General features: G+C 42.8%; 2 protein-coding genes across 2 annotated transcripts in view; both read left to right on the forward strand.

The window, feature by feature from the left end:
- LOC149524620 (cysteine-rich venom protein-like) overlaps positions 1-11,651 on the forward strand; it is an 11,754-nt gene extending 103 nt beyond the window's left edge. The window contains exons 2-7 of the mRNA XM_089777012.1: positions 1,583-1,699; positions 2,134-2,221; positions 3,658-3,803; positions 5,305-5,399; positions 6,442-6,530; positions 9,565-11,651. Of these exons, the coding sequence (XP_089633138.1) occupies positions 1,583-1,699; positions 2,134-2,221; positions 3,658-3,803; positions 5,305-5,399; positions 6,442-6,530; positions 9,565-9,692 (663 nt within the window). The 3' untranslated portion in view covers positions 9,693-11,651. The remainder of the gene's footprint in view (positions 1-1,582; positions 1,700-2,133; positions 2,222-3,657; positions 3,804-5,304; positions 5,400-6,441; positions 6,531-9,564) is intronic.
- Positions 11,652-27,176: 15,525 nt separating this feature from the next.
- LOC142827746 (cysteine-rich venom protein-like) lies at positions 27,177-47,587 on the forward strand. Its single transcript, XM_075923361.2, has 8 exons — positions 27,177-27,266; positions 33,980-34,041; positions 36,385-36,501; positions 37,189-37,276; positions 37,773-37,918; positions 41,983-42,077; positions 43,352-43,440; positions 46,860-47,587. The coding sequence occupies exons 2-8, from the start codon at positions 33,982-33,984 to the stop codon at positions 46,985-46,987; spliced, it is 723 nt and encodes a 240-aa protein (XP_075779476.1). The 5' UTR covers positions 27,177-27,266; positions 33,980-33,981; the 3' UTR covers positions 46,988-47,587.
- The last annotated feature ends 13,361 nt before the right edge of the window (positions 47,588-60,948 follow it).

Below are 60,948 nucleotides of genomic sequence, written 5' to 3' on the forward strand. Positions count from 1 at the left end.
GGGGAACACATTTCTAAACACATTAAAACTGAGAATGTGTCTTGTCCTCAATCAGGACAAAAAATTAAAAAATCGAATATTTTTGCAAACTGGTGAAGAAAAAAGCTATTGGTTCACCTTATTCAAAACATTCCACTTCACTCATTTCAAAGCATTTCATACTGATTTAGACTATTCGGGGGGTGATGGTGACATTTTAAACCCCACTAAATCCCTAAAGCAACAGAAGCATTTGAGGCAATTCAAGTCCTTAAAGTAGCACAAGTGTTCAACGCAAACTAAAGGCCAGATCCTGCAAATACACCCATGATTAACTTTACTCACGTAAAAAACAACAAATAATCTAGCAACACCTTAAACGTGTAGATGGTATCGTGAGCTCTCGTGGGTACAGCCCACTTTGCTGCTAGGCTATTCTTTGTTTTTTTAGTTTTTCCTGTTACAGGCTAGCTCGGTATCCCTCTGAAGCTTTACTCACATAAGCAGTCCTCTCTATGGCAACAAGATTACTCATGTCATTAAAGTCAGACACATGAATAAGCAATTTTAGGATTAGGGCCTCAAACCCTTTGGTTAAGAAAGGCTGAATGAAAAAGTGAAATAATATTAACAGATCTTAGAAGTTCATAATTGGGAAAACTGAGAGTTGCAATGAAATTTATTTTCAAATCTTACATATATCATTCACTATAAAGAAGAAATGTTATACCGCAATAAAGAACTGAAATGTTTCATTCTATTTTCCCACATGTGAAAGGAGTAAGAATTTGAAAGTGATAAAAGCTTCAGGCAATATTTTAAAAAAATGTTTAATAGTCACATACCTCCATTAAATTGTGATAGAGATGCAGCCGTGTTAGTCTGGTCTAGCTGAAACAAAAGACAGAACTATGTAGCACTTTAAAGACTAATAAGATGGTTTATTAGGTGATGAGCTTTCGTGGGCCAGACCCACTTCCTCAGATCAATTTGTGGAAGAAAATTGACACAACCATATGTACTAGTGATGCGATCAAAAAAATGAATGCATGTGAAATTGACAAATCAAATTTTAGAACAGAGTGGGGGTGAGGGGAGAAGGTTAGGAGTAGCTTTGCTATATCTCCATGTAGTACTTAACACTGTGGGATCTTCATACATGACTGGGGTTTCTAGAAGCAGCTAAAATGTAAATGCATAAATAATAAAATATACATAGTTGTTCCTTTCTTTACCAGCATTGAATTTGGCTAAATACACAGTATTTAAAAGAATCCAGCAGTCTAGGCAAAATCCTAAGCTTAGATAATAATATTACTTTCTCAATTCTAAATTGAGCTCACCAGGACAACACAAGAAGATGGGTGCAACATAACATAGAATAAAGACATTAGAATCTGACCCATAATTCAGTAACTAATGATTGATTCATTCTGATTAAATTAATTTTAAAATATTTCATAAGCTAATGTTGCTTGCAAAGGCTCGTTAACTGGAATGCATTCCTAGGGTCACATATAAGAACATAAGAAGTACATAAAATACTTTAGGCTCACACACCCATATTCACTGGGGAAAAAACTATTGCATTTTTTTCATTTAGACACCTGATTTTGCTGCCCTGTCTACTGACAATGAAGATCAACAAAGGGAAATTGTTGACAAGCACAATGCCCTAAGGAGAGAAGTGAAGCCAACTGCTGGCAACATGCTGAAGATGGTAAGATGCATTATGCGAAAGCAATGAGATCAGAGCATGTGTCCTGGCAGAAAACATGCCATGTGAATCCTTTTCCCAGTAAGATGTTAGAGGCTATAGGAGTTATCAAGGGAAAGGAGCAGGTTGGGGATGATAAGTCTAACTATTCATGAACAATAATGTCTCCTTTGGAAGTGAACAGAAGAGCCACTAGCTCTGGTCTGCCAGGTTACCCTGTGATGTATTCTCCACCTAGCTAATCACCTAGCCTCTTCCTGAGGTGTGCAGCTCCTGAGCTAACCTCCCTTTGCTATCCAAAAGAAAGACAAGGAATTGTTGAAAAGATTTTAAACATGGAAAATGCATTTTCCAAGTATATGTTCTCTTTTACATTCTGCACTATGAAGTATGAAGCGATACACATCTAAACATCTGGTATTTCACATTTCATCCAGGAATGGAGCACCAAAGCTGCAGAGAATGCCAAGATTTGGGCAAATGAGTGTACTTTATCCCACAGTCCCCCAAACAGGAGGAAAACCAGTAAGTAAACTGTCAGTTTTAAATGAATAATACATAATTCAACCCATTACAAGAACAATTTTTCAGGAAATATTACCCTATTCATATTAAATAGGTATTACTATTTTGCTGAAAATATTATAACATTGGACTGTATGGATTCATCTATCCTGCAATAAGACTGGACGATGTTTAGTGTTTAGTATTTCTGAATATAGGCACATTTTTTCAACAATAAACAAATAATGTAAAATTTCCAAGAAAGCTCATCATTTGGGGGAAAAGGTGGAAATATATGCAATTGTTTTCAAATTTATCTCCTTCCAATTCCCCTCCTCCTGCACTTTATCCCCAAATAGCTCTTTTACAGTAGTATCATAGAATCATAGAACACTAGAACTGAGCTCCTAGTTAAGCCAAGGTGGTCTTTTCCATACTTTCTATAGTTCCTACACAGTGGAATATCTTGCTTTTTTGGCTCTTAATAATGTACCTTTGAAAAACTGCCAACTCTCTTCAGTTGTTTTTCCTCTTAGTCTTGCTTTCCATGGGACCTTACCTACCAGCTCTCTGGGTTTACCAAAATCTGCTCTCCTGAAATCCATTGTCTCTATTTTGCTTTTCTCCCTTCTACCCTTCCTTAGAATTATTGAACTCTATGATTTCATGATCACTTTCACCAAAGCTGACTTTCACTTCCAGATTCTCAACCAGTTCCTCCCTATTTGTTAAAATCAAAACTACAACAGCTTCCCCCCAGTAGCTTTTTCAACCTTCTGAAATAAAAGTTCTTTAAAAGACTAGATAAAAAACAAAATCTTCTAGACACACAAGGGTTTGAATGCAGATCCAAATTTAGGCTTTGATTCTGATTTATGTTGCACCATTTTATACAGCTGTAATTTCACTGACTTCCATTGAGTTAAACCCGAGTCCCCATTTAAGAAACTTTGCAAGAATACCAATTGTCCCAATTCCAATTAAGAGCAAGGTGGATTAACAGTAGCTCCATGAAATGCTATTCTGGTTGCATTGGACTAGGAATCAGGGTTCAATGTCCAGGAATATATTTTTGTGCTCACAGCAATGTTTGTCTAGCGCAAGGACAGCTCAGTGTGTTCGAGATCTCTTGGCATTTTTGGTGGATCTGGAATCTGTTGCCTTATTGATGCCATGGAGGTTCAGGTGTACATTTGAATCTATTTATATTCCTGAGAATCAAAGTTAGCCTTTGACACACAGGGAATTACCCAACACTATTCACCCATGATCTGGAGAGTGACGAAGGGCAGGAAGGAGAGTGTGGGTATTCTGGAAATGAAACAGATTCTTCCCACCTGGCTGCCCTTGAATCTTCTGCTCATTCTCCACCTCTTTCCCAACCCCAGGCTGAAGTTCTTGCATCTTCTTAAGCCCCTTTCCTCAGGTTTTGTGAATGGTTTCCTTTCCAATTTCAGCTCTGAGCTGTGGAGAAAATCTCTTGATGTCCGTTGCACCTCATCCATGGTCGATTGTCATTCAAAGTTGGTACAATGAGGTGGAAAATTTCAAGCATGGCATTGGGTTAACCAAACCAGGAGAAGACACTGGCCATTTTACTCAGGTATGGACCAAAGCTCCATTAGTTACAATCATGTTTTCACGGATACATATTTAGGTAAATGATGAATGAGGGTAGTAGAATTAAGAGCTTCAATATATTTTTAGAGAATAAACACTATGAAGGATAATAATCATTCCAACAGAGCAAAAGTAATGGAACAAAAAAATGGAAAATTAAAATATGAATACGAGAGACTAAATATTATGACCAACTTATTATATCAAATGAATTTGTGGAAACCCCTTCTCTTAGTTAATTTAAAACTTAGCTAGACTGAGCTCTGAAAATTTAGGTAATAATATCACTCTGGCAGAGGGATAGACTTGATAATCTACTTGATTTTTTTCTTGCGGAAATACTGTTGTTCTTGCTGTACCAATGGCAAAATAGGCACCAAGTTGTTATTTTCCCTTAGCATTCCTTCAGACACATACACATTCACAATTTACAAATCAATTCCAACTAAATTACTACAGGCTAGGAAGGAAGAATGTCTGAGAGAATTTAATTGTGTTTTTAAAATATTTTGGAAACAATAGGTTGTTCCTGGAATAAAGGCAAAAAAGAACCTTGATAAATAAATCAGTTGGTTCACAAACCATCTGTAGAATTTTATTCTTTTACACATACCTTGCAGGAGCAGTTTCTTACAATCCTGCCAATCGGAAACTGCTACAAGTTGAAAATTCCTAGGAGCATTTCTATATAAAGAACTGTATGTAGCTGCTCGCAGTAGGATTGTGCAATTTCTGGTAGCAATATATTATAGGAGCAGTTCCTTAGGATCATACCAATCAGAAACTGCTACCAGTAGCACAGTCTTACAATTTTAGCTAGTGAATCCTGCTTCTTACTGAATAATCTGTGGTTGAACCAGAGTTTGTGTATGTATGTATGTATATGATTTCATTTAAATATTCCAGATGACTGAGAATCTACCATGTTGCTTTGGTTTCATTCCTATTATATCCTATAAATTGTGAATAAGACCATACAAACAGTACATAGGGTTTCTTCTTCTTTTTTGTTTTGTTTTTTGTTTTTCTTCTACAAGATGTGACGTATATTCTGCCAGATGGTGTAATAACACAAAGGTGCATCTACACTGCACCCGTAGGTTGAAATAAGATATGCAATTTGAGCAATTCAAATTGTGTGTCTTATTTCAATCTATTTTTGACATTGCTTATTTCAAAATTTGGCTCTGTATTTTGAAATAAAGTGCTATTCCAATAAGTCTCCTAATCCTGTAACGAGGGTTACAGGGACACCAGGATAGCACACCATTTATTTCAAAATCTTTTTTGAAATAACGGGCACATTTAAAGACATGGAATAGCTTTTTCTGGATACTTCTGGTATCCTGAAATAGTGCCTCTGTCTAGATGTAGCTACATTGTGCGCAAATCTAGCTTCAAAGAAAATCTCTTCAAATACATATTTTCGATTAAAAATATTGAGCCCTTCACATTTACTCATGTATTTCCTCTTCTGTCTCCAGGTTGTATGGTACAGTTCTTACGAGGTTGGATGTGCAGTTGCTTATTGTCCTGAAAAATATTTCAAGTACTATTACGTTTGCCAGTACTGCCCTCAGTACGTATTAGCTATAGATTTAATTGATTATTAGAATTCTCTGTGTTTTAATTCATCAAAATGTTGCAGCTACATCATACCATATACAATTTTATGTGTGTTTATGATCAGAGGGGAAATTCAATAATAATAGTACTTAGAAGCACACGTGGAAATTACAATCTAAAATTAAAATAAAACTACCCACAAAACCAATTGCCCCATAAGGTCTCCTCTGCTTAAACATATACATATTTTTCTAACTGCTTAGAAAGTGAAAATGAAGATGTGTGTATTTCTAGCTATTGGGGATCTGCAAGAAGTTTTCCCTGGGGCATTGTATCCAATAAATGCCTCCTGCAGCATTCAATGCACCTAAGTTCTGAAGTAGCAGTGCTGGTCACCACGAGCCTTCTGTTCAGGATGGCACACATGAACTTGCAAATATCATAAGCAATCCATGATTGGCAATAAAGCCAACAAGAAAGAGTTTCAAAACAGAGCAGGTTGTTTGACCACTCATCTTTGATTCATATTAATACGGTAGTTACACTCTGAAATTTGAAATTGTTGCAGGGCATGCACTGGAGAAAGGGTGTGTTTACACTGCAGCTGGAGGGATGACTATGGGTACGTCTAGACTACCGCGTTTTGTCGACGGAACTCAGCGGTAGTGTAGACGCTGGTATAGTTTTGTCAACAAAAGTCCACTTTTGTCGACAAAACTAGGTAGTCTAGACACACCCTAGATGAGCTGCAATCGCACCTGAGCTAGTTTTATCCTAGCTAACTTTCAAAAAATAATAGTGAGTGTGCATCAAAACAGGCTTCAGCCCAGTCTGTATAAGGATGCCTGGCCTCTGTGGGCACATATTCACTTGTGTAGTCTTGGCTGTGCTTGTTCTAGGGCATCTTTGCTATTTTAACATTGTGGTTAGAGTCGAACTAGCGCAGGAATATCTACACAAACTGCAAAGCACACCTCCCCCTGACTGCAGCATCAATGAAAATGTGTGTTGTATATTGGCTTTGCATTTTATGCTGTTTCATTTTACCATTTCAGGGGGAACAATTTACACTTAATAAACACACCTTACAAAGCCGGAACAGCATGCGAACATTGCCCGGATGCTTGTGACAATGGACTATGTAGTAAGTTTTAGCAGCATTTAAATATGGTAGTAGCATAGTTGTCGCTGACTAAAACAATGCTTCATTCCATTGACGGGAAGACTTTGGAAAACGATCCACTCAAAAACCACAAATAAGGAGCTAATCTGTAATTCCCGTACACAAATTCATGGCTGGGCATGTTATGTTTCAAAATGAGCAAAGGCCACCTCCTGTCCCATGTAGAGGCACTTTGACCATTTAGGCATGTCTACACTAGGAAATTATTTCGAAATAACTAAATTCAAAATAATAACTCCCAAAATAACCAAATCTAAATGGGTATGTCTACACAGCAAAGTTAATTTGAAATCACAGCCATTATTTCAAATTAACTTTAACAGCGTCTATACATACAAACAGCTATTTTGAAATTAATTAGAAATAGCAGAGTGCTTAATTCAAATTTGGTAAACCTCATTCTACGAGGAGTAACACCAAATTTGAAATAGCTATTTTGAATTAAGTGCTGTGTAGAGACTTAATTCGAAATAGGAGGCCTCTAGCCCTTCCCAGGGAGCCCTGGTGGCCACTCTGGGCACAACCAGGAAAACTTACTCTCCTTTCCTCCAGCCCCAGAGCCATTAAAGGGGTAGAGTCTGGCCACAGTGCCTGTGCCAGCTCCAAGCCTGCCAGCCCGGAGCCAGCAGTGGCCACTGGGGCCCCTGACCCAGTGACCCCAAAACATGAGCCAGCAAGCCACTGGCAGCCAGCCCTCCACCGCTTCCCAGGAGCAGTCTGCCAGCTCGCAGGAGCCTGACAGGGACTGGAGAAGGCGGGCCCCTTCCTGGTCCAGGATGGAGATCATGGACCTTATTCAGGTTTGGGGGGGATGCCCCCAATGTCCATGATCTCTGGACTAGATGGAGGAATGTGGCAGGATAGCTGCCAGCCTGGCCACCAAAGGCCACATGCAAACCAAGCAGCAGGTTTGCATGTAAATCAAGTTGGTCCAGCAAGACCCCCACCCTAGGCCCTGAACTTCCCCTCCCCCTTCTTCCCCTTGCTTCCCCCTTCCAGCTCCCTCCTCCCAGGTTTCCCCCTCCCCTCTTCCACCCTCTCTCTTCCCCTCTCCCACCTCCTTTTCTCAGGGTATGTCTACACTACCCCGCTAGTTCGAACTAGGAGGGTAATGTAGGCATACCGCACTTGCAAATGAAGCCCGGGATTTGAATTTCCCGGGCTTCATTTGCATAAGCGGGGAGCCGCCATTTTTAAAACCCCGCTGGTTCGAACCCCGTGCAGCGCGGCTACACGGGGCTCGAACTAGGTAGTTCGGACTAGGATTCCTATTCCGAACTACCAGTACACCTCATGGAAGCACTGGAGAATAATTACTTTAAATTGCTCTGAGGTGTAGTTATTTCGAAATACAAGCAAGGGAGCATCCATACTAACCCTATTTTGAAATAACTATTTCAAAGTAAGCGTTATTCCCCAAGGAAAGCAGGACTACAGATTTTGAAATAACCAGCCTGTTATTTTCAAATAATGGGTTTGGTAGTGTGGACATTCCTCTTGTTGTTTTGAAATAAGGGTTAGTGTAGAACAGGGTTTACAGAGAGAGAGAATGAGTCTGCTCTACAGCCTGAGCTGAGAGGCAGATGGCTTTATAGCTCAAGTGGTAGAGGCTTATGTCCTGAGGTCCCAAGCTCAGCTCCACCTGTAGGTGTTACATAAGGGCCTCTTGGAGGAGGATGGTACCTGCTGTGTTTGGGAAATGTCATAATATTATCATGTCCCCCTCAAAGAAAAGACTGAGGGGGACATAATAGTCTGCAAATACATGCAATTTTGTTATAAAGGAGATGATGCTTGATTGTTCTCCACATCCTGCTCAGATAGGACAAGAATTAATTGGCTTAATTTCCAGTAAGGGTGCAGCTACACTATACCGTTATTTTGAGATAACTGGCATTATTTCAAAATAACAATGTGAGCACATAGATAACAGAATAACACAGACATTCTGTTATTTTGAAAAAATTTCAAAATAACGGACGGCTTATTCTGAAATCTGTAAATCTCATTCTACGAGGAATAACACCTATTCCAAAATAGCTATTTCGAAATAAAGCGTTTGTAGATGCTCCACTGCTGCTATTTCAAAATAGCCTCTCACCAGGGCCATTCTAAGTTATTCCTCCCCAGTGCCTCCTGAGGCTAAATTGAGATATCACATCTATATTAGGGAAGCCTGCCCTGGACTAATTTTGAGGCTTCCCTGCAGTGTAGACATGCTATTTTGAAATAGCTGTCCCATGTACATGTACCCTAAAAGAGATGTACATATTAGGAAAATATTTCTAACTGTAAGAAGAGTATCAGAGGGGTAGCCGTGTTAGTCTGAATCTGAAAAAGTGGTGAGGAGTCCTGTGGCATCTTATAGACTAACTGAAGTGTAGGAGCATGCATCTGATGAAGTGGGTCTTTGCCCACGAAAGCTTATGCTCCTACACTTCAGTTAGTCTATAAGGTGCCACAGGACTCCTCGCCACTTTTGTAAGAAGAGTGAAACACAGGCAATGGCTGCTAAGGATGTAATAGAATCCCCATCACAGGATATAGCTGGTGTTTTTGTTGGTTTTTTTGAAGAAGAGCAAGATTAATTTGTCAGCAAGTCTGCTGATAGAGGAGCCTGTGGGATGGTCGCTATGGCAATAGCTCTGGCAAAAAAACATCACTTGAGTGAAAAACTGTTGTGCTATGTCCTGCCAGACATAACCCTAACCCTAAGCCTGCCGGACCAGAGATGTTGCCATACCAGAGAACCCCAGACAAGAGAAGTTTAACTTGTAATAAGCTGTATAAAGCTAAAAGTACTATTCTACCCAACAGAATGCCTTGAACTATATATTCTCTAGTTAGACATTTACAACCTTACTTGGGAATAAGTAAAACTGTGCTGAAAATGGATAGTAAAAATGTTTAGTTAGTCAAAATATGCTTTTTCAAGAAGGAAATATCCTAAACCATTTTCTTTACTGTCTAATCTCATTCTGTGTTTCATTTTCAGCCAACCCTTGTAAATATGAGGATGTTTTTGGAAACTGCAATGATTTAAAAAAGTCTCCTGGATGTGGATACCTAGTGATCAGGGCAGGCTGCCATGCTTCCTGTGTTTGTACCACTGAAATACACTAACAGCCTTTGATTCCTCCCTTCATGGATGTTCTTCCTTTTAATGACAGCACTATCTCAAAATCCAGCGTTCCATCTTGCAGCCCTGATGTATGTAATGTTGGTGACTTCATTAGGGCTACTCAGCTGACTTGTAAGAACTGACCATTCAACTTATGTTCTTTATCTAGTTTAATTCTTTGTTTAAAAAATTCATAGATTTTTTCTTCCTTGCTTCAAATGAAGCACCTTGCATGCTAGACTTATATAGTATTCAATTACCGAGATTTCGTCTCTATCAATACCAACTTTACTCACTACAAAATACCATGTGAAGTACTTTCAATTTACAGATCAGTTCCTGCCAAGAAGATATCCATGTATAGTTCTTATTCTGGAAGTAATACCGTTCATACAGTGGGCCAAACATCTCCATCGTCAGTCATTCACCTTACTGCGCAAGTGTTCCCACTAGCTGAAACAGGAATACAAGGGTTATAAGTGTAACCCCCTTTTTCCTCCTTGGGTTACTCGGCAGCAGGTCACACTCACAGGTTTGCCTGGGCACCTGATGTTTTGAACGTAAAAGGAAATCCTGAGTACCCCAGTTGTGATGTTGTTTAGTTGGATTCCCTATCCACCGCCTTGCTGCAGTCCCTTGCTTCTAAAAGAATATTCAATAGCGGTGCCCTGTACACACTTAATGGTGTGTCTTGGGAGCCTCCAGGAATAAAATTATTCATGTAATAATCTAGATCTAATTTTAAAACAACAATTTTAAATAATATACATATAAGTGATCAAATTAGAATTAACATACCTTTACTTACTTTACTTAACATAAAGAAACAGGGTTGAACAGATTAAAAGTGAATAAAATCAATTAACAAAGTACACAGAAAGAAAGGAAACTTATTTATCTGCATTTACACTGCTATCATTTATCCCACCCTAGAGCGTGCCCGCCTCTGAATTCAGACACTTGCGTGGGCGCGCTTGAAGGTCTGCAGCTGGAGTGGAGACAGCCCTGTGCAGGTTCTGTGTGCGTCAGTCCAAGCTGAGAAGCCAGCTGCAAAATCCCTCTGCCATAGGAGCAGGCCCCACCAACTGCCAACAGCTCTGGTTCCCTGGGCAGATCACTACGGCTCTCACTGGACCCGGAGTCAGTTTGTCTTCTGTGCTCCATCCCAGGCAGCACTTTTCCAAACTGCCCAGTTACTTCCTGTGCATGTCACAATTACTTCCTGTGCACGGTTATGTAGGCTCTTCCCAGCCACAGGTACAGCCAGTATCTCTCCCCTCCAGGGACAATCAACAGCCGCTGAAGCAGCCTGCAAGATCCAAGCCCCAGCAGGCTTGCAGTAACAGGCTCTAGCTGCAACATAACAGCTCCTGGGATGGAAAAGGCTCCCCACCAGCAGTCTGGCTCCTCTCTCCAAAATAGAGCCTAGCCTAACGCTCTCTCTCCATGCCTGGAAGAGCCACCATTCCCCCATTTTCCCCTAGGGCTCATGGGAGCTGTAGTCTCTAGGGCTAGATTGTAAAACAAAGGATCTTCCCAGTAAAAGTCAGAATCTCCTTTAGTAAGAGGACTACACAAGTTTCTACTCAAAGGCAGTAAGGATAACAGAAACGTTCCCACTAAAAGGACTGAGGGCTGGATTCTGTCGAGCTTGATCACAATGGAGCAAATAACTCCATGGACTGCATCATAAAGGATGTCAGAATTTGGTCCACTGAAATTTTTGGGACTACTCCTAGAATGAGAGACTACAAAGTATGAGTAAGAATGTCAAAATCTGACTCTCAGGGAAAGAGGGCTGTTGGAAGAATGAGATCAATAAGTCTGTACTTGAAAGTAATTATTATTTAAAAAAGGATGGGTTATAAGATAGGGAAATGTTCTTCTAATAACAGAGCTCTATCATCTGAGTTACCTTTAAATCATTTGTGTTTTCTGTATTACTCATTAAATCACTTGTTCATCACTGCACAACTTGTTTGGGCTTTTATTACTTTTGCATCATATGTTTAGCCAACTTCCATGGGTGTAAGTGTCTACCAGAATGCTTTGTCCATATAGCCTTGGTGTTGCAACCACTGTTTGACTGATATACCTAGAAACACGCAGAAGACCTATAACACTCAGTTATATTTTGTAAAGAGGAAGTTTCTCAGGTAGAAAAAACCAAAGAATGTAGAGAAGGGAGAAGCAATTCAAGTTAAAGTAACAGCATAAAAGTTCTGAGGTTCACTAATAAAAGACCTAGTGTAGTTGTTCTCAAATTTTTGCCCTGTGGCCCAGTCCCGTCAATGCAAACCGTTTCAGGGAACACCAGCTGATAATGGAAACTCAATTTTAAATATGTATTTACACCCAAACCATTTCTACTAGTCCTGCAACGAGGGAGAATGGTTTAATTTAACCACTAAGAAAGGAAACACTAATCAAAATTATTAAACAAATTAAACACTTTAACATTTTCATGTTAGTTTACCAAACTTCATTTTTAATAAAGTAAACTATTAATTCATGTTCAACACAAAAGGTTTCAACGCTTTCTTTATTTATGGCAGAGGTGGGGAACCTTTTTTGGGTTGGGGGCCACTGACCCACAGGAAAATCAGTCAGGAACCACACAAGTAAGAGGGAAATCCCCGCCCCCCCCCCAAAAAAAACCCACAACATCCCACACTTCCAGAAACTCCAGCCCTCACTGATGTGGCCCCCAACTGAGACATGTCACTTCCCTGGTGCTCCAGTCCATTGTGGGGGGAGAGAGGCAGAGGGACAAGGAGGACTGAGGTTTAGGGCTTCCCATAGGCCAGATTAACTCTTCTGAGGTTCCAGGGTGAGTGGATTTTGTGCCCCCGTAGGCTCTGAGGTGAAGCCAGAAATGAGGGCTCAGTGTGTGGGATGGAGCTGCCAGTGAGTGAATTAGAGATGGGAGCGCAGGTGAGGGTGAGGATGCAAGATCTGGCTGGTAGGTAGAGTGCAGGAGCAGGCTGGGAGTAGGGTATCTGACTGGGGGATTTTCAGGTCTTCTCTCCTGATCTCTCTCTCTCTCTCCTCCTACTGCCTCTCCCCTCTCTCTCAGCGCTCCTCCGCCTCCTGCCTCTCTCTCCGTCTCTTTCTTTCTCTTCTCCCACTCCTGCTTCTCATTCTCCCTTTCTCTTCTCCTCCTCCTCCTGCCTCTCTCTTCCCTCTGTCTGTCCCTGATCCCTTTCCCCTTCTCTTTCGCCTTCCCCTTCCCTCCCGCCGTGGCACTCGGCTGAGTGCTGCCTGCTCAGCCGGGCTGCCGCAAGGGAGGGGGGCGGGGTGGTGATGTACACGGCCAGGGGGCCTTCCCCTCCCACCGCGGGGGAGCCCAAATGGCCCTTGCGCTGCTGGCTTCCCTGGCAGCACGGCTGAGGGGCGCAGCACTTAGTTGAGCGCCACAGCAGGAGGGGAAGGGAGGGTGGTGATGTACACAGCCTCACCCCCTGGCTGTGTACGTCACTTGAAACCAGGCACATTTTTGCTTGCAATACTTGTATACAGCTACAAGTTTACAAAAACAAAAACAAAACAAAACAAAACAAAAACAAAAAACCACAACCTCTCATTCTCTAGTGAAAAATTAAATGCAGGAAAAATCATTTTAATTAAGAATATTCATTTAAACGCAAGTATTGGGGGTAGTCATGCATGATATTGCATTTGGAAATAGGAAGCAAATGTTAAAAAGTATCAAATGTATGGTAACGATACTTTAGAATCAAACGCAGCATTATAAAATATATGACTAGGAAAGAAAATGTGTGCTTATTTACCCTTAAGATAACCACTAGCCCATTTAGTGTCTGTATGTTTTAGAGATTTAGGCCAAATTCTTAGTTGGTGAAAATCAAGATAGTTGCACTGACAGCTGAAGAACTGGCCCATAATGGAGTCATATGTCACAGACAGTTACAAGGGTTATTTATTGTACATGTACATATCTATGTCTGGCAACCTGAGAGTAGAACTTCGGTTCTAAAGCTGAAGAAAACCCAGGGCTAATTCATTCAAGCTCATCAGAAGAAGTGGGTTTTCCCCACAAAAACTAACACAATATAGATTTTGCTAGTCTCTAAGGTGCCACAGGGCTACTCATTTTCTGAGGACTAATACAGTTCAGACACAAATAGAAGCCCTTATCTTCCATATGAGCCAATATCAGAAGGCTATTATACTGTTAGATTTCCAATACCTCTAACCAGATATGTGATAGACATGTAGCCGTGTTAGTCTGGTGTAGCTGAAACAAAAAACAGGACTGTGTAGCACTTTAAAGACTAACAAGATGGTTTAATAGGTCTGGCCCACGAAAGCTCATCACCTATTAAACCATCTTGTTAGTCTTTAAAGTGCTACATAGTCCTGTTTTTTGTCCCACCAGATATGTGTCTAAATACACAATACCTTGTCCTAGAGGAATGAAGGCAGACCTCACAGAGTAGTTCCCAGGCTGGTATAAATGGTAAAAAAAGAACTCTTTAGCTTCAGTGAAGTTATACTCAACTAAGAAGAGTGGTTGTTAACGGAAGTTATACTCAACTAAGAAGAGTCAGAGAGTGGTTGTTAACGGTTCTAAATCCTGCTGGAAAGGGATAACAAGTGGAGTTCCTCAAGGGTCTGTTTTGGGACCCATACTGTTCAATATCTTCATCAATGATGTAGATATTGGGATAGAGAGTACGCTTATTAAGTTTGCAGATGATACCAAACTGGGTGGGGTTGCGACTTCTTTGGAGGATAGGGACATAATTCAGAATGACCTTAGCAAGTTAGAGAAATGGTCGGAGGTAAACAGGATGAGGTTTAATAGAGAGAAATGCAAAGTGCTCCACTTAGGAAGGAACAATCAGTTCCATACATACAAGATGGGAAGCGACTGTCTAGGAAGGAGCATGGCAGAAAGGGATCTAGGGGTCATAGTGGACCACAAGTTGAATATGAGTCAACAGTGTGATGCTGTTGCAAAAAAAGCAAATATGATTCTAGGTTGTATTAACAGGTGTGTTGTAAGCAAAACTCGTGAAGTCATTCTGCTGCTCTACTCTGCACTAGTTAGGCCTCAGCTGGAGTACTGTGTCCAGTTCTGGGCGCCACATTTCAAGAAAGATGTGGAGAAATTGGAAAGGGTACAGAGAAGAGCGACAAGAATGATTAAAGGTTTAGAGAACATGACCTATGAAGCCAGGCTTCATGAACTGGGCTTGTTTAGTTTGGAAAAAAGAAGATTAAGGGGGGACATGATAGCGGCTTTCAAATATCTAAAAGGGTGTCACAAGGAGGAAGGAGAAAATTTGTTCCTCTTGGTTTCTGAGGACAGGACAAGGAGTAATGGGCTTAAAGTGCAGCAGGGGAGGTTTAGATTGGACATTAGGAAAAAATTCCTAACTGTCAGGGTGGTCAAATATTGGAATAAATTGCCAAGGGAGGTGGTGGAATCTCCCTCTCTGGAGATATTTAAGAACAGGTTAGATAGACATCTGTCAGGGATGGTGTAGACGGAGCTTGATCCTGCCTTGAGGGCAGGGGGCTGGACTCGATGACCTCTCGAGGTCCCTTCCAGTCCTATGATTCTATGATTCTATGATTCTAAGAATGTGGTTCATTTCTTCCTGTGTTATAGTACTGAGAGTCAAAGCCTTCAGGCTGGTGCTCAGTTCAATAACAGGGAGCAAAGATCCTGAGAGATAACTGGGTCTTGGGCCTCACAAAGATTTAAATGCTTCAGGGGGTAGCGGAGTCCATTTGTTGTTTTTTTAAAGATTTAAATGAGTGGCACCCAGGATCAAAGAGCAATGGAATGTAAGGATTCAAGCACGTCTCATATGTGAGAAGCAAAATGCAGGACAATGTAGCACTTTAAAGACTAACAAGATAGTTTATTAGATGATGAGCTTTCGTGGGCCAGACCCACTTCCTCAGATCAAATAGTGGAAGAAAGTAGTCACAACCATATATACCAAAGGACACAATTAAAAAAATGAACAAATATGAAAAGGACAAATCACATTGCAGAACAGAAGGGGGATGCGGGGGGGTGGGAAGGGGGAGGAAGGAAGGTAAGTGTCTATGAATTGCTGATATTAAAGGTAGGGAGAGTGGGATGTTTGTGAGTTAATGGTATTACAGGTGATAATTGGGGAAACTGTCTTGGTAATGGGTGAGAAAGTTCAAAGTCTTGTTAAGTCCTTGTTGGCAAGTGCAGATGTAAAAGGCATCTGCTCTAACCCCACTGACAGAGACCAGAAGCTTCAGGATCTCTATCATGTGCCGAAAGTGTCCGTCTGCTATGTACATTGGACAAACATCTCAGACACTTCGCCAAAGGATTAATGCCCACAAAACAGATATCAGACAAGATCACAAAGAGAAAACAGTTTCTTGCCACTTTAACCAGAAAGGACACTCTCTAAATGACTTAGCCACCTGCATTCTGCTACAAAGACCTTTTACATCTGCACTTGAAAGGGAATCCTCTGAACTGTCATTCATGTTAAAATTCGACACTTGCCAACAAGGACTTAACAAGACTTTGAACTTTCTCACCCATTACCAAGACAGTTTCCCCAATTATCACCTGTAATACCATTAACTCACAAACATCCCACTCTCCCTACCTTTAATATCAGCAATTCACAGACACTTACCTTCCTTCCTCCCCCTTCCCACCCCCCGCATCCCCCTTCTGTTCTGCAATGTGATTTGTCCTTTTCATATTTGTTCATTTTTTTAATTGTATCCTTTGGTATATATGGTTGTGACTACTTTCTTCCACTATTTGATCTGAGGAAGTGGGTCTGGCCCACGAAAGCTCATCATCTAATAAACCATCTTGTTAGTCTTTAAAGTGCTACATTGTCCTGCATTTTGCTTCAACTACCCCAGACTAACACGGCTACATTTCTATCACTATTCATATGTGAGAGACCTGTCAAGTTCAAGGATTTAGCACCTGCCCTTATTCACTGGCCAGAACAATGAGGAAAGCTATTGGGAGCTGGAAATAGAAGTTTATACTGTCCCTGGGAGGAAGGAGAAAGCAAGGGAGGACTTGAGAGAGGGATTTCTCTTAAGGATACTTCTAGGAGCTTATACACCACCCCTTGCTCAAAATTGTATCTCAAGTCAACATCTAGTGCTAAATCTTACTTTCCTCCTATGCAGCCAGCCATCTTCTGGATGTCAGTCATACACAACGGGCACTGGTGTGAGCAAAACATAAGAGGCTACGTTCAAACTGGGATTGAACTGGCTTCTGCTTAACTCAAGCACATGGTCCCAGTAGGAAAAAGTCTTCTGGGCAGACTTCTCCCCCTGAACCAAGCATAAAAATATGCTAATAATCTTCAACACAGCCTGCACAATGGGACACAGTGTGGACAAGTGCAATCCTGTAAGTGGCCAGAATGGGAATATTACAAAAGTGGCTAGTGAGTGTGCAAATTCAGTGCCTCCTCTCTGCGGTCTCCACCAGAAAGATTCCTATGAAGCTCTAGCTGGAAATGAAAACTATACACCCATAATAAAACTCACAAGGGAGATTGGAGCTGTAATGATGTCTCCTTTTCCATCATACAGGGAAATTAGTATCTTCCTCTGAACAACTCGGGCCACTGTTAGAGAACAGTCTAAAAGGAAACCCCTCTAGTATAAGATCATGCACAGTAAGGAAAACATGGGAAACTGGTTGGTTCCCTGTGATCTTAGAAGTAACAGAGAGACAAAGAAAAATTTATAATGAGACAGTGTCAAAACCTTCCCTTGCCGATTGAGAAAAACCCTAGACATATACAGCATATGGCTGTATGCTTCTGCTGCAATGTGTCTAAATTAACGTCCTAGAGAAAGGAAGGAGAACTAAGCAGGTTGTTCTTCCCTTTTCAGAGATGATTTTGCTTTCTGCCTTCCTGGGCCTGACGGCTGTGATGCAACAAACCATCAGACCGGTAGGATGAGAGCTGAGTGGGGAACATATTTCCAGTCTCATTAAAACTGAGAATGTATCTTGTCCTGAATCAGGACAAAAAATAAACATTTCAAATATTATTGCAAACCAGTGAAGAAAAAAAAATTGGATCATGCCATTCAAAACATTCTACTTCAGGAATTTCAAAGCATTTCATGATGATTACTATTTTAGGGGTCATGGTGACATTTTAAATGCCGTTAAATCGCAAAAGCAACAGAAGCATTTAAGGTGATTTATGTCCTTAAGCGGCACAAGTGCTCAATACAAAGTAAAGGACAGATCCTACAAATATGCCCATGATTAACTTTACTCGCATAAGTAGTCCTCTCCATGGCAATAGGACCATTCATGTCATTAATAAGCAATTAATACACATTATTAAGCAGTTTTGAGATTAGGGCCTAAAACCCTTAGGCTAACGGAGACTGAATGAAAAATGAAGTAATATTAACAGAGCTTAGAAGTTCATAATTGGGGAAATTGAGAGTTATAATGAAAACTATGTTGTAACCTTACATATAACATTCAATATTATGTAGAAAAGCTATACTACAATAAAGAATTGAAATGTTCCATTCTATTTTCCACATGTGAAAGGAGTAAGACTTTGAAAATGATAAAGATTTCAGGCAATATTTCCGAAAAAGATACTTAATAGTTACATAGCTCCATTCAGTAGTATATTTGTTATATATTCATACATGACTGGGGTTCCTAGAAGCAACCAAAATATAAATGCATAAATAATAAAATATACACAGTTTTCCCTGTCTTTACCAGCATTGAATTTGGCCAAATACACAGTATTTAAAAGAATCCAGCAGTGTAGGCAATATACTAAGATTATTTAATAATATTACTTTCTCAATTCCAAATTATGCCTATTTATACCTGCCTCTGGAAATTTCCACTACATGCATCTGAAGAAGTGGGTCTTTGCCCACGAAAGCTTATGCTCCAACACTTCAGTTAGAGTATGAGGTGCCACAGGACTCCTCGCCGCTATAACATAGAATAAAGACATTAGAATCTCACCCATAATTTAGTAATTAGTGATTGATTCATTCTGATTAAATTAATTTTAAAATATTTCATGAGCTAATGTTACTTGAAAAAGGCTCATTAACTGGAATGCATTCCTAGGGTCACATATAAAATACTTTAGGTTCACACACATGAGCCTAAAGTCCATGGGGAAAAAAAACTAGTGTACTTTTTTTTTTTCATTTAGACACCCAATTTTGCTGCTCTGTCAATTGACAATGAAGATCAACAAAAAGAGATTGTTGAGAAGCACAATGTCCTAAGGAGAGGGGTGAAGCCAATTGCTGGCAACATACTAAGGATGGTAAGATGCATTCTGCTAAAGCAATCCGTGATGACTCTGTCAAAGGTGCTAAGGAGTTTGCGAGATCAGAGCATGTGTCCTGGCAGAAAACATGCCACGTGAATCCTTTTCCCCAATAAGATGTCAGAGGCTGTAGGACTTATAAAGAGAAGGGAGCAGATGATATGTCTAACTATTCATGAACAAGTTTCAGAGGGGTAGCTTTGTTTGTCTGAATCTGCATAAACAACGAGAAGTCCTGTGGCACCTTAGGGTGTGTCTAGACTACATGGCTCTGTCAATGGAGCCATGTAGATTAGAGTTGTAGACATAGCAAAATGAAGCGGTGATTTAAATAATTTAAATCAAAATGGCCCCCACGCTGTGCCGATCAGCTGTTTCTCGGCACAGCGCGGCAGTCTAGATGGGGATCTGCCGACCCCAGAACCTTTCATCAGCAGATCCTGTAAGCCTGGTTTCACACCACGAAGGGTTCTGGGGTTGGCAGATCCCCGTCTAGACTGCCGCACTGTGCTGACAAACAGCTGATTGGCACAGCACGGTGGCCATTTTGGTTTAAATGAAGCAGAGATTATTTAAATCATCACTTCATTTCCCTTTTTTGAATAAACTAATCTACATAGCTCCGTTGATGGAGCAATGGGTATGTCTACACTACCCCGCTAGTTCGAACTACCGGGGTAATGTAGGCATATTGCACTTGCAAATGAAGCCCGGGATTTGAATTTCCCGGGCTTCATTTGCATAAGCCGGGCGCGGCCATTTTTAAATCCCGGCTGGTTCGAACCCCGTGCCGCGTGGCTACACGCAGCATGAACTAGGTAGTTCGGACTAGGCTTCATGAGGAGTAATGAGGAGTAATGGTAGGAAGGCTAGTCCGAACTACCTAGTTCGTGCCGCGTGTAGCCGCGCGGCACAGGGTTCGAACCAGCCGGGATTTAAAAATGGTGGCGCCCGGCTTATGCAAATGAAGCCCGGGAAATTCAAATCCCGGGCTTCATTTGCAAGTGTGGTATGCCTACATTACCCTCCTACTTAAAAAAGGGATAGAGAATACGACACAGAATATCTTATTGCCTCTATATAAATCCGTGGTATGCTCACATCTTGAATACTACATACAGATATGGTCACCTCATTTCAAAAACAATATATTAGTACTAGAAAAGGTTCAGAAAAGGGCAACAAAAAAGATCGGGGATTTGGAACAGATGCCATATGAAGAGAGATTAAAAAGACAGAGGATACATCTACACTGCAGGCTTATTTCAAAATAAGATATTCCGGAATAGTTATTTTGAAATAGCTTATTTCAAAATAGCATGTCTGTACTGATAGGAAGCCTCAAAATTAGTCCTAGGCAGGCTTCCCTAATCTAGACGTGATATCTCGATTTACATCCCCAGGAGGCACCGGGGAGGAATAACTTAGAATGGCCCTGATGAAGGGCTATTTCGAAGTAACATCAGTGGAGTGTCTACACACGCCTTATTTCGAAATAGCTATTTCAGAATAGGAGTATTCCTAGTAGATTGAGATTTACAGATTTCAGAATAAGCCATCCATTATTTTGAAATTATTTCAAAATAACAGAATGGCTGTGTAGACGCTCGCATGGCTATTTCAGAATAACGCTAGTTATCTGAAAATAACGGTGCAATGTAGGCTCACCCTGAGACTTTTCATCTTAGAAAAGAGGAGACTAAGGGGGGATATGTTAGAGGTCTATAAAACTGTGATAGGTATGGAGAAAGCGAACAAGTTAAAGTTATTTACTTGTTCCCATAACATAAAAAGCAAATGAAATTAATGAATGAAATTAAATGAAATTAATAGGTAGCCAGTTTAAAACAAACAAAGGGAAGAATTTCATCACACAATGCACATCAACCTGTGGAACTCCTTGTCAGAGGATATGGTGAAGACCAGGATTTTAACAGGGTTCAAAAAAGAACTAGATAAATTCATGGAGGTTGGGTCCATCAATATTTATAAGCCAGAATGGATAAAAATGGTGTCCCTAGACTCGTTATGTCAGGGGCAGGAAATGGATGACAGGAGAGGGATCACTTATGATTACCTTTTCTGTTCACTCCCTCTGGGACATTGGCATTTGCCTCTATCAGAACACAGGATACTAGTCTAGACGTTTGGTCTGACCCAGTCTGGCCGTTCTTATGTTCTCATGTTCTTATGACATTTAAAATCGTTGCTGGACATGCACCAGACAAAGGGTGTGTTTACACTGCAACTGGAGGGATGACTACATCAGCTGCAACTGCATGTGTGGTAGCTCTTTGTGCAGATTTGGGAGTGGATCATAAAACTCTTTTGTTTCACACGGAGGTACAATGGCTTTCCAAAGGTAACATGCTTTTCAGATTATTCAAACTGAAAGATTAAGTGGAAATTTTCCTCAAGCAACAGAAGAAAGAAGAGTTATATCATGTGTTTACGAATCAAACGTTTCAACTTTCACTGGCATACCTCATCGATGTTTTTGAATCTTTGAACAACCTCAATTTGAAGCTGCAAAGAAACAACACTGCAAACATTATTGTGCACCATAATGCCATCAAAGCATTTATGGGAAAAAATCCAGCTTTGGAAACATCAAACATAAGCTCAGACACCTAACTTTTCGTCTTTTCCAACATTGTCATAGCTCACTGAAAATAAAGGTTTCCAAGAACTTTGTAAAGAGGAAGCACAGAACAAAATTGTGTTTCATTGGAACTGCCTTGCTGACAGATTAATCCACTATTTTCCAGACAACTTTTCTGGCAATCCCATTCATAAATTAGTACGCAATCCATTCAACTTTTATGTTGATTCATTGCCAGAAGTATTGCAAGAACAAGCTATTTCTTGTGTTAAATTACATTTTTATTAAATTTTTGTGACAAGAAAAACTATTTGTGCTTATTTTTAATTTTAAATAAAAAATTATGAAAGATAATTTAGAAAACTCAAGCTTGGAGGAATTTTGGATAAAATATATCCCAATTTGCTCTAAAGGTGGAGAAGAAGCGCTATGTGTTATTCTTCCGTTTTCATCGATGTACCTCTGTGAAAAAAGCTTTTTAAGTTTAGTCACATTAAAAATGAAACAAAGAAATTGACTGGATGTTGAAAACAATTTGTGTTGCACACTGTGACGTCATCATCGGGCTCCCAGGCCAGAAGCACCCTAGGCAACTGCCTAGTTTGCCTAGGTTCACGGGCCACCCCGATTATATTTCAATAAAATGGGCTTGCTCTTAAGATGTGGAATAGCTATTTTGGGATACCAAAGGTATCCTGAAATAGCTCCACAGTGTAGATGTAGCCTAAAAGTCTTGAGGGCTGGATTCTACCAAGCTTGATCAAAATGGAGCAAATAACTCCATGGGACATGGAATTTGCATATCTTCTTCTGATCTCACTTTTGAAATTTGAGGTTTACACAGCTTTTAGACAAATGGAGGGGGTTCTCCGAAAAAGCCACGTCTAAACTACTTTCACTTTTGAAAGTTCTGCTTTGGAAAGTGAGATCGGAAGAAGATATTGGAAAAATCCCACGGAATTTGCGTGTACTCTTTCAACACTCTAGCATAGTCTAGATGAGCCATATATACTGTTTAGACAACTTCCATGGGTGTAAGTCTCTATCACAATGCTTTGTCCATGTAGCCTTGGTGTCGCTACATGGACAGTGTCAAAATGGGACATGTTAACAGCTTCAAAACTGCTTTCAAATATTTTTTTCAAAAACTTTTCTTGCAAGATAGGGTAAGAGTATTTTATGCAAGTGGAAAGCTGGGAACCCTACCTGTATTTTGGTTGTGATTTTTACTTTTTAATTCTAAATTTTTATTTTGATAGCACAAGTTTATTCTGTGGGTTCATGCGACTTCCAGTCTGGTAGATTTCCCAGCCTGGTGTCAAACTCTTCATCCACCAGTAGGGATTACCTTTTTCAATGGTGATTTTGCCTCTCAATTCAGCCCTTAGTGCATGTCAGTGCTTTTGTGTAGCACTTAATTCTCAAATAGCAGCTAAGGGCAGTACTGTTATCAAAGGTCACATTCTCAAAGGAAACAAATGTACTCCTTGTTTTGCTGAATGCTCATGCGGGTCAGACCTATAGTTCATTAAGCACAATAGACTGTCTTCCAAGAGTAGCCAGTGACAGGTGCTTCAGAGGAAATGAATAGAACAATGATCCTATTGTTCACTCCCAGACTCCTGCAGTCTGAGGATAGGGATATGGACACACAGAAAACAAGTTTTCACCCTCACCATCTTGGCTAACAGCTATTGAGGCACCTGTCCTCTTGAAATGTATCTAATTCTTTTTTTTTAATCCAATCACTTTTTGGACCCAGTTATTCCTATAGATTAAATCCTAATGATACATAGGTAGTGCAATTTTTTTAAAGCAATAAAGAAAAAAATTTACCTCCCAAGTAAATGAAATCCATGGAAAGAGAGTGAATGTTAGGAAAGAATGGGAGCAAAGACAGAGTTCAGGAAATTATCCTCACTTTGTTTGTATGACTTTTTCTGATTTAATAAAATCAAAAGTAGAAACCATAGAAAGGCACACACACTCTGGGTATGTCTACACTACAGCGCTAATTCGAACTAACTTAGTTCGAATTAGTTAATTCGAACTAAGCTAATTCGAATTAGTGCAGCTAGACTTAAAAACTAGTTCGAATTAGCGTTTTGCTAATTCGAACTAACATGTCCACACAGAGTGGACCCTGAACAGAGGTTAAGGATGGCCGGAAGTAGTGCCGGCAGGGCATCAGATGAGGACTTAGAGCGTGGAGCTGCTGTCTCAGGCTAGCCGAGGGCTGTGCTTAAAGGGACCCGACCCCCACCCCGGACAGACAGTTCTCAGGGTTCCCCGCTTGCAAAGCAGTCCTGGCTTTGAGTGCCCTGAGTGCCCACACGCGGAACATCACAGCACTCGGCCATCACCCCGGCTGCACTTGCCATCCGGGGGGAGGCGGCAATCGGGGGGGCTGCAGGAGAGCTTCCACCCTGAGAAGCCCGCAGAGCCAGCCCAGTCCTCCCCATTGGGGGCGCGTACCCCATTCCTTCCTCACCTCCTTCCACTTACCCTTCCCTAGCTCCCCTTCCTGATGTACAAAATAAAGAAAATGTGTGTTCAAAAATAGAATCTTTCTTTATTGAACAAAACTGGGGGAGACTGGAAAAAGGAGGTGGGAGAGGGGAAGAGAGAGGCTGGGAGAGGGGAGGGCAACTACAATGATCAGGGGTTGGGAACAGGTCCCATATGAAGAGAGGCTAAAGAGACTGGGACTTTTCAGCTTAGAAAAGAGGAGACGTAAGGGGGAGGTTGGGTCCATGGAGTGGTATTAGCCAGGGGGTAGGAGTGGTGTCCCTGCCCAAGGTTTGTGGAAGGCTGGAGAGGGATGGCACGAGACAAATGGCTTGGTCACTGTCTTTGGTCCATCCCCTCCAGGGTACCTAGGGTTGGCTGCTGTTGGCAGATAGGCTACTGGACTAGATGGACCTTTGGTCTGACCCAGGACGGCCATTCTAAGCTCAGGGCTCACAGTCGGGGGTCTTAGTGGACCCCCTTGATTTTCATGCCAACCTGCTCCTGGGTGGCCAGGCTGGCAGCTCTCCTGCCCTAGATGGCCACTTTCCTGTGCCTAGTGCAGAGTTCATGGATGAGGTCCACGATGTCTGCACTAGACCAGGCCCGTGCCCGCCTCTTGCGGTGCTGGCCAGGCTCCCGAGAGCCGCCAGCCTGGTCCCGGGAAGAGGGGGAGGGCTGGGGGGCATCGGATGGCTGGCTCGAGCTGTGCCAGGTGCAGGGTCTGCTAGCTGGGTGCTGGCAAGCTTGCTCCTGGCACGGGCACTGTAGCCAGCCCGTGCCCCTTTAAGGGGTCCGGGGCCGGGAGGGGGGCAGACGAGTTTCCCTGGTGTTGGCCAGAGTGGCCACCAGGGAAAGCTGGGGAGGGCTAGCCTCCCACTAGTTCGAATTAAGAGGCTTCACAGTCCTTAATTCAAACTAGTAAGTTCAAACTAGGCTTAGTCCTCGTGCAATGAGGTTTACCTAGTTCGAACTAAGCGCTCCACTAGTTCGAATTAAGTTCGAACTAGCGGAGCGCTAGTGTAGCGCCTATGAAAGTTTATTCGTACTAACGTCCGTTAGTTCGAATTAACTTTGTAGTGTAGACATACCGTCTGACTCTTCCCTAGGGCTCAATTTCACATTTACATATATAAATCTGGAAAAAGTTGACAGCAAAGCACAGACACAGAGGCATACAGTCACCGACAACCATTTAATATCTTCTCCTATCATTCTGATTGCTTGTGCCCAGACAGTAGAGGGTCATACTTCCTTTATGGGTTAGGGGTAATTATTCCCTTGTTAGCCTTTAGGCTTGTCAGTCTGGTTCTTACTTATTTCCTCTTTACACACTTTTTATCTTTGATTATTTGCCAGGTGCTCTGTTCTATTGCAAATTTCCTATCTCCACATCCCTTGCTAGGCAGTGTTTTACTCTCTTGTTTGTTTCATATCTTGCAGCTAGTACCTTGCTAAAATATTTCCTAGAACACTTTTCAAAATATGGGAAAGGCTAGTGGTTGGCAAAATTTCACTCTCTGAAGTTAGCTTCATCTTATCTGCCAGACATCATGAGTGTCTGGCGCCCAGGCAAGACTTAAAATCTTCCTTTGGCTATTTTACGTGTCAGCATAACTAAAGGAAGAATGGCGCCAGCTCCACTAATAAAAATGGCTTATCTGCTACCATGCAGAACAAGTTTCCATCGTGCTTTTATGCAAGTGTAAGCAACAGAGCAGCAAAACTAGTCATACCAGCTTACCCAATAGCATCAGTGTACAGACTCTCTAAGAAATAATCAATAGTGGGTCTCTTGCCCTCTCTATGGCTGGTTTCTCATGAAAAAAAAGAACAGTCTCAATTTGATCCCAATGATGAATGGAACAGTCTTCAAATATCATAAACGTTCAAAGGACTGGAAAAAACATTTCTGACCCTGCTCTATATTGGTAAAGATTCTCATTTATAACAAGACCACTCTGATTTTCATACTTCTTACAGTGATTGGAGCGGCCTTAGCGTAAGCAAGAGTATGGCTCATTATCTTTTTAATACAAAGAGAGTAGCCCAGATTCTCTTTCAGTTAAACCTGCTACACCTTTAACTAATTAAATTAATTGAATCAGTTGTTTTCAAGCATTTAAGGATCTATACTGCATCCCTTTCCAAATAGGTTGCCTTCCAGGTACCTATATCCAAAATAGGCAGAGATGATGTACAGGAGGAGCACATGTGGTCATATGCAGGCCACCCCAGATTTCCACTTTCTCTTTTGTAACAGCTCCTCAAGGTTTTCAAATAAAAGGGGCACAGGAGAACATTCAGGGAGCTGAGCAGCAATGCCAGTGGCTTGAGCTAGTCCTATGTGGAGGGAATGCCACCTCCACCCCCTAACTCAACACAGCAGACCACCTAGTCTGTCTAGGTCAGAGAGGTGGAACCAAAATTTGCAAGTCAAATGAGCTGAGCCTCTCCTGCAAGTTCCAATTGTTGGTTTTAGTCCTCGAGCCTAAACAGACTCGGTGGTCTGCTGAGATAAGTTAGGGGGTGGAGGTGGTAATTCCTGAGCCCTGCCCCACAGGTCTGGCCCTACACACCTGGCATCACCAGCCTGAGATGCCCCAATAAAAAATAAACTTCTGTATTAAAGAAAATGTCTTGTTCATCATTACATGATTTTTCATGAACCCCCTGAAAAGAGCTCATGTACCCAAGTTTGAAAGACACTGATGTAGATGTATATTAGATTCACTGAGACTTAGAGATACCTAGATGTGCCAACTCTTGTGAAGATCCTTTCTGACATGAGATTATATTGTTCACTCTAATTGTGAAAATTACTTATAATTAGCAATATTTAACTCAGATCAGCTTAACTGAAAGCAGAAATTTCTTAGCGCTTTCCAAATATACAATATTAGGCAGTAAAAATCAAAGGCAAATAACATATTTTTGGAAGAATGTTTAACAAAACCGGTGTTCCATACAGTTTCAATTAATGTTTTATTGTGCCTGCTATGATGCTGAGTCACTTTCCCAAAGCAGGAAACAGGCGAGCTATATATAATGGTTTAAACAAAAAATCCATTCACTTCCACAGCCTCTTTAAAGGTGCTGGAAGACATTTTCTATCTGCCCAGAAAGAACAGGTAAGCTTTACATTCCTTTCCTTAACACAGAGAGACCTTATTCACAGGTTTTCAGATAGAATCTGCTACAAAGAAGTCTTCTTGAAACGTTAGGACATTCAGAGAATTACAATGACATTTCCTTAGATGTGGGGAAGGGTAAAAAGCCGTTAGAGGACTAGAAAAAGTAAGAGAAAATATGGAAATATAAAGTAAAAAATTAAAAAGTCTTTAACAGTATGAGTGAATAGGTAACAAAACAGGAATTAAGCAGAGGCATTAAATAATAGATATGTATAAATTCCAGTACTTTGTACGCATTATTGGCTTAGATAAAATTCTCTTAAGGGCAGGGACCGTTTCTCCTTACATAGCCATAAACTACCTTGAACATATAAAATGCTGCCTAAAGAACAATTGTAGGGTGTATAATTATAAAATAGCTTCAAGAGATAATTAATAATGAATTCAAGTTGCATTACTGTAAGAAATAGAGGGAGATAGCCTGATATATGTAATGAATAGTGTAGGTTGCACTGAGTTGTTCCAACACTCAGTCTTTGCGAGGGGAAAAAAAGCACACACAAGATTTCTTCCCTTAATGCTCACCTAATACAGGTTGGAAGTGTAGGTTGGACCTCTCTAGACCAGCACTCTATGGTCCAGCAACATATGTGATCTGGAATGATTTCAGTTAGCCAAAGGTCCACTTAGCATGGGTGTGGCCAAGTTTCCTGTGGTCCCATAAAGTTGTTTACAGCCACCAGTCCTGGCTCTCAGTGTTCTGTGCTGTTATTTAGCTCTAATTTTCCCCTAAATGCCATCTAAGAGCCCAGTAAGGAGTGGAAGCGTTGGTAAAGCTGCTAGACAATATTGACCTCCGATGGTTCAGCAAATTCTCAAGTTCTGCACGAGTCAAATCCCAAGGGTGCCTGTGACAGGGCAGGTGGACCACCCGCTCTACCCCACACTGGGATGGCCTCCGAGGAGAGGGGCGAAGGCCCGGAGGGGGAATTAAGCGTCTGGGGGTGCACCGCCGAGAGCCAAAAGATGGCGCCGAGCGACGGCGTGGCCGATGGTCCGCAGCCCAGTCCGGTGTCTCCTCGTGATGTCAGCAGGGGCGCCGGCTGGGACACCGAGGAGGGCGGGGGCCAGGGCGCAGAAGTGACGTCGGCCCAAGGCACCGACCAGCGGGAGATTCAAAAGGGCCGCAGCCGTGGCCAGGAGGGGGGAAGTGTTCGGCCCTGGGAGGAACCCCAGGCCCTGGCAAGGAGTCCGGACCCTGAGAGGTACAGGCTGCCAGGAACCCCCCGAAGTGGGAGGTGGAGGGTAAGCTTATCCCCACACAGGGGGAACCAGTAAGGGACTGACTGGGAAGAAGGGACCCAGGGCGGGGCCATGAACCCCGCGAGTGGAGGGTTTGGGGGATCTTGACCCCCTCCACTGACAGGGGACGCATGTCCCCTTCTTAGGGCCCTGGGTCGGAGCTCGGAGAGAGGGAGGTCCTGAGCCCCCTTCCCGGTCCCCCTGGGACCCACGCAGGCTCGGATCACGCCTAAGGTACGGGAGATACGCCGGGGCCAAGAGGCCAACCATAGAGCAAAGCTCCCACATAAGACAATTGCCCACCCAAACTCGGGGTGGCCTTTAAGGGGACGGTTACAGTGCCAGACTAGAGAGGTTCAACCTGTATTAAGGGACTGATCCTGCAATAATGTACATGGCTCAATAAGATCCATGGGACTTAGCACATGTACAAAGCACTGAGGTGATTGCAGGATCAGGCAATAAGGTTTAACTCTCAGAGCAAGTATATTTATCCCTTCTAATGCAAGGGTTCCTAAAATGTGATAAGCAAGCCCCTAGGGGTATGTGAGACATCTGACAGTAGAGCGGGAAAAGAAGTATGCAGGAGAAATCATGTAATAGTGCGTTTTCATAATAGGCTGCTCATATGAAGCTTCAAAACTCAGTGGGAGTTTCTTATACAAAATAGAGTAGTTAATTTATTTCAAGATGTACCAATGAGAATGCAGATACACAGAGAAGAGGACATATGAGGCCTTACTCTTAATCACCATACACCACAGATGCCATTGCCTAGAAATCATCCAGTTTGACTGAACTCAGAACTTAATCAAGGTTTTTAACAGCTGTACACATTGTGCTATAGCTATATCTCTTATGCAACAGTGAAACATAGACAACAAGTTAAACACCGGGGCTGCGTCTAGACCGGCATGATTTTACACAAAAGCAGTAGCTTTTGCGCAAAATCGTGCCGCCTGTCTACACTGGCCGTGAGTATTTGCGCAAGAACATTGACTTTGTAATGTACAAAATCAGTGGTTCTTGTGCAAATACTCTGATGCTCCCGCTCAGGGATAAGCCCTCTTGCGCAAGTATAACTTGCAAGGAGTATTCTTGCGCAAGAGGGCCAGTGTAGGCAGCCACGTTAATTTCTTGCGCAAGAAAGCCTGATGGATAAAATGGCCATTGGAGCCTTCTTGCTCAAGAGAGCATCTACACTGGCATGGATGCTTTTGCGCAAAAGATTTGCTTTTGTGGAAAGGCACATGCCAGTATAGACATTCTCTTGCGCAAATACTTTTAACGGGAAAACTTTTCCATTAAAAGTATTTGCGCAAAATCATGCCAGTCTATATGCAGCCTGGCAGTGTCACAAAGACTACACTAAGAGTGTGTCTACACTGGGCCATTATTTCGGAATAACTACAGTTATTCCAAAATAACAATGTGAGCGTCTACACACCCACTTCGTCAGATGCATGTAGTGGAAATTCCAGAGGCAGGTATAAATATACAGACATAAGCAAAGAGTTCCAATCAAGAGTAAGGCTAGAGATAATGAGGTCAATTCAGTCAAGGGGGATGAGGCCACCTTCCAGCAGCTGATGTGGAGGTGTGAACACCAAGGGATGCGAAACTGCTTTTGTAATTTGATAGCCATTCACAGTCTTTGTATAATCCAAAACTGATAGAGTCAAATTTGCAGATGAATTGTAGCTCTGAAGTTTCTCTTTGAAGTCTGTTTTTAAAGTTTTTTTTGTTGCAGGATGGCTACTTTTAAATCTGCCACTGTGTGTCCAGGGAGACTGAAGTGTTCTCCTACAGGTTTTTGTGTGTTGCCATTCCTGAGATCCAATTTGTGTCCTTTTATTCTTTTACGTAGGGACTGTCCAGTTTGGCTGATGTACATGGCAGAGGGACATTGTTGGCACATGACCGCATATATTATATTGGTAGATGTGCAGGTGAATGAGCTCATGATGGTGTGGCTGATCTAGTTAGGTCCTGTGATGGTGTCACTGGTGTAGATAAGCGGGCAGAGAACACCTGCCTCTGGAATTTCCACTACATTCATCTGATGAAGTGGGTCTTTGCCAATGAAAGCTTATGCTCCAATAAATCTGTTAGTCTGTAAGGGTATGTCTAGACTGCATCCCTCTGTCAGCAGAGGGATGCAGATTAGGCAGGTCGACATTGCAAATGAGGCAGGGATTTAAATATTCCACGCCTAATTTGCATAAAAATGCCGCTGCATTTTTCCGACTCAGCACTTTGTTGCCAAAAAGCGGCAGTCTAGAGGGGGATCTGTCGAGAAAGAAAGCCTTTTTCGACAGATCTCTTATGCCTCCTGCAAGGAGGTTTATAGGATCTGTCGAAAAAGGCTTTCTATTCAAATGAAGCACGAGATATTTAAATCCCTGCTTCATTTGCAATGGTTATGTGCCTAATCTACACCCCTCTGTCAGCACAGCGGGAATAGGAGTTTATTTCAAAATTTGGTGCTGTGTAGACAGCGCCAAATTACGAAATAAGCTATTTTGAAATTGACTTGAAATGAGCTATGCAATTTGCATAGCTCAAATTGCGTAGAGCTAAGGGTTCAGTGTAGATGCACAGACAAAGGCATTTTTGTAACTTGTAAAAAACGTGAAAAACCTTATTTATATTTTGTTTTTCTTACAAAATTTTAGGATGAACATTTTTGCCATTACCTTGGTGGAGATTTCTCAGTCCAATTTACAAATTTACCCAAATAAACAATTTCAATGAGTTGGTTATTTTCACCTCAGAACATGTCACAGCATATATTTTCCCAAGTTTAGCATACCAAAGTAACTTTAAAAAAACATATTTCCCATTTCAAAAGAGACACATTTTAACTTGAAATACTTGTGTACAGGTACAACTGTATCAAAAAAGCTTTTGTATAGTACTGAGTGGAATGCAAGAAAAATATCTCCTTTTTCATTTTATTGGGCATATATCTTTAATCTCTAGTACTGGAGCAGTCATGCATAATATTAATTTGGAAAATAGCAACATAAAGTTATAAGATAAGAAATGTATTACCAGGAAAGAAAATTTACATCTATTAACTGTAATGACCTGCATTAATCTGGTTAGTGTTTAGGGCCAGATCCTTCACTACTGAGGAACTGGCCCAAAATGGATCCATATGCCACAGTCAGATACAGTGATTAGACTATTTTTTTATTTGGGTCCGCTACTAGCAGACAATGTCACCAGGCCATTATATTGCTAGTTTACCAATACCTTTCATCAGATAAGTCTACCCCTCTCCTAGAGAAGTGCTGGCAGACATTAAGATTGTGCAAGATATGGTGGAGCAATTCCTTATTCAGTGTAAATGGGTTCAGTTTCATGGATGTCGAAAGACCTCCAGAGAGTGATGTTGATAGAGTTACAGGTGAAGATATGGCCCATTGCTTCCCAGTGTCACGCAGTCAATGTGGGGAGCAGTGGAACTTGCTATGCCTGTAGGAAAAATACATGCTCTCTTTGCAAGTAGCTCTAGAGACCCACTCTTGCTGCAGATAGAAATGTCATCCAGCTCCCTCCTCATTTTACCAGGAATACCTGAAACCAGAGCCATCAACCTTCCTGCTAAATCAAACATAAAATGAAGTCAGCAACAAATTACCCTGGCATCATGCAGAGCCTACTTAGACTGGAGCTTGGCCAATGGAAGTGAATTCCAGCCCAGCCAGTATCCAAACCAGTTAAACCATAAACACTGAGAGCTAAAGCCTCCCAGGCGATGCTAATTGAAATAATAGCCAGAGATAATTGGATCCTGGACCTTACAGGGATTTAAAAATACTCTCAAGCACTTTACGATTTGCACCCAGAATTTCAGATTCTTTTGAAATAACCCTTATTCCCTAAAAAATGAGATTTAAGGGAAATTTCGAAAGATGGGTTTTTTTTTCAAAATAACCCAGTCTACACAGCATTTTTTTTCAAAATAGGGCATTTCAAAAAAGAGTCCAGATGCCATTATGCAAATGAAGTGCAAGTTTTGTAAATTCGTGCTTCATTTGCAATTTAGCTCGGCTGCATTTGCATTCCTCTCTCAAAAGAGGAATGCAGTGTAGACATACCCTAACAGTGGTGAGAAGAAACAAAAAACAGGACTATATAGCACTTTAAAGACTAACAAGATGGTTTATTAGGTGATGAGCTTTCGTGGGCCAGAACCACTTCCTCAGATCAAATAGTGGAAGAAAATTGTCACAACCATATATACCAAAGGATACAATTTAAAAAATGAACACATATGAAAAGGACAAATCAAATTTCAGAACAGAAGGAGTATGGGGGGGGAGGCAAATGTCTGTGAGCTAATGATATTACAGGTGATAATTGGGGAAGCTATCTTTGTAATGGGTACGATAATTAAAGTCTTTATTCAAACTTAGGCGTAAAGTATCGAATTTAAGCATGGATGACAGTTCATAGGATTCTCTTTCAAGTGTAGTCTTAAAAGGCCTTTGAAGCAGGATGCAGGTAATCAAGTCATTGAGACAGTGTCCTTTCTGGTTGAAATGGCAAGAAACTGTTTTCTCTTTGTGATCCTGTCTAATATCTGTTTTGTGGGCATTGATCTTTTGGCGAAGTATCTGAGACGTTTGTCCAATGTACATGGCAGACGGACACTTTCGGCACATGATAGCATAAATTATATTTCTGGATGTGCATGAATATGTGTTCTTGATCTTATAATTCACTTGGTTAGGTCCAATAATGGTATCAGCTGAGTGAATATGTGGACAAAGCTGGCAATGGGGTTTGTTGCAAGGAAAGGTACCAGGGTTGGTATTAGTGTGGTATGTCCTGTGGTTGTTGGTAAGTATCATATTGAGGTTAGGTGGTTAGGGTCATCTTGAGGTTAGTATCATCTTGAGGTTAGGGTCTGTCTCCCAGAGCCTCTTGGAGTTTAGTATCCTGTTCCAGTATAGGCTGTAGTTTATTGATAATGTATTGGACAGGTTTAAGTTGGGAGCTGTAGGTGATGACAAGTGGTGTTCTATTGTTGGTTTTCTTGGGTGTGTCTTGACATAGATGGTTTCTAGGTATTGGTGCATAATTTCATATGTTCCATTAATGGGTGTGCTTATGAATGAGCCTTTGAGGATACAGCTGATGTGATTAGGTCCTGTGACAGTGTCATGAGAGTAATGTTTGGATAGCTGGTTGCCTCATAGTGCTGTGGAAAGTAACACAGAGAAACAACAGAAGATTTTTCTCTCTAGTATAAAGACCTGGTGATAAAATCCCAATTTCCCAATTGAGAAAAACCCTAGGCATACACAACATGTTGCAGCATAATTGCATACTGTGCTTAAATAAATATAAGCTAGAGACAAGAAAGGCAATTAAGCAGGTTTTTCTTCTCTTTTCAGAAATGATTCTGCTCACTGCATTCTTGTGCCTGGCTGCTGTGCTGCAGCAAACCACCGGACAGGTAGGACAAGAACTTGATGGGAAACATTTTTCCAATCCCATTAATATTTTAAGATTTCTGAACCCCAAGGAAAAATAAAAATGTCAAATATTTTTGCAAACTGATAAAGAGAAGTGCATTTGTTCACACCTTGTGAAATGTTCCACGTCAGTAATTTCAAAACACTTAGGCTGTGTCTAGACTGGCAAGTTTTTCCGCAAAATCAAATGATTTTGCGGAAAAACTTGCCAGCTGTCTACACTGGCCGCTTGAATTTCCGCAAAAGCACTGACGATGTAATGTAAAATCATCAGTGCTTTTCTGGAAATACTATGCTGCTCCCATTCGGGCAAAAGTCTTTTTCCGAAAGACTTTTGCACAAAAGGGCCAGTGTAGACAGCACAGTACTGTTTTCTGTAAAAATGCCCCGATCGCGAAAATGGCGATCGGGGCTTTTTTGCGGAAAACCGCGTCTAGATTGGCCACGGATGCTTTTCCGCAAAAAGTGCTTTTGCGGAAATGCATCCTGCCAATCTAGACGTGCTTTTCCGAAAATGCTTTTAACGGAAAACTTTTCTGTTAAAAGCATTTCCGGAAAATCATGCCAGTGTAGACGTAGCCTTCGACTGTGTCTATACTGCACCCCTTTTCCAGAAAAGGGATGCAGATGAGACAAGTCGGAATTGCAAATGAAGCGGGGATTTAAATTTTCCCCGCTTCATTTGTATAAACATGGCTGCCGCTTTTTTCCGGCTCGGGGCTTTGCTGGAAATAAGCGCTAGTCTAGATGGGGATCTTTCAGAAAATAAAGCCTTTTCTGAAAGGTCCCTTATTCCTGATTTTAAGAGTAATAAGGGACCTTTCGGAAAAGGTTTTATTTTCTGAAAGATCCCCATCTAGACTGGCGCTTTTTTCCGGCAAAGCCCCGAGCTGGAAAAAAGTGGCAGCCATGTTCATGCAAATGAAGAGGGGAAAATTTAACTCCCCGCTTCATTTGCAATTCCGACTTGTCTCATCTGCATCCCTTTTCCAGAAAAGGGGTCCAGTGTAGACAGCCTTCATGTTGGTTTTGACCATTCTGGGGGGGAAGAGGAGTGAAATGTTAAGCTCAGTTAAATTCCTAAATGAATGCAAGCACTCAGATCAGATTAAGTCCATTAAATGGCATAAGTGTTCATGGCAAACTAATTCAATGGCTTCCAACCTTCCCAAACTACAGTACCACTTTCAGGAATCTGATTTGTCTTGTGTACCCCCAGGTTTTACCTCACTTAAAAGCTACTTGCTTACCTCAGAAAAAAATTACGAAAGTATCATAGTACACTATTACTGAAAAACTGCTGACTTTCTCCTTTTTACAATATAATTATAAAATAATTCAGTTACAATATAAATATTGTACTTACATTTCAATTTATAGTATATAATGCAGTATAAACAAGCCATTATCTACATGAAATTTTAGTTTGTACAAAATTTGCTGATGCTTTTTTTAGAGCCTGTCGTGAAACTAGGAAAATATCTAGATGAGTTGATGTGCTTGTGGAAAACATCTGCGTATTCTCACGGGTATACACACTCTTGGTTGAGAAACACTGAAGTAAAGAACAGATCCTGCAAATATTTTCCCATCTGTTACTCATATGAGTTATCTTCTCAATAGCAATAGAATTATTATCGTCAGTAAAGCCAGGCACATGAAGATGTTATCATAGGATCAGGGATTAATATGCTTGGCTTAGTGAGCGTTACAAAGGAAAAGTGACATGACACAAATATGCAGTAAGAATTCAGAGATTAGAGATTAGAGGTTCATAACTGGGAGCATTTTGGGGTATTTTCATGGATGTGAAAGAAGTAAGACTTTCAACATGTCTTCCATAAAATGTTTTAAAGAGATGCTTAACTGTCACATAGCTTCATATCTCAATTTCTTTGTGCTTGTTTATGCAGTGCCAAGCACAATGGGATCCTCAATCTATGAGCAATTAGGCTGTAAATAAAGGGATGAATAATATATTCTGTGGAGGGTTCCCCTCCCCATCTCCTGTATTTGGCTTGATATATTTCAAAGAACTTGAGAGTCTAAAAATTCTAAGATTAGATAATGCTATCAGTTTCTAACTGCTAAATTGTGCTTATTAGTATCATACCTGAAGATATCACATAGAGTCTGATCTATAATTAATGAATTGATGATTGATTGACAGATTTATTCTGATGAAATTAAGTTCATAAACATAATTAGTTCATGAAATATTTCAAAAACACACTCATTGGAGTCGATTCCTATATTTGTGTATACAATATTTCCGATTCACAGAACCAATACAAGAAAAATGATTGTACATTCTATTTATTTAGATTTCAAATGTAGCTTCTCTGTCAACTGACAATGCGGTTCAACAAAAGGAGATTGTTGACAAGCACAATGCCCTAAGGAGAGCGGTTAAGCCGACCGCTCGCAACATGCTGAGGATGGTAAGAAGTATTTTGCAAAGCAATCTGTAATGCATAGAGACTCTGTTACTCGGAAATTTGCAATGGCACAGCATTCCACGTGGCAGAAACATGTCATTTGAATCCTTCCCTCCCCAAAATATTGAAGAACCCTAGAATTATCAAGGGAAGGGAGCAGATTGGATATGACAAATCTAGCTGCTCATGAACAATAATTTCAAAGGGGTAGCCGAGTTAATCTGTAACTGACAGATTAAACAACAAATAGTCTAGCAGCACCTTAAAGACTAACAAAACATGTACATGGTACCGTAAGCTTTTGTGGGTATAACACACTTCTTCAGATGTACTCACAAAAGCTCATGATACCATCTACATGTTTTATTAGTCTTTAAGATGCTGCTAGACTATTCTTGTTTTTTAAGTTTTTCCATGAATAATGTCTTCTTTTGAAGAGAAGAGAAAAACCAAGAGCGTCTGGTGTTCCATGATGCCCTATGTATTCTCCATCAAATTAATCACCCTAATATCTAGCTTCCACCTGAGGTCTGCAGCTATTGAGTTGCTTCTCCTTTTACCATCCTAATGAAAAAGAAATTGTCCAAAAGATTTTAAACGTGGAAAATGCAATTTCCAACTATATTGTTCCACATTCTGAAGTACTAAGAGATGCACATCTGACCATCGGGTGTTTCTCATTTCATTAAGGAATGGAGTCATGCAGCTGCCAAGAATGCCAAGCGTTGGGCAAATGAATGCACTTTATCCCACAGTCCCCCAGCTGAGCGATCAACTAGTAAGTAAAGTGTCAGTTTTAAACAATCAATGACTATTGAACCCATTATAAGAAATATTTTCACATGATGTAACCCAATTCATATTTAAGTGGTAATAATATTTTACTAAATGAACAACATTTATAACATTGGAGTATATGGATTAATCTATTCTACAATAAGACTGCATTATATTTAGATATATAAATTTCAACATTAAAAAAAGAAACAATTCACTGAAATGTCACAATTTTTAATTTTTGAAGAAAAATTGGGGATTTTCTTTTTAGTTTTATCCTCTTCAATATCCCTCCTCCCACTCATTATCCCCAAAGAGTTCTAATAATACGAAAAGTGCTTTGTGTGAACGTAAACCCCTTTTCATTGATGTCACAGATTGATGACTCTCCTGGAAATTTCTGAATCTTGTACTGCTTCTCCCCACAAGAACATGCAAGGGCTTTCACATAAATCCCCTTCATGAAGCTTTGTGAATTATTTCCTTTCTATTTTCAGGTACGGGCTGTGGTGAAAATCTCTACATGTCAACTAAACCCCATTCCTGGTCAGATGCAATTCAATCCTGGTACAGTGAGGTGGAAAATTTTGTGTATGGCACTGGGCCAACCACACCAGATGCAGTGATTGGCCATTATACTCAGGTAGGGACGATGGTACCACTTATTAAATTTGTGCTTTAAGTCATATATATTTGGCTAAGTGAATACCAGGAGTAGTAGAAAAAGCAGCCTCAATGCATTTAAAGGGAATAAACACCATGGAGGATAAGAATTATTTCAACACAGCAAATGTAATGGGGCAATATATAAACTGCAGACTATTAGACTCCTCACAGTGAAGTCTATTACACTGAGAGATGCAGTGGAAAACTCTATTATTTAACCCTAGGTTAGACCAAGTTCTCTAAGTTGTAACCATATTGGCAGAGATTTTTCTTCTTGTGGAAATAATGTTGTTGCTGTATTGGTAGCAGAATCTGGCCCTAAATCACCATAATCTTCCCTTAGCTTTCCTTCAGTGAATTCTTCAGACATATACAAGTTCATTAAAATGCACCAATTATAAACTAATCAAGCTAATGCCCCTACAGGCTAGGTAGGAAGAAAGTGTGAGGGAGACTTTATTTGTATTTTTTTTAATTTGCTGTTTGGTTACTCCATGAATGGAGCATTTGGTTATTCCTGGGATGAGGGAAAAGATAAGAACCCCAAGGGGATAAACAATTGTAGGTTGGCTTATCCTGCACAACTGTATCATCTTAAATTTCATGACCAAAAGGGGACATTATGACTACCTAGTCTCACCAGTTGTGTGCAACACACAGCGGCTAATTTTATCTAATGATTCCTGCACTTCATCCAACTATTTGTGGTTGAACCAGTGTACATGTTTGTATGTATATGTCCTGATTAAAAACACCAAGGCTACGCCTACACTGGCATGAATTTCCGAAAATGCTTTTAACAGAAAAGTTTTCCGTTAAAAGCATTTTCAGAAAAGCACGTCTAGATTGGCAAGATGCTTTTCCGCAAAAGCACTTTCTGCGGAAAAGCATCCGTGGCCAATCTAGACACGCTTTTCCGCAAAAAAGCCCCGATCACCATTTTCGCGATCGGAGCTTTTTTGTGGAAAACAGTACTATGCTGTCTACACTGGCCCTTTTGGGCAAAAGTCTTTTGGGAAAAGACTTTTGCCCGAACGGGAGCAGCATAGTTTTTCTGGAAAAGCACTGATGATTTTACATGCTATCGTCAGTGCTTTTCCGGAAATTCAAGTGGCCAGTGTAGACAGCTGGCAAGTTTTTCCAGAAAAGCAGATGATTTTCCAGAAAAACTTGCCAGTCTAGACACAGCCCAAGGGTACGTCTAGACTACAGGCTTTTGTCGACAGAGGCTTTGTTAACAGATACTGTCAACAAAGCTTCCATCGACAAAGAGCATCTAGACCACATCCAGTTCTGTCGACAAAGCAAGCCACTTTCTCAACATGATAGTGTAGACACAAAGGACAGTGTAGATGCAATAACACCTTCTGTTGACAGAACTCTGTCGACAAAAGGCGTTATTCCTCGTAGAATGAGGTTTACCACCGTCGACAAAACTGCTGAGTTCTGTCGACACTCGGCGGTAGTGTAGACACAGGTATAGGTTTGTCGTCAAAAGTCCATTTCTGTCGACAAAACCCTGTAGCCCAGACACACCCCACGTGACTGAGGATCTACAATGTTACTTGGTTTCATCCCCATTAGATCCCAGATTGGTTCTAAGAAGGTTAAATAAGACCATATGAAAACAACACAGGGTTCTGTTTTTTTCCTAGAAGATGTAACATATTCTGCCATACCATGTAATAAAATAATATACCCAAATCTCAAGTTAATTTAGAAAATGTTTATTAATGTATATTTTATTAGACAGACACTCACCAAGTTACAAATGTTTGAGTTATGACCACCCCACAAACACAATTCTGCAGGCTCAGCATGGCTTTGGCATGTAATGCTGCCCCGCCCAGCAACCCTCCTCTTAGCCCCATCCCCCAGCTGCCCTGCCCAGCCATGTAGGGGCTCCCCTCTCCTCCAGCCTGTGCTCAGACAACCTCCCAGTGAGCAGATGGGGAAGGCTGGTTGTAGAGACCGTAGGGTCACGGCTGGAAGATGGGGCTGGGATGGCCGGAGCCTGTGCTGAACCAAAGGATGGAGACAGGGGGCAGCTGGAGCCAATGCTAAGCCCGAGGTGAGAGTGGGGTTTGCCAGTGGATGGAGCTGGGGGCTGCCCAACCCAATGCTGAGCCTGTGGGAAGAGGGAGTTTGCTGGTGGATGGAGCTAGGGCCAACTGGAGCTGATGTTGAGCCCTCAGGCGGCTGGGGCTGAGGCTGCCCAAGCTGGTGCTGATCCCACAGGCGGGGAAGGGGGGCTGCCTGAGCTGGTGGTGATCCCATGGGCAGCTGGGGAATAGGCCTGGGGCTGTCCATGCTGGTGGTGATCCTGTGGGTGAGGCAGGGCATGTGGCTGGCTGTAGGAGCCAGCACAGAGTGCATGGGGGGCAGGCGGTGGAGCCGGCCAGGGCTGGCTTAACACAGGGGTTTAAGGTGCAGCCTAGAGACCCAGGCTAAGATTTCTGGGACACCAAAAATGTGGATCTTTCCATGGGCCCCTCTTACTCCCAGGATCAGAGCTGCAGGTGCTAAAGATCCTGAGTTCTGACCTTGCTTGGCAAGGAGGGGATTCGGCTCCTAACTCTGCCATTGCCCCTTCCCCAGGGTTGGAGCAGTAAGCACTGGGGAGCTTCCCTTCATCCCTCACCTGAAGGCTCAGCCTCAGCAGCTCCTATTAGCTGGGAATCTGGGGAAAAAAGGAGCTGTGAGGGGCGGTGCCTGCAGACGAGAGCAGGCCAGCACATAAAGCCACCTGCCCTGCCCTGCCCTGGCCTCCTTTCCCCGGCCTGAGCCACCACAGGGGAGCTGCCCAGTTAAATGTCCCACCCTCCAACCCTCTGCCCCAGCCCTGAGCCCTCTCCCACACAAAAACTGTGGGCCCCAGCCTGGAGCCCCCTCCTCTACCCCAAAGGCCTCTAGAGCCTAAGCCTCCTTCTCCCCCAAAATCTAACAGCCCCAGAAGAGTTAATCTAGCCCTGTGCTCCGGGGATATCCAGAAGTCCCCTTTCAGGATCTCCACCTACCTCCTCGTCTTCCTCTCTGTGATGGGGCGCCCCGGCCCTGCACTGTAGGTCAGCCTGTGGGTGGGACCCAGCTGGCTGAGAGTGCCCCTCCCCCTCGGCCTTGCTGAGCATGCTCCCTGGTGAGCAGCACTATAAAAGGCCCTGAGACAGCTCACTCAGGGCTTACTGCTGAAGGGGAAGGACCTGCAGAGCCAGCTCTAGAGCCAGAGGAGCCCACACAGCCTGAACCGACGCCACAGCCACTAGAACCCCAGCAGACACTGCCGCAGCCACAGCTGCAGCCACAGCCCCAGTGCTCGGCAGGATGAGGGGAGAAACTCCTGGCTGAGCAGGCAGAGGACTGAGCCACTGCTAATAGAGCTCTGGGCTGGGACCCGGTGGAGTGGGAGGGCCCGGGTCCCCTCTCTTCTTCCCCCTCCCTCTACAGTGCTCTGGAGCAGAGGAAGTCCCGAAAGCCTAAGGACTAGGCCACAAGGCTGTATTTACCCTGAGAGGGGAGACTTACAGAGACTAGGCCACAGGGCCAGATTGGTGTTGACAGAGGGGTGTCATTTATGCTGGCCCCAGTCATTAGGGCCGTGTGGACCCCGAAAAACAGGCTCACGGGGAACTCTACAGAGTGACCCCCGTCCGAGAGGGCTGTGCCCCTCGACATTCTGTTTAAACCTGCCCTTCCTCAAGCACCAGCATTCACTGTTAAATCAAAAACTCTTTCTGAGTCAATGTTACTGTTTTTCTTCTCTGTTTAATTACTAGTATTGCAACAGTATTCTTGTCTACTATTTTTCATTGAAAATACACTGTATTTCATCATCATTATGGGTTAATAAGCTTTGGTGAGCTAGCCTGGGAATCTAACCACGATGTAGAGCCTTGTTTCTATATGAAAATGCATTCCAAGTTCCAAACAGCTGACTTCTAAACAACTTTTGGAACACTGCCAGTTTGTAAGTTGGGCACCTCCTGTATTAAAAATACAAGAGCCCCTAATACTTACTCATGTGTTTACTTTTTCTCTCTCCAGGTGGTTTGGTACACATCTTACCAGGTTGGATGCGCAATTGCCGTTTGTCTTGAGAGTGAATTCAACTACTATTATGTTTGCCATTACTGCCCAGCGTATGTATTAATGTCATTGATTATGGGAACTCCTTTGTGCTTTATTTCACTGAAATGATCCAAGAGTCTGTCAGCGACATTGCAGCATGTAGCATAATTTTTAAGGGAGCTTATGGACAAAGAGGCAATACAGTAATAATGGAATACCAAAGCACACACAGAAATTACAATCCAAAGTAAAACAGTCCCTAAGCCCCCCAATAATTGTCCAGTGCAGTCTGCTCTGCCTAAGATTCTAAGCATTTTTTTCTGACAGCTAGGTAACTGAAAAGATGATTCTGGTATTTCTAACTAATAGGGGTCTTCAAGAAACTTTCCCTAAGGCCTCTTAGCCAATAACTGTCTCCCACCAGGTTTATAACACCTTCCTCTGAAGTAGCAGTGCCAGTCACTGTGACTCTGTTAGGGAAGCATTTGCAAGTACCATAAGCTATCTATCGTTAACATTACAGCCAAATGGGTAACATTTTTAAAGCAGTCACAGTGGTTTTGTCCACAAATCCTTAATTCAATTCAATATTTACATGTTGCCATGTGAAATTATTGTTTGACATTTACCAGACTAAGGGTATGTCTACACTACCCTCCTAGTTCGAACTAGCAGGGTAATGTAGGCATACCGCACTTGCAAATGAAGCCCGGGATTTGAATTTCCCGGGCTTCATTTGCATAAGCGGGGAGCCGCCATTTTTAAAACCCCGCTGGTTCGAACCCCGTGCCGCGCGGCTACACGGGGCTCGAACTAGGTAGTTCAGACTAGGATTCCTATTCTGAACTACCGGTACACCTTGTACACTACCGGTGCTACCTAGTTCGAGCCCCGTGTAGCCGCGCTGCACGGGGTTCGAACCAGCGGGGTTTTAAAAAAGGCGGCTCCCCGCTTATGCAAATGAAGCCCGGGAAATTCAAATCCCGGGCTTCATTTGCAAGTGCGGTATGCCTACATTACCCCGCTAGTTCGAACTAGTGGGGTAGTGTAGACATACCCTAAGGGAGTGTGATTGCAGCACATGCAGATGTGCTTGTGTTCATTTTATTCTAGATAGCTTGCCAAAAATAGCAGAGAGCGTGCTAGGGCTGGCATTAGCTCAGGCTGTATGCCTGCCTCACCCCTCTGAGCACATACTCACTTGCACACACTAACACTACTGTGGGGATGTCTGCAGAACCTGCAAATCATGCCTCTGATGGCAATTAATGTCCCTTGTGTGTAAATGAACGTGTGTGCTGAAGACTGGCTTTCCATTTTATGCTGTTTCATTCTACCATTGTAGGGGGAATTACAGAAAGTTAATGAAGACACCTTACAAAGCAGGGCCAGCATGTGGAGATTGCCCTAAAGCTTGTGACAATGGACTATGTAGTAAGTTTTTTTGATATTTAAGTATGGCAGGGGCGTAACTTTCACTCACTAAAATGATGCTTCATTCCCTTGAAGGAAGGCATTGAGAACTTATCAAATCTGCCTACAGAGGCTGAGTGCGAGGCCCTTACACATGCTCACTGGTAGGCATGTTATGTTGAAAAAATGAGCATGTGTAGGGACTCACATAAGAGCTTCTGGAGTGGGAGAGGGGGGGTTGTTATCTTGTCAGGGGACTGTCATCACGTTCTCATGTCCCCAGAAGAAGAGAAGACTGTGGAGGACACGATGACAGTCTTCAGACATGTCACGTTTCATTATAAAGGAAAATAGGATCGATTGTTCTGCCTGGCCTCCCGGGGTAGGACAAGAAGTAATCAGCTCCATTCACAGCCAGGGAGATAGAAGGAATTTCCTACTATATAGTAAAGCATGGAAACAGGTTATTAGGGAGCATGTGGAATCCTCATCATTGGAAGTTTAACTTTTTTCAGAACAGGCTAAGTATGTACGTCAGAAATGGTACGTGCTCCTCAGCCTGGGGACAGGTCCCTTCTAGCCCTACATTTCTATGATGCTGTACTAAATAGGCCTTTGTCTCTATTCATAATTATTATTTGTTTTGTGATAACACTTAGGAGCCACTCTCATGGGCCAGGACACTGTTGGATATGTATATACACAGGTATATGACTAGGATCTTACCAAATGCAAGGCTACAGGAATTTCAAAATCACAGTGTTCATGACTTCAGCTATTTAAATCTGAAATGTCACAGAGTTGTAATTGTAGGAATCCTGACCTTAAAAGGAGTTGTGAGGAGCAGATGCCAGGTTATTGTCTGTGTGTGTAGAAGGGTGGAGGGTTGTAATATTGCTTCCCTTGCTTCTGTACTGCTGCTGGCATTGGCTCTGCTTTCAGAGCTAGGCAGCTGGAGAATCACAGAATCACAGAACACTAGAACTGGAAGGGACCTCGAGAGGTCATCGAGTCCAGTCCCCTGCCCTCATGGCAGGACCCAGAACCATCTAGACCATCCCATATAGATGTCTATCTAACCTGCTCTTAAATATCTCCAGAGATGGAGATTCCACAACCTCCCTAGGCAACTTAGTCCAGTGTTTAACCACCCTGACAGGAAGTTTTTCCTAATGTCTAACCTAAACCTTCCTTACTGCACTTTAAGCCCATTGCTTCTTCTTCTATCCTCCGAGACCAAGGAGAACAATTTTTCTCCCTCCTCCTTGTGACACCCTTTTAGATACCTGTAAACTGCTATTGTGTCTCTGGGCTTATCTAGACTATGCCAAAGTGTGGAAAGATGATATGCAAATTCAGCGGGAATCCGCACACCCTCCCCCGATCCCACCCTGAAAGCAGAGCCTTCGAAAGTGAAAGCAGTTCAGACACAGCCCCCTCGGCAAACCTCCCCCTTTGTTGAAAAACCACATAAACATCATTTTTTGAGGCAGAGAGGCTTTTTGACAAAGGGGGAGGGTCTCACTGAAAAAGCCGAATCCAAACCACCCCCACCTTCAAAAGTCCAGTTCTAGAAAGTGAGATTGGAAGAAGACATGCAAACTCCCACAGAACCTGCCTATCCTCCCTCGACACCCCAGCATAGTATAGATAAGCCCTCTCTGTCTGCTCTTTTCCAAACTAAACAAGCCTGGCAGTGTTTGGTTGGGAGCCCAGCTCTGAAGGCAGAGCCGTCATTAGAAGCAGTATAGAAATAAGGGTGGTATAATATGGTATTTCCTCCCTCACTTCTGCATTGCTGCTGACAGATGCTGCTTTCAGAGCTGGGTGCTTGGCCAACAGCTGCTACTCTCCAGTCTCTCAGCTCTGAAGGCTGCACAGAAGTAAGGGTAGCAATTTGGTGATCCTCCCCCCCCCTTAAAATAACCTTATAATGCCCCTAAATCTTCCTTTTTGATCAGTACCCCGAGTTTGAGAAGTGCTGGTCTCCCCCTATAAAATCTATACAATATAGACTACAAAGCACAAAATAAAGACCAGATTTCTTAGACAACAAGATTTCACAGTCTGTGATGCCTGTTTTATGGCTGTGAATTTGGTAAGGCTCTCTACACAATGAATCATTCTATGAAATTGGTGAGAACCTGTGCAGTACATTATAGAGAGAGATCCCGTATATAGAGATAGCTGTACATATGCTGCTTAATGTGCATCAGAATAGCCTCATCATGTTCCCCACCTCCACCTCCTAGAAAACAAAAGGGAACCAGTGTCCATGTTAAAAATATTGAACACTGACAATGGCTAGAGAAAGTCCCCACAAGGGTTTTAGAACAAGTCATTTGTCCAGGCCATGAGGAAAATGGCATTTTCCTACCGTCATTCTGAGTAGTATGGCCTCGGTGTAGAACTTTTCCTGACCCTGCAGAGTACTAGCATGCAAGTAGCTCCATTGACTTCAGAGGAACTAAGTGTTCCACCATGTGAGTGAGCGTCATATATTCTAGCCCATGGGTGGCTAGTCTGTTAGGTGAGGGAAGGCATTGCCTTCCCAAACCACCAACCTGGCCCTGCCCACACGCTGCCCCCAAAATGCCTGTTGTAGGCACACTGGGGGCAGAGTGTTACTGTCCCCCAGCACCTTCCTTTCCCTGAGCTGCAAGGCTGGAGAGGCTGGGGGGGGGAGGGCACACACCCTCCTCCCTCCCCATGGTGCGGCAGGGGGAGGAGTGCAGAGGAGGCTTGGCTCCCATGAGGGGTGGGGCCTTGGCAGAAGGGGCAGGTCTGGAGGTGGGGCTGGGGGCTTGCCTTCACCCACTGCCCATGCAATAGCCCTTTGTGTTTTATATATCAGGCCCTTGGCCTCTGAGAAACACATTTCTTCTAAGACTGCTGCAGTGACTCTACCTACAGCAGCTGCCAGGTGGTGTGTGAGAAAAAGCTGGCCCAATAGCTGAGTGTCTCTTCATCTATTCTGTCCTCTAATGTGCCCTCCCAAGCAGGGGTTCTCATCTCCTCCTCCTCCCCGCACCTCAGAGATGGTCAGTGCCTTTTGCTAACAACCAAAGTCACCTGTATTTGTAAACAGAACTGCAGAATGTACAGGCTTGTAAACCTGGGTAGCTCATTCTTAAGACGAAACTCTCCTGAGAAATCGTAAAGAGAACGGATCTATTCCGGTTCAAATGAACCTGACTTCCAGACCTGACTGGTTCCATTTTGTACTTGTTTTGTAGCAAGCAGTATTAAAACAAAGTATTGCTCCACTTGGTAAAATGCCTTAAACCAAGTGAACAATGTTTCTGTTACAGCTTGATTGGGAATAAAAAATACAGTGAAAAATGCTTATTCCATCAAAATATGCTTTAAAGGAAACAGTGTCAGGTTTTTTCCCCTCTCCTCTTGTTAGTGCCTAATCTCATGGTCTCCTTCATTTCCAGCCAATCCTTGTAACTATGTGGATGTGTTCTCAAACTGTCCTGCTTTAAAAAGCTTCTTTGGATGTTCACACCCCCTGGTCAAGAAAAAATGTCCTGCCTCCTGCCTTTGCACCACTGAAATAAAGTAACAGCCTCTGATTCCTCCCATCATGGAACTTCTTCAGTTTAAGGACAGCACCTTTTAGAAAATTAAGGTCACATCTTGCTGCCCTTATCTAGGAAGTCCTGCTGACTGCAATGGGATTACTCATCTGAGTAAAGGCTGTTGGATCTGGCCTTTCACCTCACATTTTATCCTGGTTTAATTCTTTCTTTTAAAATGTAGTAGATTTTTTTCTTCTGGGCCTGACATTCAGCATTTCACATGCTAGACTTGTACAACATTTAATGACTGAGATTTCTTATTGATCAATATCAACTTCATCCTTTACAAAAAAAAAAAAAAAAAAAAAAACACTGAAAGGTCTCCTGCTGGGATATACTCATAGAGTCCTGATTCCAAAAACAATCCCACTGATACAGTGAGCCAGACTTCTCCATTGTCATTCATGTTGAGAGCCAACTTACTGGGCACCTTTCTGTTCTTGAAATAATTTTCACAAAGGGAAGGAAGGATGGGATAGGAAAATGTTCTCCTAATAAAAAGTAGAGCTGTGTCACCTGAAATATTTTCAAATGATTTATCACTTCTCTATCACTCATTAAATTACTCATTCAATACTGCATAACTTGTTTTTGCTTGTTATTACTTTTGCTTCATGTAAAATGCAATTTAGCCAAATTCCATAGGTATTTTTATCAGAATTCTTCATTTGTATTGCCTTGATACTGCAAGCTCTGTTTGGAAACAGCATATGCCTGGAAACACTGCAGAAGATCCATAACATTCTCATATACCTTGAAGAGGGGATATTTTTCTGGTAGAAATAGACAAAGACTGTTGGGGTGAGAGAAGCAGTTTTAGTTAAAGAAAAACAAGAAGAGTTCTGAGCCTCACAAATAAGGGGCCAAGTGGAATGAGGAAAGTCTTTTCAAGTAAGTTGGTGGAATTTTATTAAGAATGAATTCAGGCTTCTCTCTCATTCTTACATTCAGTCAGGTACATGCTGGGTTTCTTTCCACCTCACTATCACAAAAAGAGAGTCCCCGAGATAGAACAGACTCTTCTGCCGGGCTGAGTGTGTAGTTGGAAAGATTGACGATATTGCTGGGTGAGTTAGGGGTACCACTATTGTGGCCCCATGTGGCAGGTAGGATTTTAGACAGCTTACAGTCCTTTTTCCTCTGTAGAGAAGTGAAGTGTGTAATATAAATCTCCTAAACAAAGACTGTGAATGGCTCGCTAACTACAAAAGCAGCTTCTCCTCTCTTGGAATTCACACCTCCAGATCAGCTACTAGAAGTGGGCCTCATCCTCCCTGATTGTATCCCCCTGCTCATCTCCAGCCTGATTCTGGCCTGCATATTTATACCTGCCTCTGGAAATTTCCACTACATGCATCTGACGAAGTGAGCTTATGCTCCAATACTTTGGTTAGTCTATAAGGTGCCACAGGACTGTTCGCTGCTTCATCGAAGAGAGTGCATGAAATGAACCTGCAGTTTCCATAGCCTCCTGTTAGTTCAAGAAGGGGCAGGGCAATGAGCAGAAGGGGCGAGGCCTGGGGCAGCCAACCCACAGCCCCTCACATAGCAGCATGCCATGCCCCCTCCTACCCCTACTCACTCCTCCCCTCCCCCCTCGGCAGCCCTCAGAGCCACCTGGAGAGCACTGCACAGCATTCCCATAGTGATACAAAGGGCTCAGGGCTCCAGTTGCTGCACTTGCCGCCCTAGCAGGAGCCATGGGCTCTTTTGAATCTTCAGGCCCTGGGGCAATTTGCCCCATTTCCCCTCTCCTTCACCCATCATTGCGTCTCTCCAAATCCTCTAGACTGTGCTCAAGCCACTCACCACTGCCTGATGAAGGGTGGCTGGGAGCAGCCAGTAGGGGGACTGCCTAGGCAATGGGAGCTGTCTGCTAGAGCTGGCATTCCCTGACTCCCCATCTCACTGACTGCACTGCAAGCTGTTTCTCTTCCCATCTGTGGTTGGGAAGGGGCCAGTAGGAGGCCCTGACGAGGAGGGGAGGCTGTGGCCACACCTACCTGTCCCTGGGGATCTCGCTGTGCGATATGGAGTCTCTCTTCCCCCAGCCCTTCATTTCATTGGGGTTTTGTCAGGTCAGCAGTTAAAGCCGCTTCTAGCATCCTTATCGCTCGAAAAAGGAGGTATAGAGGATCTTGCGCAAAAGAGGGGGTTTTGTGCAAAATGGCCCTATCTACACTGCAGGTTTTTTCCACAAAAAAACTCTTCCACAAAACAGATTGGAAGAGACTATTCAAATGAAAGTGTGAGAAATGCTAATGAGTGCTTCATTTGCATTTCCTCTTTTGCAAACATGCTACAATGTAGACATAGCTACATATGCAACATGCAGCTGCCTAGGACACCACAAAAACTGGGGCAATTTGGTGTCCTGAATTTCAAGGTGCCCTCCACAGCTGCCTATCAGTAGGGATGGCCCTGTATATCACACTGTCAAAAACACATTTTGCCTAATGTGGAGAGGACTCCTCTGGTTTACATTTTGATTGCAACACATACTAAACATAGCTCATCTTTCAGCTGACACAGCTTTGAGTGGTGCGGCTTTTCTGAACTGCAGGAAATTGGAATCAAGGTTGTGTTGGCAGAATTGTTTTTGTTACTGGTGAATTTTGTCTTTGTTTCATGTGGAATCTCAGACTTCCTTCAAAACACCAGAGTGTCAAGTGTCTTTAGTGTTATTCGTTTTTTCATATTAAGTAGAAGAGAGTAATTAAGATACAGAACTTGTCTGCTCCACTCAGATATCTGCTGGATACCTCCTTAGGACTGATCTTGTATTATGATCTGTACAAATTGACTGCTACTCCCGGACAGAGCTACTCTGCATTCAATGGGGCTCTGTCAGGATGCACAGATGAATCAGAAGGCAGAATCGGGGTCCGTGCAGGTTTGCTGAGGATCAAATGTTGGACATCTGCATTTACCATCCACAAAGAGCTTCCTGAGTCCAAAGGATTTATTGGGAAAAATAAACCAAAATAAGGAACTAAAAACAGGAATGTGTATGAAATCACAGTTTAGTAATCAACAAACCTCCATCTCATCTATGAATCCCCTTGTTCCCTCCAAACCCAGATACACAGGATATGTCTAGACTACATTGGTTTTTCAAAAAAACTGCCCTTTCTTTGAAAAAACTTCACCTGCATCCACACTGCAATCGTGTTCTTCCTAAATTAAATTGAAAGAACACAGGGGTTTTTGACATTAGTAAACCTTAAATGACGAGGCAGAATGCCTTTTTCAAAAGAGCTCTTTTGAAAAAAGGCGTGTGGGGATGCAGAACAGGGACATTTTTCGAAAGAAGAGGCAATCGAAAAAAGCACTGGTGCCCTGGTGGCCATTCTGTGAATAGCAATCAGAGCTTTCTTTCGAGAGAGTGTCCATGCAGTCTGTACGCTCTCTTTCAAAAAAGCAACTCACTTTTTTGATCCGGTTTTCAGGTGTGGATGCTCTCTTTCGAAAGAAGCTTGCAGTCTAGATGTACCCATAGTGTGGTAATAGGGGGGCATCTATCTGACCATTTCATAATCTCTAATCCATTTATCATCACAACATACCTGGGAAGTAGTAAAACACCATTATCCCCATATTACAAAAGGAGAACTCAAGCACAAATGCATAGATCCACAGAAGTATTTAGACTTCTGTGGACCAAAGAGGCTAAAGCCTGGATTTGGTCCAGCAAGATCCAACCTGTAGTTCCCATAGCACTCTGTTAGTTCTAGAAGGGGCAGGGCATTTGGCAGAAGGGGTGAGGCCTGGGGCAGCCAACCCACAGTCCAGACCAGAGCATGCCAAACCTCCTCCCACTTCTCCAGAAGCCCTCAGAGATTTGGTCCGGCAACATCCATTGGCTGGAAGTTCAAATGGGACAAATTCAGAATGCAATTATGGCAAATATTTATATCAATGAAGGTAATTAAGTATTGGAACAAATTCTTGAGGATCATGAGGGTTTCTCTATCACTGTCAATTCTTGAAATAAGGTTTCAAGTTTACTTTAAAGATTAGCGCTGTTCTAAACAGTGATTATTTTGGGGAACTTCTCTGATCTTTTTCATAAATAATGTGTTTAGACTACAGGGTTTTGTCGACAAAAGTGGACTTTTGTCGACAAACTATACCTGTGTCTACACTACCGCCAAGTTCTGTCAACATAACGTCGACAGAACTCGGCAGTTTTGTTGACAGCGGTAAACCTCATTCTACAAGGAATAACGCCTTTTGTCAACAGAGTTCTGTCGACAGAAGGCATTATTGCATCTACGCTGTCCTTTGCGTCTACACTCACATGTTGACAAAGCAACTTGCTTTGTCGACAGAACTGGATGTAGTCTAGACGCTCTTTGTCAACAGAAGCCTTGTCGACAGTATGGGTGTGTCTAGACTACATTCCTCCGTCAACGGAGGCATGTAGATTAGACAGATCGGCAGAGGGAAATGAAGTCGCGATTAAAATAATCGCGGCATCATTTAAATTTAAATGGCTGCCCCGCTCTGCCGATCAGCTGTTTGTCGGCAGATCGGGGCAGTCTGGACGCGCCACGTCGACAAAGAAGCCTTTCTTGATCGGCACAGGTAAACCTGGAGGCATGTAGTTTAGACGTACCCTATGGGTACATCTAGACTACAGGCTTTTGTTGACAGAGGCTTTGTCGACAGATACTGTTGACAAAGCCTCTGTCGACAAAGAGCATCTAGACTACAGCCAGTTCTGTCGACAAAGCAAACCACTTTTTCGACAGAGAGTCTAGACGCTCTCTTTTGAAAAAGAAGAGTGTGGATGCAATAGCGTCTTTTGTCGACAGAACTCTGTGGACAAAAGGCATTATTCCTCGTAGAATGAGGTTTACTGCTGTTGACAAAACTTCCATGTTCTTGTATCCTTTGGTATATATGGTTGTGACTACTTTCTTCCACTATTTGATCTGAGGAAGTGGGTCTGGCCCACGAAAGCTCACTTAATAAACCATCTTGTTAGTCTTTAAAGTGCTACATTGTCCTGCATTTTGCTTCATGTTCTATCGACTTACTGTCGACAGAACTCGGCGGTAGTGTAGACGCAGGTATAGTTTTGTTGTCAAAAGTCCACTTCTATCAACAAAACCCTGTAGTCTAGACACACCCTATCTGTCAACAAAGACTCTGTCGACAAAAGCCTGTAGTCTAGACATACCCAAAGAAGGCCAAACTAAATGAGCAGAGCAATCCCTTTTTGCCTATTCATTCCATTTTCTATTTTTATATTTATTTCTAGAATTTAAGTGACTGCTCCCTGTTTTCAGACCTTCGTTATCCTTAAATCTGCTCAAAAGTGGATCTGGCTCAATGAAAAATCAGTTCAATTTCTAAGGTGAACTAAAGAGCGCAACAATTGCCCCAGATATGGATGCATTAAGGAAATAGTTGGATTTCTCCCAATACACCCACAGTAGTCAACAGACATTGCACCACAAAAGATAATTAGTTCATTCACGTTTCTCTTATCCCAAACCACAAGGAATAATTTTGCAATCCCCCACATCAGTGAATTGAATGATGTAACTAGGTAACCCGCCCACATATATCTCCTCCTAGATCACAATTGCTGTGTTCCTGTCCATCACACGGAGTCTACCCAGCTACTGCAATCTATTTTCTTGCCTTACAAAATAATTGTCTGTGTCCATCACCATTGCAGTTACTGGGGTGAGGCAGTTGGGCAAAAGGAACCGCAGCTGCAGAAATGCAGGTCAAATTGAAATCCTTTAAAAAAGTCAGGCCTTAAGTCAATAAATTGAGACATGGTTGAGAAGTATCGTTATTGGGCCAGAATCTGAGACTTTCAGTTACAGTGAGTGGTACCTTGTAAAAAGTCTTATTGGTTCTGATGGGGCTATTAATTGTGAGAGGAATTATTCGATGTAAATTTATTACTTATAACTATAGGCCTGACTGTATTCAGGAGGAGACCTTCATGGTAGCATCTGAGCAGTGGCTATGGAATGTGTAATTCTGTATTCTCTGTGTACAGGAAAAAATACAAACCAATAGCCCCTCCCTTTCTAAGCTTCCTTATTTTGTTCATTCTGCTTTTTTTGCGTGTGCCATGATGCAAGCAGGGCAGAGATACTGGTTCATGGTTCACCCTTTTTGTTCCTTTATTGTAAATATCATTGTGTGAATTAATTCAAAGCCGCATCACTCATGGTTCCTGTGATCTCCGTTAGCCCCAACACCGTGTAACATTGGCAGACATATCTGTCTGCTGCCATTTAGCTATCCCCTTAAGGATGGGGGCCTGAGGTGTCTAATATTGCAGAGAACAGGTGGCTCTCATCTAACCTCATTTGTGTTTCAGAGCACTTCTGAATGGTTCACAGGTGGGGCAGACTGGGGGAGGCTCAACCTCCCCAAACAGCCAAGCATGGCCTCGCCTATGCCCTGCCCCGCTTCAGTCATACCACTGGCCTCATGGGACTGGGGCCACACTGCCCACTGTGCGCTCTCCCTCCCAGTGCTCCAGGGTTAGAGGGAAAGGGGCTGTGGCACTTGTCAGCCTGGGGTGGGGGCTTACAGCCATGGTGAGGGGATTCTAGGGTGGGCATGAACAGCGGGGCCACAGAGGGAATGGATGCAAGCAAGCCTACCCCAGACAGTGGCTCATGAGCCATCCATGCACTTATGTTTTAGGATGTTACGCTATGTCTAAACAACACCCCTCTTTCGGCAGAGTGATGTAAATTAGACATTTCGAAAGTGCAAATGAAGCGGGGATTTAAATATCCCGTGCTTCATTTGCATAATCATGTTCTGGCACTGTTTCAAACAAGCTCCATTTCGAAACTGAAACTGCGGTTTAGACGCGGTTTTTCTGACAACGGGAAGATTTTTCGAAAGATCCTGTACTCCCAAAGATCTTGTACAGGCTCTTTCAAAAAATTGCCCCATTGTTGGAAAAACCACGTCTAAACCGCGGTTTCAATTTTGAAATGGTGCGTGTTCGAAACAGCGCCAGAATGTGAGTATGCAAATGAAGCCCTAGATATTTAAATCCCTGCTTCATTTACACTTTCAAAACGTTTAATTTACATCCCTCTGCCGATAGAGTAGTGTAGTTTAGACACAGGCTCAATGTGATCCATGGCATCTGATAGAGCCCATTCAAGGAAGACCTTCACTGCTTGTCAATGGCAACGGTTGGGGAAGGATATGGGGGGGGGGGGAGTGCAACAGTCACATGCCTGCCCCCTCAATGACTACTCTCCCCCCCTAGCCTGGGGGAAAGTGCCACCTCTTCCCATCCCCATCACTCCATGTCCTTGCCCCTCTGTCCACCTCTTCCTCCTCCTGCCCTGCCCCATCCCTGACTTCCCCCATCCTACCTCACTCCACCTCTTCTTACCAGCATCCTCCCATGAGCAACACAGCCCTGGTGCTGGTTACTGGGGTCAGCCCCTCCCCCACACTCGATCATGGAGGTGGATGCAAACAGAGTGAACCACCCCCCAACCCACTCCACTCTCTTCTGCTCCCAGGCACAGTGCACCAGTTCTCACCGCCAGTGAGTACAACGGGCAGTTCCCCCCCTTTTCCCTGAGCAATGCAGCTGGGAGCTGGGGGAGTGGAGCAGCCTGGGGCAGGGTCCCTTCCCACCCCCACCCGTGAGCGTGGGGATAGGCCTAATGCCTGGACCCTGCGCCAGGTCCTCCACTAGCTCCCCAGGCTACCCTGGACCCCTAACACCCCCAAGCACGGCATCTTATGCAGTTGGACAAACTGTCCATTGGCTGCTGGACCCTTGCCCCTCCCCCCTCAGTATTGAGGGGCCTTTGATCCTCCATGCTCCCCCCATGTATCATATTTACCAGTTCATTAGTGCTCCTAGGCAGGTTTCTAGGACAGTGGGTGTCCAAAATGCAGGGCTCACAGGGGAGAAGTGAAGTGACTCCCTGCCCTCCTTCAGGGGAGAACCCTAACATCTTGCACAGCTAACCAGGCAAATGCACAGGGTGTGTTCCTGCAAATTGCATCTCAGGTGGAAGTGAGTCTAGTCCAGGATGCCTGTTCTGCGCTTGACAGTGTCATACACAGCAGATCATTTATTCTGGGAACATGACTGATGATTTTGGAATGACAGGCACTGTCCTGGCACGCTAGTAAATGTTTTGTTTTCCCTCTGAATAAGGCCCATGGATTTTCTCTTTTTAAGGTTTATCAACCTGTTTTCCCACTCTTGTTGATATGCAGGGAGCATGGCATTGCCAAGGAGGTGAGCAAGCCAACAGGTTCCTTTTTTTTTCTTTTGTTTTGTTTTGTTTATGTGTAGGTGAGTTTAACAAGCAGTTTCATAACAAAAGAGAGGAGACGCCTGACTACGAGATGCAGTCTCCATCAGACTGATGCACAGCCTGTGTTTTATTAGGGAGGAAGCCAAACCTTGGGTTTGGGCATTGTTGATTCTAGATAACAGGAGTTTTCAAAATGTGGGATTGGCTCCATAGCTTCTCTCTTTGTTAGCAGTTTATAACAGTGAATTGCCTCATTAGCATCCTGGTTAAGCCTGCACCTCGTTTAGTGCTACAGCTCCCACAGTGACCATTTTGCTACGAATAGTCCCTATCCTAACCTCATGGGCACAGTACTTCTTTTATATACCTCACAATATAGAATTCTGAGCAATAATAGCTACTTTCATTATTATACAGACTCAGCACTGAGTATGTTGTGGCAAATCTAAATCTACCAATTAGTTAATGGAAATGGGGAGGAAATGCACTACATTTAAAAAACAGAAGGCCATGTTATTATCCTCAAGTATAAATTCACTTTTAGCTGTTTGGAAACAGGAGGGGGAATGCAATATCTTTGTGAAGGTATTTTTTTGTCTTTTTTCTTTTCTTTTCTTTTGAAAGTGTTGACCATACCCATACAAAGGTTGAACAAGGAAAAAGTCACATGTTTTTTTCCGTTTCGAAATTTAAAATTTAGCTAATTGTCAAAACTATAAACTTACAAAACAAAAACTGGTCTGGTAGCACTTTATAGACTATATGTCGATGGTATCATGAGCTTTCATGGGCACAGCCCACTTCTTCAGATGACCAGAGTTTTGAATTTAGGATGTGCAGACCCAAAATAAATAGGGAAGAAGGGAGAAAGAAAAAAAAGGAGAGGGCCGGGAAACAAGGAGCAGAGGTTATGAAAAAATCAAAGGGAAAAACAGGAAGGCAGAACTGGCTATCAGTAAGCACCTGAAGATTGAATAGTTAAAACGAAGCAGCTAAAGATCAAAGTCAATAGATAAGGGGGATACTAACACAAGAATCTACATAAAGAGCTGTTTGCACCTTCATTGAATGTTTGCTTGGTAATGGCCAAGCCATTCCTCATCCCAATTGAGCCCATTAGTATGAGACTTGAACTCGCAGATGAACTGTAATTCCAACACTTCTCTGAGTATTTGACTGGTAGAATTTGTTTGTGACAAGACAGTCACCTGGAGATCTTTTAAAAAGTGATTAGGTAGATTGAAGTGCTGTCCAACAGGTTTCTGTATGTTCCCTTTATGTATATCTGATTTGTGTCCATTGATTCTTTTCTGTAGCAACTGTCCAGTTTGTCCAATATATATAGCAGTAGGGCATTGCTGGCATTTGATGGCATAGATCAAATTACTGGATGTGTAGCTGAATGATCCCTTGATTTGGTAGCTTATATTGTGGACTCCAGTAATGATTTCGCTTGTATATATATGTGGGCAGAGTTGGCACCGCTGCTGATGTGGTTGTGTAGCATGGTTACCAGAAAGAATCTGTTTCAGGTTGGGGGGTTATCTGTAAGCGAGAATAGGCTTTTCCCCAAAGATTTCTGAGAGTGAGGGATCATTTTGCATAATGGGTTGCAGATTGTGTATAATGTGATGGAGGGGTTTGAGTTGTGGACTATAGGTAATAACAAGTGGAATTCTGTTATTCTTCCTTCTGGGTATGTCTACACTACAGAGTTAGTTCGAACTAACGGACGTTAGTTCGAACTAACTTTAATAGGTGCTATACTAGCGCTCCGCTAGTTCAAATTTAATTCGAACTAGCGGAGCGCTTAGTTCGAACTAGGTAAACCTCATTTTACGAGGATTAAGCCTAGTTCGAACTAGCTAGTTCGAATTAAGGGGTGTGTAGACCCTTAATTCGAACTAGTGGGAGGCTAGCCCTCCCCAGATTTCCCTGGTGGCCACTCTGGCCAACACCAGGGAAACTCTATGCCCCCCTCCCGGCCCTGGACCCCTTAAAGGGGCACGGGCTGGCTACGGTGCCCGTGCCAGGTGCAAGCCTGCCAGCACCCAGCCAGCAGACCCTGCACCTGGCACGGATCGAGCCACCCACCCGATGCCCCCCAGCCCTCCCCCTCTTCCCGGGACCAGGCTGGCGGCTCCTGGGAGCTTGCCCAGGACCGCAAGAGGTGGGCACCCGCCTGGGCTAGTGTGGACATCATGGACCTTGTCCACGATCTCTGCACTAGGCACAGGAAAGTGGCCAGCTTGGGCAGGAGAGCTGCCAGCCTGGCCACCCAGGAGCAGGTGTGCATGAAAATCAAGGGGGTCCAGTGAGGCCCCCGACCCTGAGCCCTGAGCTTACAATGGCCATACTGGGTCAGACCAAAGATCCATCTAGCCCAGTAGCCTGTCTGCCGACAGCGGCCAACCCTAGGGACCCTGGAGGGGATGGACCGAAGACAGTGACCAAGCCATTTGTCTCGTGCCATCCCTCTCCAGCCTTCCACAAACTTTGGGCAGGGACACCACTCCTACCCCCTGGCTAATACCACTCCATGGACCCAGCCTCCATGACTTGATCTCACTTCCCTTTAAACTCTGTTCTAGTTCTAGCCTTCACAGCCTCCTGCAGCAAGGAGTTCCACAGATTGACTCTTTGCTTTCTGAAGAACAACTTTCTGTTACTAGTTTGAAGCCTGCTACCCATTCCTTTCCTTTGGTGTCCTCTAGTCCTTCTTTATGGGAACTAATGAAGAACTTTTCTGTATGCACCCTCTCCACCCAACTCCTGCTTTTAGAGACCTCTATCCTGTCCCCCCTCCGTCTCCTCTTTTCTAAGCTGAGAAGTCCCAGTCTCTTTAGCCTCTCTTCATATGGGACCTGTTCCCAACCCCTGATCATTTTAGTTTCCCTCCCCTCTCCCAGCCTCTCTCTTCCCCTCTCCCACCTCCTTTTCCCAGTCTCCCCCAGTTTTGTTCAATAAAGACAGATTCCATTTTTGAACACAATTGTCCTTTATTTTGTACATCAAGAAAAGGGGCTAGGGAAGGTTAAGTGGAAGGAGGTGAGGGAGGAATGGGGTATGAGCCCCCGATGGGGAGGACTAGGCTGGCTCTGCGGGCTTCTGGGGGTGGAAGCTCTCCTGCAGCCCCCCAATTACTCCCTCTCCCCAGATGGCAGCCTGCGGCAAGTGCAGCCGGGCTGATGGCCGAGTGGTGTGATGTGCCCAGTGTGGGCACTCCAAGCCAGGACTGGTTTGCAAGCGGGGCACCCCTGAGAACTGTCTGTCCAGGGTGGGGGTCGGGACCCTTTAAGCGCAGCCCTTGGCTAGCCTGAGACAGCATCTCCACGCTCTAAGTCCTCCTCTGATGCCCTGCCGGCACTGCTTCCGGTCATCCTTAAGCCCTGTTCAGGGTCCACTTAATGTGGACATGCTAGTTCGAATTAGCAAAACGCTAATTCGAACTAGTTTTTTAGTTCTAGACGCATTAGTTCGAATTAGCTTAGTTCGAATTAGCTTAGTTCGAATTAACTAATTCGAACTAAGTTAGTTCGAACTAACTCTGTAGTGTAGATATACCCTCTGAGTCTGTCTTGAAGTAGTTCATGTCTGGGTACTTTTTTGGCTCTGTCAATCTGTTGTTTCACTTCTCTAGGTGGGTATTTCAGTTTTAGGAATGCTCTATATAGCTCCTGTAGGTGTTTTTCTCTGTCTATGGGATCAGAGCAAATCCAGTTATATCTTAGGGTTTGGCTGTATACAATAGACTGAGAAATGTGTCTGGGATGGAAGCTTGAGGCATGAAGGTAAGTGTAGCGATCGATGGGTTTTCGGTATAGGGTGGTAGAGATTTGTCCATTATTTAATTATACTGTAGTGTCCAGGAAGTGGATTTCTCATGTGGACTGGTCCCGGCTGAGGTTGATGGTTGGGTGGAAGTTGTTGAAATCCCTGTGAAATTCTTCAAGAGTCTCTTTTCCGTGGGTCCATATGATGAAGATGTCATTGATGTAGCATAAGTAAAATAGAAGTGTTAGGGGGTGAGAGCTGAGGAAACGTTGTTCAAGGTCAGCTATAAAGATGTTGGCATATTGTGGTAAATTTTAAAATCTTTAACTTCAAAAACACACTCAACTTTGTGATCTATTTGTACTAAACAGGAAGGAGTGACAAAAATAATATAGAAAAAAACAAGAAATGGTCTGGTAGCACTTTATAGACTAACAAAACATGTAGATGGTATCATGAGCTTTCGTGGGCACAAAGCTCATGATACTATCTACATGTTTTGTTAGTCTATAAAGTGCTACCAGACCATTTCTTGTTTTTTTCTGTAACAGACTAACTCGGCTACCCCCTGAAGCGTCTAAAAATAATATATTAAAGGAATATTTGTTAGAATAATTCAGAAATTAAGAGGATAGAAACTCAAATAGAAACTTAAATTGGCTCGAAGTGGCCTTATTTAGATACCAAAGCACTTGAACTGTACCAGAGTAGCCACAGTAAACAGCAATAATCTATATTGGTATAAGGTGCCTTTACACCATTGTAATTGTATCCACACTCAGGTGTGGACAGGTAAAAAAATCACATTGATAACCATTATTAAAGGACTAAGACTCAAATTCCCAGGCTTAAACTGATTCATAGAAAGATGATCTGAAGAGCTATTCCTGCTGCTCTAGTTGAAGCAGCTCTAATCTCTCAGAGGAAACGCAGTCCAGAAAAACAATAATTTTATCAATTGGTGTGTTGCTGAGACAGACTATACAGTACCATGACATCACAATGATTAATTACAATTCAAGAATGTGATCCTAGCAGCATCCCAATGTAAGAGGTCAAAGGCCTTAATCAAACTGGTGGTGAGTGTCCCATGACATGACCAGTTCAGGGTACCCCCTGAACTCACTAATGTCAGAGCCTGTATCCAAAAGGCTTCATGCAAAATATCAATGGAAAGCTAATAACCTCAGATCATTAATGTTATTGTGTGAAGGAGAAATTCAGAATTAGAAACATATTGGATATTATGTTCGTTTAAATTATGTCTGCCAGCTACGCCACCCTAGACAATGGAATGTGGTTCTGCCATCTTGGAGGCATTTCCAGGAAACATTGAAAGACAATGGAAATGCAATTTATGTTAGAGTTAAACAGTCCCACTGGGACACTAATGAGTAGCATTATTATTCATGCTGTTTAACCTGGGGTGCTGTTTGCACTGCTTCGCTGCAGTAGTCTCCAGCCTGGACTGTCAACAAACAGTCTTCAGCATGCAAGTCATTCCCAGATATGTCTGTGTACACCAGCTACACCCTAGCTTTTACCAGCCTGGGTTATACTGCAGGTTGACCACAATACACTGCAATCTTAGAACAGATTTCCCGCCTGAAATATATTTCCTTTATGACCTGGCCCTTTCTTGGACAAAACAAATTATATAGTCTGTTGACCTAAATAATAGGCATATAACTTAGCACCCCAAATGGAATGTCACAAACACACTGGCTTAGATAAACACACTGGCTTAGATAAAAATAAATGAAACACTTTTATTAGCTAAAGAGATAGATTGAAGGGGAATACAAATAATACAGCATAAAGGCAGAAACAGTTATGAGAAAATAAACTTAAAAGTCTGCTGGTGACTAACATAACAAACCACATCAGATTCC

This window comes from Pelodiscus sinensis, chromosome 3 (genome assembly GCF_052426305.1).
Source record: "Pelodiscus sinensis isolate ZL-2025 chromosome 3, ASM5242630v1, whole genome shotgun sequence".
In the NCBI taxonomy this organism is placed as follows: Eukaryota; Metazoa; Chordata; order Testudines; family Trionychidae; genus Pelodiscus; species Pelodiscus sinensis.

Excerpts from the sequence above, each read along its gene's own strand:
- LOC142827746 (XM_075923361.2), top strand. The coding sequence starts at position 33,982 with ATGATTCTGCTCACTGCATTCTTGTGCCTGGCTGCTGTGCTGCAGCAA. Across the intron at positions 37,277-37,772 it reads CCCAGCTGAGCGATCAACTA|GTACGGGCTGTGGTGAAAAT; the intron begins GTAAGTAAAGTG and ends TTCTATTTTCAG. Across the intron at positions 43,441-46,859 it reads TTGTGACAATGGACTATGTA|CCAATCCTTGTAACTATGTG; the intron begins GTAAGTTTTTTT and ends CTTCATTTCCAG.